Below are 69,920 nucleotides of genomic sequence, written 5' to 3'. Positions count from 1 at the left end.
GAAATTACCTTCTCATTACTGAAAGCTAATTAATTTTTGTGAAGGTGTGGGTTTATATTTAGGTTTTGCAGATCTCAACAAGAGCTTCCTGGTCTTATCACCTCGTCAAAAAAAATGTGTCTGTCAGAGGATTCCAGACAAGATAGTGAGGAAGTGCCAGTGCAGAAAGCCTCACTCCAGCAACAACAAACAGTAAATATAGAAGGAGAAAAACCTTTCATGTTCAGTACTCAGCTGCGGATGAGAACTTTGCTTCTGCCCCTGCGAGAGGGCAATGGCAGCGGAGCTATTTTGGTGGATTAAAGCCAAAAGATAGCAGCAGCTCTTTGTGCCCTGGCCGGGGCACTGGATTCGGGGAATTGTGGCAATGAGCACCCACCGTGTGCTCATTAATTAATTCGTGTATCAGGGAATTGTGGCAATGAGCACCCACCGTGTGCTCATTAATTAATTGGGATATTAGCGAATTGTAGCAATGAGCCCTCGTGTGCTGTTTATTCGGATATCTCAGTGAATTGTAGCAATGAGCACCGTGTACTCATTAATTAATTCGGTTTAATTCGGGTATCAGTGAATTGTAGCAATGAGCATCCACTCATGTGCTCATTAATTAATTCGCGTATCACTAAATTGTAGCAATGAGCCCCCGTGTTGTTAATTGGGGTAGCTCAGTGAATTGCAGCAATGAGCACCCACTCGTGTGCTCATTAATTAATTCGGGTATCAGTGAATTATTGCGATGAGCACCGTGTGTTGTTCATTGGGGTATATCAGTGAATTGTACAAATGAGCACCCACTCGCGTGCTCATTAATTAATTCGGGTATCAGTGAATTATTGCGATGAGCACCGTGTGTTGTTCATTGGGGTATATCAGTGAATTGTACAAATGAGCACCCACTCGCGTGCTCATTAATTAATTCGGGTATCAATGAATTGTAGCGATGAGCACCCGTGTATTGTTAATTCGGGTGTCTCAGTGAATTGTGTCAATGAGCACCCCTGTTCTGTTAATTCGTGTATCAGTGAATTGTGGCAATGAGCACCGTGTGCTCATTAATTAATTCAGGTTGTCAATGAGCACCCCTGTTCTGTTAATTCGTGTATCAGTGAATTGGTTAATTCGGGTGTCTCAGTGAATTGTGGCAGTGAGCACCCCTGTTTTGTTAATTCGGGTATTTCAGTGAATTGTGGCAATGAGCACCCCTGTTCTGTTAATTCGGGTGTCTCAGCCTCGTCCCTGACCCCACGGGAGCAGTTCCCGGTCCCTCAGAACGTGCCCATCAGCCCCGGGCACTGCTGGTGACAAATGACATTTTCTGTGCCTTTGTACTGCGGGGCACAAGATGTGACGTTTACATCCAAGATCAATTATTTTTAACTGAAGAATGATAGCCCTGCGTCGGAATTATCTCAGGGCTTAATTCACATCAGTTAAAGCTTTTCAAAGGCTTATTAAAATTCCTTAAGTGTGTCCAGCTTATCAGCAGTTGAGTGTCGATGGCATTATACAAACGCTGCTATTGGAAATTACTGTTAAGTATTGTTTGGCCATATTATTCTCATATATATATTTTGTGCCTGGGACTATTAATACTACTTAGTACTTACATGATTCCTTTCATCTGGTGATCCCAGGGAAGCGAGGACTTTCCTCCCCCTTCTAAATAGAGGAGAACTGTCAGGTCCAGCAGCTGTGCCTCAGGCTTGCATTTATCATTTTCTGGGATTTAACATTTTCTGGGATTTATTTATCATTTTCTGGGATTTGACATTTTCTGGGATTTAACATTTTCTTGGATCACTGGATCCTGTCAGGTTTGAACAGAACTTTATTAATTTGTGCTGCTGCACCTTGTCTGGTGTGGGCAAACACGGGGCAGCAGAGCTGCTCCTCTGCCAGGGGAAATGTATGGATCAGTGTGAAAATCAACCTAAACAGGCAGCAGGGGTGATCCTGAGCAGAAATTGGTGCAGCAGCCCCTGTAATGGGGCAAAGGAGAGGGTGAGAGGGGCCTGGAAGGGATTTTGGAGGGGAGGATTTGTCACTCTGAGTGTCCCAGAAGTTCTGAGCACGGAGCTGGGTTCCCACTGCTGCTGGGAGAGGGGCAGAGGGCAGGGACAGGCTCTGAAGAGCTGTGGGTGCCACTTGCTCTGGGTTCCTGTGCCCATCCCTGGCAGGAAAAACCCTGCTGTAAATATAATAAATGTAATCATTCCTTTCCTGGTATCTGATAGAGCTGTAGGAAGTTGGGATGGGGTTGTTGATGTGTTAAATATCCACTCAGGAACCCTTGGGATTCATTTGCAAGTGCGTTTTCCTTTTTTTTTTTTCCCCCTTTTTTTTTCTTTCCCCCCCTACCATTTAACATTTCAGGCAGTGATGGAAGTTTAGATTTTTATTGTCACCTGTATTTACTCCACACCGAGGTTCTGTCTGGAGGAGCATTTTGAGGAGCTGATCATTTATTGCAGAAGCCACTAGGTAGCACTGTGAAATAAAGTTCTGCTTCCCTGAACAAAGCCCTGCCAATTCCAGCGAGCCTGGGCTCACAATGGAACACAGGCAGCCAGGGAGGCTTTAAAACTTTCTCCAGTCTTGGCTTCACAGGCAGGTGTGGGAGAAATGAAGCTGTCAGGGGAGGTTTAGACTGGATTTTAGGATAAGGTTCTTTACTCACAGTGCCTGACCACGCTCTGGGGAAGAACCTTTTCCTAAAATCCAGCCTAACCCTCCCCTGGCACAGCTCCAGGCATTCCCTTGGGTTCTGTCACTGCTCACCAGAGAGGAAATGCAAGGCTCTGATCTTATCTTGATTTAATATGTTTAAAGGTTATTTTTCCAAAGGAACAGAGTCGGGTAAAATTTTGGTTTTGATCATTAATTGATTTTCATTGAACCTACTTCAGTCTTTGGTTTATTAATCCCCCAAAATCACTCAAATAGGTTTATTTTGTAACTTTTAGGCTTCAACAAGCTAGCAGGTCCTCCTTCTGCATTTTAACTCAGCTCCTCAGAGTCAGGACACAACACCCTGGCCATGCAGAGCAGTCCGTGCCCATTTCTGTTCCAATTCCCAGCAGCCAACTGCAACGTGTGTTCCTGCAGCAGCCCCATATCGCTGCTTTTTAAAATTAGCCCTGGCTTTGGCTGCTGCAGCGAGAGGAGAATGATAAAGGGATTGAGCATCACGCTCTGCCAGAGCTGCTGGGCTTAAACCATCCAGTTACAGGAACCCTGAGCTGGATCTGCCTGCTCCCTGGCTCCAGGGGTCACGGGGGTGTGGGTCACTGTCAAGTGCTTTGGGGACCTTCCGAGCTGCCTGAGGAGCTGGAAATGCAGAGCAGGGGGTTATTATCCTGTGTCTGCTGTGGCTGTAGCTGATGCAAGGGGTTTTCTGTCTGCAAAATCAAGGAATTGGACGAGATGGTCTCTGTAGGTCCCTTCCGACTGAGTTATCCCAGTCTAAAATTATTCCAGAAGGACATGGAATTGCTGGAGCCAGTCCAGAGGAGGCCACGAGGCTGATAAGGGGACTGGAGCACCTTTCCTTTGGGAACAGGCTGGGAGAGCTGGGAATGCCCAGCCTGGAGCAGGGAAGGGTGTGTGGGGACCTCACAGCTCCTTCCAGGGTCCGAGAGGGAGAGGGACCTGCACTGGGAAAGTGTCAGGGCAAGGAGGAGTGGGTTCCAATTGAAAGAGGGGAAATTGGAAGGAATTCCCCCCTGTGAGGGTGGGCAGCCCTGGCACAGTGCCCAGAGCAGCTGGGGCTGCCCCTGGATCCCTGGCAGTGCCCAAGGCCAGGCTGGATGGGCTGGGAGCACCTGGGACAGTGGGAGGTGTCCCTGCCATGGCAGGGGTGGAATGAGATAATCTTTCAGGTCTCTTCCAACCCAAACCATTCTGTGGTTGTGCAGAAAAGCACTTTTAGAGGTGGGTGTAATTCCCCACTGTCAGGGAAATGACTGCAGAGCGCTGACCAAAGAGGGCGAGGTGTCTGTGCTGAGGCTGCCTCCAGTCCTGAGCAAACCAAAGCCATCCCAGCTCCAGCTAAAAAAGCTTCTTCTACCCTGACAGGGGCCTGAATTGCTTGATGCTTTCACCTTTTTATAGGTTTGGCCACCCTGGCTTGGAGCACACACAGTGGTGGCCTCCCCTGCTGCTCTGGGGGTGTCTGATAACATTTCCTGGGCAGCTGCTTTCCTTTATCTGCCTCCCCCTGCAACATCTGCAAGCGACTTACGTGGGGTTTTCATCCCCTGAGGATTTATGGCGACCTCTCAGGGGCCTTCATCAGAGGATCAATACTCTCCTGACACCTGTAGATCAACATAAACTTGACCCTTGGTCTTGGCAGATCCATCAGCACCGTGCCCCTCCTGGGAAGCACCCTGGGCTGGGGGGGAAGCAGCACTGGGGGCACAGCAGAGCCCCCCAGCCCAGGGTCAAAAGTCAAAATGATAAAGGAAGGCCAAGCCTGTGGTACCCAGGCAGAAAATCAGGGAAATAACGAGGGAGAAGCTCATCCCTGCAGGATGATTCACCCTGTGGGTGATGCTGGAGTGGAGGAAAAGCTCTGTGGAACTGCACAGTCTGTGGAAATGCTGCTCCCTCCCGGGGTTTGTGATAAGGAGGGATCTGCTGCTTTAAAAAGCTGCTGCTTGTGCTCATCCTATCTTTAGCTCAGGGCAGCAAAAGCCTTCTCTCTTCTGAAAAGTCAGCTCCTCTCTGTGCAAAGGTTTTCCATCCATTTTTCCATCCAGAGCAGGGATTTCTGCCTGTGTTTTCAGCTTTCCAGGTGATGGAGGATCCTTGTTCCTCACTGGAGCTCTGCCTCTCTAATGCCATACATCAGATGGAATGATAATCTCAATATTCCACAAATGTCAGAGCTGCAATTAAAATTGGCTTCTAGATTTCAAGACCTCAAAACTCTCGAGTTTACCCAAAAAAAGCCACAAAGCAACAAGCAGTGGATGCTGTAGCAATGACAATTAAAATTGGCTTCTAGATTTCAAGACCTCAAAACTCTCGAGTTTACCCAAAAAAACCCCACAAAACAACAAGCAGTGGATGCTGCAGCAATGGCAAGCACTCTGCAGAGCTGGATTTTCCCAGACTGATTTTTATTTGTTTTTCCCCCCCAAGAAGTTTTCCACAAAATGTCAGTGACTCAAAAAAACCAAAAAAAAATTCAGTTATCGATTCTGTATTTAAGGAAAAAATAAAAGTACAGAATGAAGACCTGAAGCTCACACTTTTCTCTCAGCTGATTTTGAGCCTCCTCTCCTTGCATCCCCCTGAGAAGTGAATGGGATGTTGTTATCTTGGTTGATAAAACCAAAGAATTATCTCAAAGAAGATTTTTGAAAGCATTGGGCTAGGGAGTTTTGAAGGCACACACCAGAATCTGCAAAATTTGTGGTCTTAATAACAAAATGGAGTTATTTAATTAATGGGTAAATGGGAATTAATTGCTGAAATGGCCTCTCCATTCCCAGCCACCTGTGCTCAGTCTGGACCTGACCCCTGCCTTTACCTGAGGGATGTTTTGTTCTGGATGTTTTGGGGTGCAGTGCTGGTGCCAGGAGCTGGCAGGGCTGGTGGTGCTCAGATCAACAACTCTGTGTGTGTGTGGCTTAGAAAACCTCATCAGAATGAGGTTTTAACCCCTAAGTGGGGAAGTGTGGCAGGAAATCCTGGCTGGCAGGGCCCGGGTGGCTGCAGCTGTGGGATGCTGTCGGTGCCCTGCTGATCCCAGCCCAAGGCCAGGGGTTTGGTGGCTGTCATCTGCACAGGCACTGCCCAGAGCCATCCGTCAGCTCCTGCCCTGACCTTGCACCACCTGTCTGTGCCCGGCAATTAAAACCTGAGCTAATGAAGACAGCAGGACATGAAAGGGCTCTGCGGGAGCTGATCAAAGGGGCAGAGCTCAGCGTTTTCACAGCCAGAATATTGAGGCACACAGGGTGTGTGTGACCACAAACGTGGTCAGGGAAGGAAGAAAATTGAAAAGGATATTTAGAAATTAACCTACAGCTGTTCCTCTTTTTCCACGTGCTGCATGGGGGGTGATCCTCTCGTGTGCTCTTATTTTTGGGATTTTTGGTAAATACTGAGTTTTTATGTTCACCTGGTTGCATGGGAAATAATCTTTGTGTGTACAAAAGTGAAATGCTGAAGGTAATGAGGACTTGAGTGGAAAAGTTTGAATGCCTCATTGTATAAGAAGTTATTTAGGTTTCTGTTCTCAAGGTGAAATATTGGGGGGCTCTAAATTGGTGTCTAACCAGGCAAATGGTCACCTCTGGCCCTCAGCTCAGAAAAGCCAATAATCAGCAGCTCCCACTGGTTTTGAGGGGGTTTTAAGTTAATTTTTCTCTATGTGCATGTAAAAGGGGAATTTTTGATCCCAGATGGACACATGAGTGTTGGATGGCAGATAGGGTTGAGCATCTCTTTTTATGGCAGCAATTATGCTTGAATTTCTTCAGAATTATGCCTAAATAAAGCATTTTTTTTGGCATTTCTTGGAAAAGGCTGTTCCTAAGGACAGCAGTGCTGAACCTGCATTCTGAGCAGGGCTGGGCGTCCGTGGCTCCAGGATGGGGCCTCCTGCAATCCCCAAGGATGCACAGGGATCGTTTCCTGGGCTGGTGGAGCTCAAATAAAACCCAGAACAAACAGGAAAACACCTCTAACCCTCAGGACCAGAAATAAACACCAGGAGGACCCTGGAGCCTGGCACGGGAGCTGCCAGGCACGAGCAGAGTGGCTCCCCCAGCCCTGCCCCTGTCCCTGGGGAGGCTGCAGTGGATTAAAGCGAAGTGTGTGACTGCAGGCTGGATCTGGAGCTGCTCCTGCCTCTAGGGCTGCTCAGACAGGGAGCAGCAGTGATGCTGCACAAAGCAGCACAGCAGACCTGGAGTCGAGTGAGATTGAAATTCTCCTCCTTTGAAAGAACATGAATTATCTCCTCAGCACCGTTAGGTTTGCAGTTTTCATCCTGATTTTTTTTTTTTTTTGTGCTTAAAAATGTAAGAAACTTGTTTATTTGACTGAAATGAGTATGAATTGGTTTTGGTGACCTGTTTGTGAATGGTTCCTCTTGCTCCCAGCCAGCACTGCCCATGTCTGTGTGCTGCTCCTCCACTGCTCTGACAGCAGCTTTTCTTCTGCTCTGGGTACAGAAACATCCTGGGCCAGGAAAACGGCACCCGGGGACAATCTCTAGGAGTCAGTACTGTGATTATTCCCAAGCTTCTGCTGGAGGACAATGCAGTCTACTTAGGAAACATCTGCTGTGCTAAAATAAACTCTGGTGTGTTCTTGTGGCAGCAGAGAGCCCCAAACCTGCTCCAAAGGCCCAGAACCCCTGGAGAATGTGAGAGCAGGTGTTTTGAACTGTGGGAGGAAATAACCTGTTCAACAACCAGATTTGCTGGTTCTAGGGCTAAAACTCTAAATTGTTTGTGTCCTACTAACTAGTTTTGAGAGCAGTTCACAGAATTTTAGATACTCAACAAATCTGCTTTTCTTTTCCCCCCATTTGAGCCTGTTAACTCCTGACCTTGCCCACTCCACAGCAGTTTTTCATGCCTTCAGCTTACCCATGTCCACAAGTAATAATTTAGCTCCAGCATGTCCCCCAAGATCAATTAATCTTAGCCAACTCTAAGAAATAAAATTATTTTGACCATGTAAAGATTGATTCCCATTCACAAGGGTTTGTGGGGTTTTTTGGGTTTGTTTCTTTTTGTTTGTTTGGGGGGTTTTGGGTTGTTTTTGGGTTTTTTTTTTTGGTTGTTTTGTTTTGTTGTGGTTTTTTTTTTTTGCCTTTTTTGGGTGTATTTTTTGTGTATTGTGCTTTGATGTATTTTTGTTTGTTTGTTTTGTTTTTTAAGGACGATTTATTTTTCCAGCCCTCCAAACCGAGTAGGTATTGAGTGAAGTCCCCAAGTTTTGTAGGAGAACCCCTGGAGTGCTGACGGTGGGCACTGAGCTGAACCTGCTGCCAGCACGATGCCCCTCTCTAATGGGCTGGGAAAAATGCCCAATCTGGCTCGGACCTGTGATTTAGCTGCTTGATCGTGACTCTTTGCTGACACCAAAAAATGTTATTTTGAGCAGGGATGAGTTAAGGGATGTGTTACATCAGTGGGGTCAGCGCTCCAGCTGCTCACACACAGAGCTGGTTTAAAAATGCTTTTCTCTTCTAATGTGAATTTCTCTTCCTGGGTACTCACTGGGAAAAGTTTATTTTCTGTCTCAGCATATTCATCTAGCCTCCATTGGAATAATTTCTGTTTCATTTGAGGTTCCAGCAGCTCCTTCATGAGAAGCAGAGGAAATCACCCATTTTTCCTCGGTGTGTGCAGGGCAGGGGGAGATGTGCCTGAGGGGCTGCTCGGGATGATCCTGGCTCCAAATGGGTCTTTTTTTGCTGCAGGAAACGCTGGAGTGGCAGCGTTTAAAATGACTGCAGGAGACAGGGAGAGAGCTTCAAGTGATGTGTTCTGTGTCACTTTGCTGAACCTTGATTGATGAACTTTCACAAATCTGCTGGGAGAAACCTCTGCTTCCCTTCTCTGCGTCAAACTTGAGCGTTAATTTCGCGTTTTGGGCAATAACAAACCACCCAGGAATGAAAAATCAGACTCCAGCCTGAAAGCCCATCCCTTTCTCGCTCGGGAGTGGCGTTTTAAAGGTGTTGATTCTTCTTAATAATCCCCATTAACAAGAAATCACTTACTGCTGATACTGATCTAAACCGGTGTCAGTGAGATGAATTAGGGGCCGGGGACAGAGGGTTGTTGATCTGTTGTTTTCCTGCCGAGCTTCTCAGGAACACCGAAACACTTAATTCCTGCCAGGACCCTATCTTGTTTTCGGGCTCCAGAGAATAACTTCCGACCTGAAACCTCCTTGAACCTAAGGAATAAAATTCTGGCACTCCAGGAACCGCACGGGTGTTTTTTGGGAACAACAATTACTTCAGTTCCTACAAAACTGCCACAGGCAAGGGATTTGGTATCAGTCCCTTACAGCTGACAACGTGTTCCTGTACAAATTCTGTGAATTCCAAAGGGTTTGGATAAACTTGCCGTGTGCAGTTTGTCTCGAGAAGACTGAGCTGCTCTCACCCTGTCACCTTCAGGTGGAGCTGGGACACTGAATTAAAAAAAAAAAAAAAAACAACAAAAAAACAAAGCTGGGTTTGAACGTGAATGCCAGTGCCTGGCTGGCATTTTTTTAATCCCCCCAAAAAAACCCAAAAACCAATCAACCAAACAAAACAACAACAACAACAAAAAACAAAACAAAAAAAAACCGAGGGAAGAACGAGATCAAATCCAAGTGCAAACCTTATTAAAAGCTCTCCCTACACCCCTTAGCCTGCCCCCGGGCACTGGAGGATCCCTAATTTCAGGTTCCCTGGGGAAACTCCAGGATCCTGCACTTCCCCCTGGATCAGCCTTTCCTAGGCACAGGTTTTAGCGCTGCTCTAGGGATGGGAAACACTTCAGGCTCAGGCAGGACCAGGTCGGGTTTGCTTCGTGCGGTTTTTCGGAGCCTTTCGGAGGGCTGGGCTCAGAGGCACAGCCCCGGTGCTCTCCCAGGCCTGGGGCTCCTTTTGCCCCCGCCTGACCCTGTGGGCTGGGCTGGTGTGGAGCTGCAGCTGGAAATGAGTGCAGGAACAGGAGAAATGGGGTCTGGGAGCACAGGGAGCCCCTGGGCCGGGGTCGGTGCTGGGGGTTCTGATGCCTTGGGAAGGCTGAGCTAGAACAGAGACTAGATGGAGCTAAAAATAAAGTGGGGATTGATTAAGAGGCTTTAATGGATCCACCTTGGGCAGCGCAAACCAAAATGGTCCCAAAATGGATAACCTGTCCCGGGGTCTCTCCCTGGGCTCAGCTCTGCTCCATGTGCACATTGCAGTTCAGTGTCCAACCCCAGCTGCAGCCCCTGCAGTCCCATCCTTGTTTTTCTCTCTGCAGCCCACGGGGTTTGTGCTCCTGGGCTGAGATTTGGATCATTTGTCCTTGGTGCCCAGCTGGAGCAGGAATTGTTTTGTGTCCCTGCTCTGTGCAGAGAGCTCACCATCCCCTGATGTGAACCCAGCCCCACACACTAAAGCAGCACAGAACCTGAAAAATAAAAAAGCTCAAACCTGAGGCATCGGGTCATTCCTCCTGTATCTCCTTGCACTTCCCATTCATCCAGCTAATGGAAGGTCTTTAACCGAGGCTGCTGTGCCCCAGCCAGCTGTGCTCGTGTCCGCTCCTAAATCGCTTCCTGAGCCGGCTCCAAGGCTCCGGCTGCTGCTCCAAACCCCGTGCTCCCCTGCCCTGCATCTGCTGCTGATGGAATTCCCGCAGGAACAGGGAGCCTGGGGAGGAGGGGAGTGTGGGAGCTGCGGGACATTCATCCCTGCTGAGACTGAGCACAGTGCAGCCCTGGAAATCAGACCCAAAGCTGGTGCCCAGAGCAGCCACAGCAGGGAAAATCCCACAGGACAGTCAGATTTCTCGATAGCTGTAGCTCTGAGTTGTTATGGGAGGAAAATAAGCATGTTTGGAGAAAATAACAGCGTCTGAGGAAGGGAAAGGATGTGGGGAGTGTGTGAGAAGGGCTCTGTGTTGATGTGGGGAGTAACTTTTTCCTGTGGCTTTTTCTGAAGTTTCACTGCTGTCTATCTTGTTTGCTCACTTAAATAAGGGCCCTGCTTAGGGCTGGTTTCTAAAAGTTTAAGTTTTAGCTCACTCTCAATGCCTGCTCCCCTGTTAACTCGGGACTTGTCCTTCTGAGGGCTCCCTGTGTGCTCTGCCCCTGGCCAGGCTCTGCAGTGTGACAGCAGGAGTGGCACGGTGGCACCACTGTGACCATTGACAGCTCAGGCAAACTGTGACCCCAAACTGTGACCACTCACCAGTTCAAACCAGCTTTCCCCTGCCCCACTCCAGCCTCTTTTCCCGGAGTTCTTGGGACACCTTGGCTCTCTTCAGGCAGGGCATTTCCCAATTCCTCTGCTGGATCCACCTGGATCCTGTGTCCTCCTAAGGCAAAGCCCTCGTGGAGCCCTGGGGATGCTTCCAAACGAGGGGAAGTGGCCTTTGCTCCCTCCTGGCCTGCCCAGGTGCCCTGTCCCCCTGCTTCGGGCTGGCAGAGTCGTGTCCCCTTTGTCACAGCCCCCACCTGCCTGTGGCTCTGTGGGGCGAGCCCCCGAGGCAGATTCCCCTCGGGACGAGGCTGAAGGTCCCTCTTTGCCCAGCCCTGAGCCCCAGACAGGTGTCTGCCCTGCCCTCGGCATTAGGGGCTTGGTGGGCAGCGCCCAGGGCTCCCCTGGCAGGGGTTGGAGGGAACTGGGGGCTCCTTATCTGTGCAATCCTCCCTCGGGGGCTGGGAACGGGGGAGAGAGGCTGCAGGCAGCTCCCATTCCCCGGCAGCCTTTCATCCTCTGTCCCAGGGCCACAGCCACCCTGTCTCCATCCCTGTTTACTGATGGGGCCGATAGGGCCGGGGCAGGAGGGGTTGCAGGTCCCCCTAATCGCCCTGTCACCGGCCGGACAGCCTCAGACACTCTCAGAGGATGTTGTGACTGCGCTGAATTACAATGTTTGTTGTTTCTCACTCCCAATAATTGACATTTGATAGCGACTACCGTAAAAGCGGCCGAGGGGCTGGGGCTGCGGCAGAGGAGAGGCAGGAGCCGGGCGCTGGGGAGCCCCGCTCGCTGTCCCTGGGCATTTGGGGACAGGCAGGGCGTCACTCGAGCCCCTCCCCATGGGGACAGGATCTGCAGGGGCTGTGGAACCTCCCGCGGATGGGCTGGGGGCAGTTTGGGGGCTTTGGGTTATGACTTGTGGTGTCGGTGCCTCTCCTTGCAGTGATTTCTGTGCAGGGAATAATAAATCCTCTCCGCGCTCCCGGAGACTGGGAACGATGGGACCGGCCCCGATCCCAGCCCGGGGACACGGGTCTGTGCTTAGCCGCGCTGGGAGCTCGAAAATCCGCTTTAAAATAATTCTAAAAACTCCTTAAAATACAAACACCGTTTGCAGGCGGCCAAACGGGAATGCGGAGCGCACGGGAGGGTGCCACAAACCCGGGGGGACCGGCAGGGAAAGGCTCCGGGGGCGGCCCCGAGCCCCCCGGGATGCGCAAGAACGCCAGGGAGTCCAGGTTCAGCCACTCTCTTTAATGACAACTCGCTGATCTCCGTCAGCTTGTACAGCAAAGGGCAACACGTTCCAAGGGGCGGACAGTGCATTTCCACGCTAAATCACGTTTTAGTGCAGAACCCTACGGGACCTGGCGGGCCGGAGTGTCTGTGTCCCTCGGGAGTCTGTCTGTCCTCATCCCTGCCCAGCCTCGCGAGGGACACCTGGGGGTGCGGAACTGACCGAACAGCGGGGACCGTACGGGAAGTGCAAAAATTAAATGTGGATGTCAATAATAATTAGTATAGAGTAAAAGTTAAAATTTAAAAAAAAAAAAAAAAAAAAAAAAAAAGGAGGGAGTTGCAGGGCTTGGCTGGGTGTTGTTGGGAACAAGTCACGCAAATTACCGGCTGGTTTGTAGGAAGGAAGGAGGGGAATTATCGGGGTGGAAGGGAGCGAGAGGGGCCGGGAAATGCGGGCATCCCCCGCCGGCGCTTGCCCGGCCCCGCACGAAAATACCGCAAAACCACCCAAACGCAGCCCGTCCGTGGGCAGCACGCTGCTGAGATCCGCCGGGATGCTCCGCTGAGCCGGCAATGTCCCGCTCCTGGCTCTACCAGGCTCGGATGCCGTGCAGGGTGGAGATGCCCGCGTTGCCCTGCGGGATGGGCGTTTGCACGGAGTTCAAGTCCCCCACGCCGAAGTTCATGAAGTTGTTGGCGGGCGCCGAGGGCTGCACGGGCTGCATGGAGGGGTAGCTGCAGCTGTAGTTGGCGTTGCAGGCCGGGCTGTTGTAGTTGCTGTACGCGGGGTAGGCGTTGTAGCTGTAGGGGTTGATGCTGACATTGTAGGGCGAGCTGTAGGGCGAGGATTCCCCCAGGCAGGGCTTCCCATCGCGCACCAGCACGGGCACGGCGATCCGCCGCGGGGGAGGGATCCCCACCATTTCCAGCGTCTGGTCCTGTCTCTGCCTTTTGCATTTGTACCTGCGGTTCTGGAACCAAATTTTCACCTGCGTGGAGGTGAGCTTTAGGACGTTGGCTAGGTGGTCCCTCTCCGGGGCCGAGAGGTATTTCTGCTGCTTGAACCTTCTCTCCAGTTCGTACACTTGGGCTTGGGAAAAGAGGACGCGAGGTTTCCTCCTCTTCCTCTGTCTGGGGCGCTCGGGATCTTCCAGGTCTCTCTTCTCCTGCTCCAGGCTCTTGTGTAGGGAACACAGCTCTGCAGCAAAATAAACGGGCGAAGGAAAAGAGCGGAGGGAGAAAATTGTGCAAAAAAATTTATAAATAAGTATTTAATAAAGAGGATACAACGTGAGCGAGCCCTGGCTCTTCCTCGGCCTCTTCCTCGGCCACCCGCTCCTGCCCCGATCTTTAGGTACCTCTGCACCAAATTTTTCTTCTTTTTTGTTTGAAAACAACGCTGCCCATTGCGTCTCGCACGCCTGTGCCCCAGCCTGGATTTACCACTCGTAGCTTCGTCCTGAAACCCACCCCGACCTCCAAGCGAGTCAGGAGCCGCATTTGTCACCTGGTTTCTGTCCAAACTCGAGGCCTCGCGTGTCACCCCGCAGCTCTGCCCGTCCCGCTGGGGTCTCTGGGCCGGGGTCGGTGGGACCCTCCCCGCGGCGGGGTCAGCCCCGCTCCCGCAGGGCCGGGACGGGGTAAAGATGCTGCCGCTGTCCGAGCTCAGCCCGAGCTGTCCCCTGTCCCCTGCTGTCCCCTGTCCCCGCAGCCCTGCTGTGTCCCCTGTCCCCTGCAGCCCTGCTCTGTCCCCTGTCCCCCGCAGCCCTGCTGTGTCCCCTGCCCCCTGCAGCCCTGCTCTGTCCCCCCCAGCCCCGCACTGTTCCCCACAGCCCTGCTCTGTCCCCTGTTCCCCGCAGCCCTGGGGACCCCCGGCCGAGCACCCAGCCCCGCAGGGTGACCCCCATCGAGCCCCTCGCAGCAGCGCTTGGCTTTACCTTTCTTGTCCGCCTTGGCCTCCTTGGCCGAGTCCATCTCCACGAAGCTTTTCCCGTAGTAGGAGCCGGGGAAGGCGGGCGCGGCTTTGCCGGGGGGCGGCTCGGGCAGCTCGTCCCGCAGGTCGGGCAGGGCCGGGGGCTCGGCGCTGAACGCCTCCTGCTTGAAGCTGGCCAGCATGCAGGACGGGGAGGCCAGCGAGGCCAGCTCCATGGAGCCCAGGCCGCCCTGCTGCTGCTGCTGCTGCTGCTCCAGGTTCAGAATATCCTTCACCGAGAAGGGCGTCGTTGTCACAGGGCTAGGAAACATTGCGGAGGACACAGGGACAGCGGCCGCAGCCCAGGGTCATGGAAAAGTAGGTGGGGAGCAGGCAAGGTGGAGCAGCGCTGGAGCGTGGGCTCCCGGAGGGGGCACATAGCATTCCCGAGGGTTGCCCTGCCTTGTGCACTGCCGCCAGGTAGGAGCGGACCATAAGGCCAGGGAAGGAGGGACTAGGCAGTTTTTGGGTGACTTTAGCTTTCTATTGGCCAACATTGCGGTGATGGTATGAGAGATGCAAAGTTCCATGTCACCTAATATAGTAATACATCTCAAAAACAGCTCCGCTCTTTTAAAGGGGCGGCACTGCATTTGTCCAGCTTTGCGGCGGAGGGGTTGTTCATCCATTCGAAACAAAAAAAAACCCACCAAAAAAACCTAAAAAGAATGGCCTAATGCGTACAAAGTCACTGTCTGATGCTATCTATCACACAGTCAGATTAAATAAACAGGCCTGGAGGAAACCATCAACCAAATATGTGCTGATTTAATTTTTTTTTTTTCTCTAAGCGAGAGAACGGAGGTTTCGTTTTTAGTGTTCTGCAATATCCGATGGCAGGAACCAAAAAACAGGAGTTCACTGCTCAAGGGGAAATCCGCGCTCGGGGTTTATACAGAATTTCTGAAGCAGCACAGTGATTGCAAAGCCCAGCTGACAGCAGAGAGACCCCGAGCAGCCGCTGCCTGGCTTTGCAGAGGGAAATGCCGATTGGGTTTTCCTCTCGTTTGTTTGTAAAGCTTTCAAACAAAAAATGCAACACTGTCTGGGAAAAAAAAAATTAAAAATCAATAAAAACAAGCGCGGGTGAAGGTGTTGCAAAATACAAAGAGTAAGTAAGAGAGGAGTAAGTAAAGCAAGGGGCCGCGGGGGCTGTCCCCGGGTGGGGCTCATTCATTTAACTCGCGTGGAGCCGCTCAAATAAACCTTAGCTGCAAAGCCGCAGGTTGCGGGGGGGCGGTTCAGGGCTTTGTGGGTTACGGGGGAGAGAAAAAAAAATAGAAATAAATAAAGAATCTCCTTTAGCGCTGCAGCGCCCGGCTGAGAGAGGCACGGGATGGGCTCGGTGGGAGCAGAGCAGAGAAAGCCCGAAGGGCTGCGGTGAGTTTGGGGGGCCCTCGGCTGAGCCCCGCTCTCGGGAGCGGCGGGGTCACAGCGGTGCAAATCCTTTCTCCTCCCTCAGAAGGGACCCTCCGGGCCGGGTGGGAAGGTGAGCATCCCACCCCCAGCAGGACGGACCCGCCGCTGCCCCCGGGATTTTGTGTCTCGGCACCGCGGGGAGCTGGATTTGAATTTGGGATGTTTTTTTGCGGGCGGCGCTGCCCGGAGCCGCAGCATCCCCGGAGCTGGCGATGACAGCCGGAGCGATCCCTGCGAACGGGGAGGCCTGAAATATTGCGATTTAATGAGGGGAGGGGTCGATCTTCGCGGTGCGTTTCCTGCAGCCTTCCCTGGGTGATACCGGCAGGGGATGGATGCTGCAGGAGGAAGGGTGCAGTGCCCGGGAGTGAGGAGGCAGCCTCGGGAGAGGGGCCTGTGGAGGGGCTTTGCAGAGTGTTTGCAGCACCCCTGGCCCTCCGCGGCCTTTCTGAACCTCTCTGCCTCCTTTTAATTACAAACTTATAGGTTCGATATGGGCTAAATTAACGAAGCGATCCCGATCCTCCCCAAACCCAGAGCCGCCTTTCAGTTCGCCTTCCGACATCCCCATCCTGCGGGATGGGAGAGGCGCCTTCCAGCGCTCCCTTCCATTATCCCGGGCCAGGCTTGGCTCTCGCACGGCTGTTCCTACCCCGGAGGTTTCCCTGGGCCCGGGGAACCCGGCGGGTCCGAGCCGGGCCCGGAGCGCATCCCGGCGGGGCGGGAGCTGCCGGCCGCCAGCCGGGATGGACTGGGGATTGCCTGAGGATTGCTTGAGGATTGGGGATTGCCTCAAGCTGCCTGAGGATTGGGGATTGCCTCAAGGATTGGGGATTGTCTCAAGGATTGGGGATTGCTCCCTCCAGCCCCCCGGTCCCACGGCGGCCGCCCATCGATGTGGGCCCGGCTGCAGAGGGTGGAAGTGATTAATTGAACGATAAGCCGGAGCTATCATTTGGAATGTCATTAATGCGTCGGGGAGACATTCATTGGAGACAGACAGCGTTATCTCCGCTTTATCTTCAACAATGCATCACTTTTAATACTGCAGTTTAGAAACAAATGGGGGCTTTAGCCTTAGCCCTTCTCTTCGTGTTTATATTTTTGGAAGAATCACAACTAGTGGGAGTCCCGGGCTCGGCCCCCTGATAAATGAACATTAGCACTTTTTAGAACTACTGTATCAACAAAAAGAGCTGCAGGGCCGCAATAATTGGTGAAAAAGCAAACACTCGGCAAAGAGAGGCCAGGTCTGCTCAGTGTCCGGCTGATTGATGAATAAGTCACTGACGCACAGCAGCTCACGGACTTTCCGGGTCGGGGCTCAGCACCCATTCCTCCCCCCGTTCCCAGCCCCTCTCTCCCTTTGCCGGGGCTCTCCAGCAGCCCCCTGCAGCCAGGCTCCGGTGCCCAGCGGGAGCGACAAAGGCGACAGCTTCCCCCAGCTCCGGACGCCGCTCGCAGCCCGCAGGGTCCTGCCCAGCCCGGGGGGACCCCGAACTCTCCCGCATCACTTTGAACTTTTGCGGACTCCTTTTTGATCGCGTTTAAATAACATATAAAAAAAAAAAAACCCCAAAACAAAACAGAAAAAAAAAACCAACAAAAAAACCCCCCCCCAAAACAAAACAAAAAAAACCAAAAAACTCCAAAAAAAAAAAAAAAAACCCCAAAACAAAACAGAAAAAAAAAACCAACAAAAAAACCACCCCCCAAAACAAAACAAAAAACCAAAACAAAACAAAAAAAACCAAAAAAACCACCCCCAACCAACCAACCAACAAAACCACCTAACCCCAAAAACAAAAAACCAAATAAAAAAAACCACCAACCAACCAACCAACCAAACCACCTAACCCCAAAACTAAAAAAAACTAAAAGAAAAAAACAAACCACCAAAAAACCCCCACAAAAACAAACAAACAAAAAAAAAAAAAAACCCCCCAAAAAAAAAAAAAACCACAAAAAAACAACAACCCCAAAAAATAACCCCCAAAAAACAACAAAACCACCTAACCCCAAAACTAAAAAAAACTAAAAGAAAAAAACAAACCACCAAAAAACCCCCACAAAAACAAACAAACAAAAAAAAAAAAAAAAAAAAAAAACCACAACAAACCAACAACCCCAAAAAATAACCCCCAAAACCCCCAAAAATCCAAAACCGAGGCAGGACCCCGAGGAGCACCCTAACCCCCTTTCTGCAGACCCAGGCCCCGGGGGTGTAAGTGCGGGAGATAGGGCGAAAAGCCGCTGCTGTTTTTTCTGGCTCTCAGGGGAAGTGGGGTGTCCTGCCCTGTCCCCCGCTGCCTTCACTCTCTTTGCAGGTTGCTCTCGCTGTCCCCTCGGGACCGAGCCTGCCCTGGCCTCTCGCAGGCGAGGGTTGTCGTCCACACCCGCTCGTTGCTTCTCTCCGGGACTGCTGAATGTGATTAATGTTGGGTTTAGTGTACTTTGTATTTTTTTTCTTTCTATTTTTTTCTTAAAAAAAAAAAAAGACACCAAAAAACTTTTCTTGCTGAAACCAACCAAACAAAGAGAAAAAAATTCCCAACCCCGCAATTAGCTCCAGAGGGCACATCCTCTCTCCCTCGGAGCTTTCGACACCTCGGACTGTTTAGAGAGAGAGAGATGGTACCTTTTAAAAAAGTTTTCCTCTTAATCCCAGCCGGTTAAGATGTCCAGGGCCCCCTCCCGTTCTAATTCCCAGCTATCTCCCGAGGACTCTGTTTATACCTCGCCAGTAAACGCTGGGGTTTGAAACCTTGTCACTAATTGAGTGCTAACACTTCAGGTGCTATAGATTTGTTAAGAGCCAGTAGTCCAGAAATAGCCTATTAGGGTTTCCTTGCGAGAACCGGTGCCAATCTCCCGCTTCCCACCGTGGCGCCGGGATCTCCGCGGGTCCCCGGGATCTCCGCGGGTCCCCGAGGGCTCCCCAGGGTCCTCCGGGCAGGAATTCTTCCCGAGACATTGGGAAAGGGTGCTGCGAGCCCTGGCTCAATAAATGCTGCCGGGGATCTCCGGTGTGTCGGGGTCCCACCGAGCTCAGGAGGGCGATGAGGGCTGGCGGGGACGGCTGGGGCCAGGGGAGGTTTTGCTTTCACTCCTCTGGAATTCTGCAGAGGGAAAAAAATCCTCTTCGGAGCTGTCCAGGCACTTCACTCCGCCGCAGCTAAAACCTCTTTTTCTTCCCACCTTTTTTCCCCCTCCTCTTTATTTCCCCCATTTTAAAATTTGGTTTTTTATTCTCTTCTTTCCCCTCTCCTTCCAAGCTCTAACGAAGCTCGCCTTTTCCGGCCGCCAAAAAAAGAGTTTGGACTTTGATGCGAAAAGTCCAGGGCCCTCTCCCGGGACCCGGGGCTCCCTCCGGGACCAGCCCGGTACCGGCCAGGGGAGCCAGGTGGCCCTGCCACTGTCACCGCCACCGCCACCACCCCCGCCGGCTCCCAGCTCACCCCTTCCCTATTTTTAGGAAATAACCGCGGGGACAGCGCGGGTGTGAGGGCACAGCACGGAGTGCAGCAGGCGGACAGCAGCACGGTGCCCCAGCACAGCCGGTGCCCAGCCCCGGTGCCCCCAGCCCGGCGGAACCCCCCGGTGCTGCCTGGGCCGGGCAGCCCGGCCCCGCTCCCGCCGGTGGGTGACTCGGGCAGGAGGACTCGCACAGCAAATGCCGCCGTGGAGTTTCCCCTCCCGCCCTGGGCTCCGTGCCTGGAATCTGACAGTTCAGCTGCTCCTTGCACCTCGGCTGCGGGAAGAGTTTTCCCCCCGCGGCTGAAGCGAAAGCTGGGCAGATAAATGAAAAGCTTTAATTCTACCCTGCCTGGAATTTTTTTTTCCCCCTACTTGTAACCGGGCTGGGTTCGCTGGTGGCAGAGGGCGATGGGGGAGTTCTCCGGCCTCCCCTCGCCCCCTCCCCATCCCCGGGCAGCGGCCGCGTTATTTGCGCTTGTTTGGGACCCGCCGCTTTTCTGCGCTCCTGAAAAAGCTTTTTTAACCCGTCCAGGTAATCCCCAAAGCGCTTGTTCGTTGTGTTTCCGTGGGGAAGCACTCAGGGCAAGAGCCATACTGCGATTTTTAAGGGGAATTAAACGAGCGACGAGACTTTGGTGTGACAATGCTTTGTCACACGCGGCCGGGACGCGCAGGCGGCCGGTGATGGAGACAGGAAAAGTTTCAAGAACGAAATACCTTCCGGGCACTGGGAAGTCTGGGCTGCTTCGAGGGACAAAGCTCTAAACACGGCGGGGCTTTGTCCCCATCCGTGGGGTGCCAGCGGCTCCGCTGGGACCGGGAGCGCTGCTCGGCCGGGAAGCCCGAAACTGCCGCAAGATTTCAGGGTGATTGCGGCTTGTCTGTCCGCACGATGTTTTCCAGAGGAGATAAAGGTCTGGCTTCTCGGGTGCTTCCTGCTGGCCGTGTAAAATCCGATCCGTCTTGCGATGTCACCGATGTCCCGCTCCTCGGGAGCCCGGGGGGGCCGGGCCGCTCGGGGGGAGTCACGTTTAACACGAGAGGGTGTTCGGGCTTTAATTTGTCTTAAAAGCCTTGTGGGAGCGCCCGCACACACCCGCAGAGCCGAGGAGCGGCCGCGTCCCGGCACCGCCGTGCCCGGGGCTCCCGCAGCACGATCCACCCCGGCCCCGACCCTCTGGAAAAGCCCCTTTTTTGAAGGATCAGTCCTTTTTTGAGGGATCAGCTCCGCCGGGACGGATGGCAGGATGAACCCGGGTGGCTTGAGTGACGAGCCCTGACCCCGGCTCCTCTCGGCCGTGTCCCCTTTGCTCGCAGCCTGTGACCACAGCCGGAGAGCGTGAAATCGCCTGTCCTGGGGCACGCCAGGGCTGTGCCTCCCTGTCCCCTTCCCTGTCCCCTTCCCTGTCCCCTTCCCCGTGCCCTGGCCTGCTCGGGATGGCCGCTCTGCCCTTCCTGCTCGTCCTCTTGTTCCAGAAAAGCGAATTTTCGCTTCGGCCGCGCTGTTTTTGCCGCACTTGGCGCTGGGCTGTCCCTGGGAGCCTCCCCGCTGCCCTGGGAAATAAATGTTCCTCCTGTCCCCAGGGTGAGCTCCTGCTGGGAGCGCCGCGCCTCTCTCAGGTAATAATAAATCATTAAAAAACCCGCAACAACCCCTCCTTAAAACCCAACACATCTCCAAATTCAGCAAACTAACAACTAAAAAAAAGAAAAATTAAAAAGAAAAAAAAAATTAAAAAGAAAGGAAAAAAGGAAGAAAGGAATACCTCCCGCTCTCACGGAGCTCTCGGACCCGCGATTATTTTTGCCCTGAGATGAGTTTGGCAGAGCCGGGTTCTCCTTCCCCACTCCTGAATCCCGCAAAGGAGGCACCGGGAAAAGCTCAACCCTGCCGGAGCAGGACCGGGACTTTCAGCCGGTTTTTTTTTTTGGGGGGGGGAAGCGGGGAAATTATCATTGGCTTTTGTAAAGGTGTGATGGGGAATGGATCGGTTTCTCCGAATTGTTTCATTTTTCATCCTCTCCGGAAAGCAAAAACTCCGGGTGCTCCCGCGGCTTCTTTTGTAGAAAGCAAATGTTTGGGAAGAAATCTCTGAAAAATTAAAATATATAAGAAAGAGAAACCGGTAAATACACGCAAGAGAAAGGGTTTTCACCAGCGTGGTGAATCTATAAGTTACCGTACATTAAACACAGATATTTCAAGTGCATGGCAAGAACAAAAGGATAGAAAGAAACGAAAATCTTGTAAAAGTTATTCTAAGTTTTTACCTTGTTCTTTTCTTTTCCTATTCTGAGTAAAATTTTCGAGTTTTGGATATTTTCGCTATTATTATTATTATTATTATTATTATTACTATTATGATTACTACTACTACTACTACTACTACTACTACTACTACTACTACTACTAATTTATTCTTTATTTCAAAGAAATGTCGCATAAATAAAACCAGGTCTGAATTTTTTCCCCTAAATTTTGCCATAATTATCAGCCCGTCTTTCAGCGGTAAAGGAGAAAACACCTTTTAAACGGCAGCCTTTATTTTTTTTTCTTGGAGTCTTGGAAATCCAACAAAAAAACTGGCGGAATGAAGGGAGAAGTGCCCGGGTGCCTCGGTGCTTTCCTCCGCACCAGCTCTGTGCGATCCCTGCCCGGATCAAGCCCAGCCGCCGCCGCCTTTTCTATTTGTCAATTAAACAACACAAAAAAACCCCCAAAAATCGAAGTGAAACGCACAAAACCTCTTTAATTTCGCGGGCAGGGTTTATTTGTTGTAGAACCGAAAGGATTTGGGGTTGGCTGTTGCCACTTTCTTACTCTTTTGTCCTCTCTTCTCCCGGGCGGTCCTTTGGAGTTACTTTTGGTTTTTAATGACATCGTATCTGCCGTGCCTGAAAGCTAAAATTAGTGCGAGGAGCCGGCGGGGGCCGCGCTGGTTTTGGGAAAGGAGGGATCGGAGAGAAGGGATCAACCCCCGGAGAAGGGGCTTGGGTGGATCTCGGTTTGGGATGCGGGCTTTGTGCCACCCAGGGGACAGCGGGGTGGCTCAGAGCTGGTTTTTAAAGCCAGCACAGGGATCTCCAGCCCCTGGCTGCGGTTTTGATGTGCCCTTGAGCATCCCCAGGGGTTGTGTGCCCTCAGGTGGGCACATCCCCGGGGCAGCACCTGCTGCAGGGGGATGATGGTGCTGCAGAAACACCACTAGCCCCATTTCCAGGCCCTGTCTCTCAGATTTCTGATTTGGGAAAAGGTCCCCGAGGAGGCACTGAAGCCTTTTGAGGCACCTTCACATTTAAGGTTAGAACTGGAGTCAGAAAAGATCCTTTCCTCTGATTTCTGTTGTTTTCCTGACCCTGGCCCAGCGCAGTTTTAATGCTCAGCCTTGATCAGAGCTCAAGACGACATTTCCTCCTCCAGTGTTTCTCTGGGCAAAGAGACACCACCAGATTTTTTCCATAATGATGAAAACATCTGGCCCTCTCTGAGCTGTCAGGCTCGGCTCTGCTTCTTCCCAGATGCCTTCCCCACTGCAGCCCTGCAGCTGCCCCAGCTGTGCCCCTCTGTGCCCGAGGAATTCCCGACCTCCAGCCCAGGGACACTCACACTGTCCACTCAGGGAGACTCACTCCTCCAGGAGCTTCATCCCCTGGGCTGGGATTTTAGGCACAGCCAGCCCAGGGAGGTGGAAATCTCCACCCTGAATTATTTTTCTGAGTTTTTTTTCCCTTTACTGTGCCCAACAGAAGCTGTTTCCATCACTGCCTCTGTAGTTCAGGATCAGCTGCTCCGTGGCTTCCGTCCTGGAATGAGGGGGTACATCCATGCTTTCAGCCAGGGCACTGATTTTCACTGTCAAAACATGCTTTAGTAATGATGTGCCCTTACTTTTGTGTGTCAGAGTTAGATCAGTTAGATCATCCTCTTTCAAAAAAAGTAAAAAGATCATAAACTCCCCCAATGAGAAATAAGGAAATATTGAAGCACTGATTCAATGAGATCCTAAAGTGCTGATCAAATTTTAAATATCTGAATTAAGGATCTCTTGTATGCTTCAACTTTCATAACAGAACTGAGGTGAAAAATTAGGGATTTAATGACATATTGTGATTTAAAAGAAAAAAAAGTCATGAAACTGAACTGCCCCTGGAAAGTGAACAAAGGTACATCAAAGTGGAATGACTGAAAAAATGAACATGTTTTTAGGCCACAAGAAAACACTCTGAAAGATACATTTGGCTCCAAGTAGCCAGAGCAGCCTGAGCCCTGTCTAGAGCAACTCTGAGGATTTCAGCATATAAAAGGAAAGGGGGCGATGTCCTGTGTTTAAAAATATGACTTTACTTAGTCCCAAGGAAGAATAAACAAAGCAAAGCCAAAATCCTCAATGTCTCTAGAGGAAAAAAAGTGTTTAACCACAATTCTAAACTATCCTTTTCCTTATCCCTTCCCCACTTTTTAAAAAATGGGCAAATAACAGCGCCAAGCCCCAAAGCCTTGTGTCATATTCCAGCCTCTCCAGCTTCACTCTCATGGATGCCAAAGTTCATGGAAGAACAATAATATTTACAAAATATGAACCTGATCCAGTAGTTTGCATTCAGGCAGCACTCTGCACTGGAGGTGATGGAAGCTGTGGCAAAACAGAGCAGAAAATCCCAGAATATCTCCTGTCCTGGGAACGTGAATTTCACCAGGGATGGGGAAGCTCTGCAGGCTGATCCTTGGCTGTGCTGGTGCTCAGGAGGAGGCAATGGACAGGGATGGAGATTTAATGGAAAGAGATTCCCATTCCCATTCCTGCCCTCATTCCCAGCACATTTATTCTGAACCACTTGTTAGCATTGGCTGGATTAAAGTTCCAGTGGGATAAAATGTCCTGCAATAGGGATTTCTGCTCTGCATGTTGGGGGCAGTCAATGCTGCTGGGTCTGTGTACATTTTTATTGTAAGCTCCGCTGGCCCTGGAGTAAATCCTCATTTTGGAAAAGCCCCTTGTATGACCGGAGTCACTCTGAGCTACTTTTTATAAGTTTTATATGTATCACCATGAGGGGAAAGGGACGTGGGGCAGAGCCAGGCCCTCAGCACTCAGGATGTGACTCTGTTGTGTACATTCCCTGTCAGGCTTTTGGGTTTATTTCAGCTCTGCTTTCCCCCCTAAAGCCTGAGTGTCCCAAAGTGCACAGGATGCAGCACAGTAACAATTCAATATTTAGTTTTATCCCTGTTGTTGAGCTCCCAGCTTTGTTGCACAGCAAGATCCTGAACCTCAGAGTTTTTCAGTCCCTCCTTCATTTTCAGGGGTGTCCAAGTGCTCTGAAGGTGTCAGAGGTTCTGCCTTGCCTATCCCACATGTGGAAAGGAAATAACCAGGAATTTTAGCCCTGGATTTAAGGTGCAGAGTGTGAGGTTAAAAGCATCCGTGAATTTGGGGTAGTCCATGTGAGATTGTTGCAGAGTGAATGAAAAGAATTTTGGAGGTTAAAAGATGCTACAGCATTCCAGGCATGGAGAAAGCCTGGAGAAACTGCTATTAAATGGAGGGTAACTTGGTTATGTTTAGGTGATTCTCATGTAGATAAGAAAAATTGCTGGTCCTGGTGCAAAGGTGAAATATTTTCCTAAATGCACAGATGTGTTACAGTCACTCAAAGCAAAAATCCTTGGGATTTTTCTGACGCATTGTTTTCCAACCTTGCTCTTCCCTGAGGTTTTCCAAATAAAGCAGGTAGATACAGGTTCCAAAAAGAGCCAGGTGACTTTTGGCTCAGCTGCTAAGAAGTGTTTAGTAAGTGAAAATAATGGAAATATCAGTCAAGTCTCCATTAGGTGGAGAGCCAGGGGTGAGAGGCTTCTCCAGCTGGCCAGTTTGGAAAGCTTTTGTGCATGAACAAGAAACAGGGGGGGAAAAGGGAGATTTTCTTGGGTAAATGTCCTGAACTGGTGGTTTACAAATTGTCCTCCCACTCAGGCAGCCCCTTTCTCTGGGATGAGGAAATCTGCTGCAGTCAGGTGCCACCAACACCTGCATCTGCTCCACCTGCAGGCACTTGCACCATTCTAAAGCCAGAAAAAGTGGAGCTCCTTGCTTGCTTTTTGTTTACTTTCCATTTTCTAAGTTTAAACCCATCTAATTACGGCTCTTCACGTGAAGAGTCCATCTGTACAAACCTGCAGCATCCTGCCTCCCTGCTTTTTACAGGCAGTGCTATCTCAGCCTGTCGGTGCCAGCTCTGTCTGCTTTGGGACACCCCACCCTTGAGTGGCTTCACTTTTATCAGTGGTGTTGGGACATTTTTCTGCTGGGAAAGGCCATCCTTGGGAACAGGAGCTGTTACCTCATCAGGAAGGTGTGAGGTGGGCCTGCCTTTTGATCACTTGGCTAACTCAACTCGATGCGTTGCTGTGGCAACTCCAGGGCTGGAGCACCAAGGCATCCTGTCAAAGCCATCCCCTTCTCCTCCCTGCCATCCAAGGCTGGAGATAAGCAGTGGTGAGATGTCTGGCTGGCTGATGGAACCAGCAGTTTCTGGTCTAATCCACGCTGGGCTGCAGCACAAGTGTCTCCCGAGGATCACACAGTATTATGTTTTATACAATACGTACTGGTGGGTAAATTTAGAGTTGACAAGTCCCTTCCACAATTGGAGGACTCAAGGACAGTCCTATCAGGTGGCAACTGGCTGGGGGAGTATTTATAATCCATTTGCTGACTGGAATTAATATGAATCTGTCATCCCTTGTGCCACTTGGGGGCTGGGGGTGCCAATAGCTGCGGGAGATCTTTTTTGGCAATAGCTGGACGTGTTTTTCCCAACTGATTTCAGAAAAAGTTGTCACTGAGATAAAGCACTGTCTGGATCCTCTGTTTCCTGAGCCCTGCAGAGCTGGGGAAAGGGGACATTTGACACGGGCAGCAGATTGTGGTGTGGGGGCAGCCAAGGCACAGCTGGTGTGTCCCAGGAGCTGACAGCTGTCTGGGGAGCAGACTCAGAGCTTCTGGCAGGGCACAGCAGCATCTCCTGCTGCTGCCTGATTTGAGCAGGTAATGCTGCCTGTTATCTGTGCCCACAGACAGGGAACTGAGGCTTCCTCTGCTCTAATCTGGTGAAATACAGCCAGGCCAGCTTCTCCAAGCAAGGGAGGTGCTCGGCTCTTTCCTTGACAGATTCACTCCGTGAGTTTCCCCAGCCTGCTTGATGTGAATGCCTTGATGGAGTTTCTTACCTCCCATTTGATTGTTGTGTGTGTTGAAAGCAGCTGGGAGTGTTACCCACGGGAGTTCCCTGCAAACACCCAGGGGCTCCTTGGTGGGCTGGAGCTGTGGCTCCCTTGGGAGCAAGGAAAGTGTGCATCAAGGTTTCCTGACAAATGACATCCCTTGGCTGTGCAGCTCGGTGACGTGGGTGTAATAAATGACAATAAAAGTGGGGACTGTTATAGCTGAAAGGAATTGTATAAAGTAATTAATTTTCCCAGGTTTTAATGTCTATTTTTCAATTTAATTGTGTTCACAAAGGCACAATTTCCCTCTACTCAGACACAAACCTCTTCCCTTGGAAATATAGTTTAGCCACATTTTATCTCCAAGCAATAAAAGCCAGGTTATTTTTAACCCATTAAAATAACACCCTCCAACACCAGCCACCCAAATTTTAGACACAGAAAGACAAAACCTTTAAGGAAAAAAACTATTCAGTGAGGGTTTCCTGGAGACTTTTCTGAGGAACAGTGGGAGGCTGGTGGCATTCCCTAGGGTGTCCTCTGCCTGATCCCCTGGTGACCCTGAGCCTGGGCAGCCCAGCTCCCCCTCTCCTGATGCTCTCCAGGCCCTGGTGTGCAGCTCCTTGCCCATCCCAGATGGACACAGCCAGGTTTCAGAGCTCTGGCATTTGGAAAAAAGATCAGAAATCTGGCCTGAAGTCTGCAAGCAGGGAATTAGGTTTCATTTCCTCTGCTCTGCCCCCACACTGGGTGGAGCTGGGGCTGGATGGTTACAGGGGCAGTGCAGGTCATTAGAGGAGCCTTTTTTCCCCTGCCTGTGTCTCTCTGTGTGCACTGATGGCTGAGCTCAGGCAAGACAGTTCAGCTCTTAAAACTTTCTAAAATGAGCACAGAGATAATCGTTCTTCCTTTAGGATAGTCCTTCAGGACTCCCACACCCTCCTGAAATGGGAAGTTTTGCCCCTGAGACCTCTTGGCTTCTTGCAGAGAGATTTTATTCTATTTTTAAAGAAAATTTAATTGACTGTAATTGTGCCTGCTGAATCTGAGGAGGATCTTGCATCTTACAGTTCCAAATGAAAGTTCCTTGGAGTTTTAAATGAGACTTCAGGCAGGTTTGATGTGCTTGGGAAGGTAAAATAAGTGGGGATAATATCCAGAATTTACCATTTGGCCTGAGACTGCAGGGAAAGGGATACAAATCTCTCCAGTTTGGCACATTGCATGCACAGGGAGAAAATTGTACTGCAACCCACAGCTTGCTTCACACCAGATCTTTTCACTGTCTGAATTTGACTCCCAGCCCACGCACGTTTCAGAGCAGAACTATATTCTGCATCCCTAAATCACATGAACTGCTGGAAGTTGGCACAGGTTTGTCCCCAAACAGAAACCAGAGAAAAGGCTTCCTTCCAGAAAATCTGTTGCCAGATGGTCATTTTGAGCAGAAGGAAAAGAAGAAAATGTTAAATACTGCTCTGCTTTGAAGGTTTCATAAATGCAGCTCCATGCACACTAACGTTACGGGCTGTTCCTTCCAAAGCAGTGTCAAGAAGGGGATGTGTGTAATTTATCAACGTGTCTGTTCCCTGCAATTAATGGAAAAGCCAAATTTAAAACCCTGGACTCTAGAATTCTTGTGTATTGCATCTCCTTTTGCTCTTTTCCTCTGCACAAACCCCATTTCCACGCACCGCTCGCCTCTGACCATTTCACAGGCCCCGCTGCTCATTTTGATTTTCTCAGGTATTTATTTCTCCTGGTGCTTTTTCCTGGCATCACAGACAGGTCTGTAACTGCCTGGCTGCTCTCAGCCCTGCTTTTGAGGCCAGGCAGTGCCTTTGCCCTCTGCCTGCCTGCCGTATCTCACCTGTCCCTCACAAGTTCACTAATGGCCCAGATAAGCAGCTCCAGGAGGATCCAAGGATAAAATTCCTCGGGGACAGCTGATTAGGAAATATCCCACTCTGCAGCTGGTTCTGGCCCCACTCAGAACTGAGCTGTCCCTGCTGTGTTGGTGCTTTGGGTGGGGAGAGGAGCCAAGGCAGGGTTGTTTGTTCCCCTGCAGCTGCTGTGGGCAGAGAGGGGTTAAACCCCCTTCAGAGGAGGTGCACTGGTCAAATATTGATTAATCAGATTTTATATAACAAAATAAGCTGTTTTTCCCTCTGTCTGAGCCCTGGGAGGGAGGGAGGGCTTCGAGCAGGGCTCAGCTCTGTAGGGGCAGCAATGGGACAAGAGGAATGGGCAGGATCCCAGCAAGCTCCACCTGGATATGAGGAAAACTCTTTTTCCTGGGCAGTGCCAGCACTGAGCAGAGCCCAGAGAGGCTCTGGGGTCTCGTTCCAGAGCAGGCTGGACACTGCTGTGCCCTGAGCTTGGGGAGCCCTGCTGGAGCAGGGAGGTGGCACCAGGGACCCTCTGTGCCCTTCCAGCCTGGCCATCCTGGGATTTTGGGATCCCTGCTGTTGGATAATGGATAATGGATTCTGACTTAGAGATAGGGCAGCTGAGAGGTGTTTTAAAAAACTTTAATTCTATTTTTAGTCTCATGTGAAGGGTGAGATAATACAGATGTTATAATTTATGCTATCACAATCAGAAGCTAATTATTTTTTAATTACAATACAGATAAGTGTTTCTTGACTTATTAGCTTTAGTCACACCATGCTGTAAAGCTAATAATTTAAAATTACCTCTCGTGGTTCTTACTACAATGCATCTTCCACAGTTCTATTTCTTTGAAACTGAAAAACTGTATTTTTATACTAGAAAATATCCAGGTTTTTTTTTTTTTTTTTTTTCCCAAGACCATCCTTTGAAACTTGCTTCTATTTCAATTTCCCTTTTAACGATGTCTGTCCATCCCATGGCATTTCTGAGCCAGCATTTCTTATCTCAAGGTTTGCACCCAGATGTGCACTACGTGAGCGCTCTGCCAGGCTTTGAGAATTTAATAAAAACCCATTTCCTCCAGCCCGCGGTGCTCCCCAGCCCCTTGCTCTGCCCATGAGCAGTGCAAGGTTGCCTTCAAGTGAAAGCAGAAAGGAACTGCAGGGAGGCAGGGAGGAGGGCTGCGGGAGCTGCAGCTCTGCACTGCACAGGAAAAGAGAATTTAGGAATAAAAATGACGCAGGGACAAACTGCCACCTCGATAATTTGACAAAATGTCCGTAATTTTGGCAATCCCGACCAGAATCTGTGTCCTGCACAACTCTGAATCCGCAGAATTCATCACAAAGATTGAGCTGTGGCTGGGTGGGAGAGGTTGGTGCTGCCCAAAGGAGTCAAAGCTTCACCTTTGAGAGTCAACACCTGGCACGGGGCTCTTCTCACCCTCCTCTGGTTTTCCTTCAGTAGAAATAAGTTTTTTTGTCCACCCACTCAGCCTGACACCAAGGGTCAGATTCTGCCTGAGTGTGCAAAAGGATGAGCTTTGCTCTCCTTCCCACCAGCCCCTTGCTCTGCTTTTCTATTAATGGAGAATTTAAAATATCTCATGTATTAGTGACAGGTAATTTTTGTCCATTTGGATTATCTTTCTCCTAAAAAAAAGAGAAACTAACTTCAGAGCTAATGACACAAGTGGTCTGAGTGTAACTTTCCTGAAAATAGCCTTCTTTAAATTTTATTTTCTTTTACTGAAATAGCTCTTGAAATAATATCTCAGAGTTTACTTATATTTATATCAACTTTCCACTGTTTCAGAGCCCAGCATCCATTTTTTGGAGGTTCTAAATTAATATTATTTTTGTTTTACAAGCTTGCACCTCCTCTGCTGTTACCCTCAGAGTTATATGAGAAACTGCAGAAAAGTGAACTCTCCAGAAATGAGGAGACCTAACTAGGAGTGTCATCAAACAAATTAGAAACCTTCAGCTGCTCTGTGTCCGCTCCCCATCAGCAGAAGAGTGTGAAAGGATTGCTTTTTGTTTTTTCCTGATGCTCCAAATTCACATGGGAGAGAATTCTGATGCTGGGGACAACGTGCTGGAGGCTGTGGGGCCATATTTGACTTTTTAGGCTCTGAGCAAATCACATTTGTTTCACATTTCCTTCCTGCCGTGGATGTGGCTGCGCAGGGCAGGCTGCTGGGAGCAAACCCAAGAAGATAATTTGCCAGATAATTTGATTTTAGCCGGGTGCACAGCAGCCCAACGCCGCGTTTCTGCAGGCAGAAACGGGGCTGTGGGTGCAGCACAACAACAAAACACCAACTCCCACAAACTATTCCCCAGCTTGGCCGTGCTGGGGATTTTTGGGATGGCAGATCTCCCACCCCTGACCCAGAGCTCCCATCTGTTGCTGTTTTGCTGCTGGCTGGAGCCGCAGGTCCTCCGGGTCCAGCCCTGCTGCTGCTGCTGCTGCTGCAGAAGGGGTTTTCCTCCCTCTTGCTGAAGATGGTGCTGCAGAATAGGGAATTGTGGCTCTGGGAGAGGAGTGTGGGTGGGCATTGCTGCTGGGGGCCAGGGCCTCCTCCTCTCCCTCCTCTTCCTCCTCTTCCTCCCCTCCCTGCTCTCCCAAACCTGTCCCGGTGACTCTCAGGGTGCAGGAGGTGCTGGGGGACCCCGGCAGGGCTGGGGGATGCTCCTGCCCTTCCTGCCCAGGGAAAGCTGCATCCCTGGGGATGCTTCCAGCCCCTGCCTGTGGGGCAGGCTGGGTGGAAATGCCCCAGCCAGCTTTGCCACGCTGCTGTGCCTTTTCTGCACCGGAGGGAAGGTTTGGGTGGGGCTGCTCCAGAGCCAAGCCAGCCCCTGCCTGTGGGGCAGGCTGGGTGGAAATGCCCCAGCCAGCTTTGCCACGCTGCTCTGCCTTTTCTGCACAGGAGGGAAGGTTTGGGTGGGGGCTGCTCCAGAGCCAAGGATTCACTGATGCTGTCGTGCTTTAAATCAAGATATTCACGTTTGGAATCGCAGCCCTGTCCCAGGCTGATGTGGGATGCAGTTGTTTCCTTGCAGGGATCCTGGTTTGGAGTCAGATTTCCTGGCTGGTGTGCACTGGGGAATCTCATGGCAGCAGTTTAGGATTTTACTGACACAGTTTTCCCACCTTGGGGACAGGACAACTGCACTTGCAGTTCTCCAGTCTGAAAACTTGGTTCTTGGTTTATTTATTTTTTTCCTTTTTATTTTCTTTTTAATTTTTTTTTAAATTTGTTGTTGTTGTTTTTGTTTTTGTTTTTTTTTTTTTTTTTTTTGTTTTTTTTTTCTTTATTTTTTGGGGTTTTTTTTGGAGGGTGGTATTTTTTTTTTTGTTTTTGTGGGGGACAAACTGGCCTTTGCCAATGGTTTCAGCTGATGTACCAAACTCCCCCTGAGATGGAGGCATGGGCCCCATGAGGCAGGTTTTACTCCAGGAGTGGTGACCCTCAGCAAAATCCTGTAGGGATCCTAAACTGGGCTGCTGTGGCTGACCAGAGAATGTCAGCCCTAAATACTTACATAAAATTTGTTCTGGATTTGCCATGCCTGTATACATTTACTTTGTTCCACTTTTCAGGCATTTATTCACTTTTTTAGGAGGACAATTTATTCCATAAAAAAATTACGCTGGGCATTTTTTTTCTTTCTTTTTTTTTTTGACAAGACTTGTTTTTTTTCATGATTTATGAAATTTATCAGGAAATCAGAAAAGAAACGAGAAAGAATTATTATCTAAATTAAACTGTCTAATGTGTCAACTACAGATGAAAAATAGAGAGTATAAAGGCCTGTTCTGTGTATAAAGCTGATTTGTTGAGGGAATTTTTAAGTAGAGAGTGAAATGAAGTATTTTTGCTGGTCAAGGTCTTCACAGTTTTAGTAATAGAATATATTTTGGACTTTTTGATGGCTAGAAATGGAAAATAAACTTTCCTGCTTTTCAATTCATTAATTAACACCTGAATGATAAAGTACCTCACTCAAACAAATTGAATAAATCAGAATGAACGATCCTGATAATTTTTTCTGTATTTGCAGTAAAAGTTATTTTCCTCAAAATTTGTTGAGGTTTTTTCACACGTTCAGGTCATGAAATGTGGCTTCCACCACTTCAGCAGTTTGACTTTCCTTTAAAACATTCTCATCATGTATAATTTGTGCAATTTTTCTCTGTAGTGCAAAGGATTTCAAGACATGATGGCATAATTTTGATTCTATTTCTGATGTCATTTTAAATTCAAGTAGGCAAAATGAAAAAAAAAACAAACCCCAAAATGTAATAATTCAATGTACATCTCCCCAAGAACGCCCACTGGCTGCCCGTGGATGACCCAGCAGGTATTTTCAGGCTAGCACTGGTTTCGTTGGCATTGGTCTTGACTGGGGAGGATTTCTTATTTTCTGCTCTCACCCTCCTGACATTTATTCCTGGAGCACGCAGATCCAAGAGTGGTTGTGAGGGGTTTGGACTTTTTCCATCCGAGCTCAAGGATTCTGCTGGAGATGTTTTCCCAGTGCCCAGAGCTGCAGCCTGGCATGAGCAGAGCAGGGACACCCAGCACTGCTCTGCGTTAATTTTGTAAATTCTGGAGTCCTGCTTGGCCTGCAGGAGGTCCTGGGCCATACCTGGAGCCCCAGGTGGATGTCTTGGAAAACAAAACACCTATCAGCTGGCTCCTGACCCCTGGATTTTGGCAGCAAACCCTTTCTGTCCTCTGCTGGGCTCTGCTGTTGTGGTTTTGGGCCAGTCCCTTCACTGCTCCTTTCGTCCTTTGCTGTGGCTCTCCCCAGCGTCACCTCCTCATCCCAGGGACTCTTGCACCGTGTATTTACCCGGGTTGAGGAGGGTAATAATCAGGAGGGCCACCTGCAGCAGGTCTGACAGGTCCAGCTGGCCGAGCACGGGCACAGCACGTTCCCTCCTGGCCTGTGCTGGGCACCGTGCAGGGCAGTGCCTGCAGCTCCTGCCTGCTCCCGGCTGGGCTGCCCAAAATCTGGGAGCTGGGTAGGGTGAGGGAACCGGAGAAGGGCTGGGTGGGTGCAGGAATGGCAGGATGGACACAAAGTTCTGTGTGCTGGCTTTGCCCTCCTGCTGGACGGGCACATCCCTTGGCTCTTGGGGTGGATTTTGGGGACCAGAGCAGCCTCCCCTCTGCGCTGGGCTGTGTGCACAGGCTGGGCTCATTAGCAGCTCATTAGGAATCAGTGGAGAGGCAATGTCTCTGCAGTAATTTCTTCGTGTCCTCCACACGGTCCCAGTCCCTCCTTGCAGAGGATGGGTGTCCTCAGAGAAGGGTCGGGCTGAGTTTGCCTCTTGAAATACACCCACAGCGAGCAATTTGTCAGCTCCACTCCCTTGAAACCCCTGTAAGAGGGAATTTTGGGGCAGCTCGGAGTCCCCATTTGCCTTCTCATCTTTGCACATCTTCTCTGTTCCTCCCCTTTCTGTCTCGTCTGTTCTTACACTTTCCTTTCCTCTTGCTCCTCGCCTCTCCCTTTCCCCTCATTTTTTTCTCTCTCCTTTCTACCCCCTTCTCTTCCTCTCTCTCTGTGCTGCTGGATATTCTGAGCAGTGACAGCAGCTGCTGGGAGCTGGAATCCAGGGAGATAACAGCACTGCCATGAGAATCAGCCTGCCCGCCACAATTAGCCCTGCTGATATCTTTCACCTGGGCAGAGCTGCCTTATCATTGCTGCTTCTTGGAAAATGAAAGGGTCACTGATACTGATCACAGACTCCAGCATTTCCCTCTGCTTTTTGTGTTGCTGGAATCCCTTTCTGGCTCCCTTCTCGCCGGGATTAGTTCTGCATCCCTCTGGTTCAGCTGTGCTGCTGTCAGATGGAAAGCAGGCACCAGAGACGCCGGGAAAATCCACCTGGTGTGAGTGACACCACATCCAGGAGCCCTGGAAGGTCCCGGGGTTCAAAGCCAGAAATAAAATAACACAGCAGTGCTGCAGGGCTCTCTCTGCTGAGTCGCTGCCCTGTCTTTGGGAGCTGTTGAAGGGCACGAGGCAGAGGCAGCTGGGATGGTTCCTGTGGGGCTGATCCAATCCCACCCTGCTCCTGCTTCGTTCTGCAGCTCCCCACTAGGGATATGGAGGTATCGCCAAATACTCCCACCGTTTTTTTCCCCACCCTGGATGGGTTTTAGCATCTGTTTCTAAAGCCTGTAGACAGTGGGGGTGTCCTTCCTGGCCTGTGTTCTGGTGGCAATTTCACCTGCGTGATAAAGAGAAGCCAGAGCCAACTTTGTGCTCTTGTGCTGTTGTTTCGTGGGGCCCTAAGATTGCAATCAGAATAATTTTCGGTTTATCCCGATGACAGGCTGGAGGCACCAGCCCTCCTGTGACACCAGTGTGACCCACAGGAGCGTCCCTGGCTCTGGCCCTGCTGTTTTTCTGCCGCAGGAGTAAACTGTGAGTGCGGGGGTGTGTGTCCTCCAGCGTATTGGAGCAGGGGTTGTGCAAGCCTTACTATGGCTGCAGCTGCACTGCAGTGGCAGCCAGGGCCTCGTGTGGGGCTGGGGCATCTCCTGGACTGAGCTGACCCTGCCTTTCATGCGCCGTCCCTGCCGCGAGCCGTGCGTCACCGCCGTGCTGCTGCCTCAGCTGCCGGGCACACGCCGTGCCCACCCCGCTGCCACCGCCCTGGGAGAGCCCTGGGAGAGCCCTGGAAGAGCCCTCCTTCCCCTGCTGATGTGGCCTCCTTCAGTGGCAGCACCTGTGTGACCCCTGGAAGGGTTTGGAGCTCACTCGTTTTCTCGTCCTGTAGAGAATCGCTTGCGTTTCTCATTTGAAGATAAGGATGGGTGTTGCACTGGGGGTTTTGTTTTTTCCTATAAACTCTGGGCTTCCAAAATTTCATCCTCTGCCCTCTCTGTCCTGCCTGTGCCTCGTGCTGGTACAGAACATGATCCCCCTGTGAGCTGCCCACAACCCTTTGTCCCGACAGAAGAAAACATAGGTGAATCGCCAGAGGAATGTGAATCCAATAAATTGCAACATTTGGATGTTTATCTGACCTTCAGTGTTTACAAGGTTGGCTGGCAGTGGCACGAGAGAGGGTTTGACCAACTTGTTGGTCAATTGGACTGAAATCTGTTCTTGTCTGGTCAGTCTGGCAATGCCCTAAGAACAGTTTGTTCCAAGCAAGCTCCTAAATGAGTTTATGTGCTGAACTGGCATCATCCCATGTTCTCACTACTGTCTCTGCTCCTTTCTCACTCCACCCTTTCAGGTTTTAGATTTCTATGCTATTTCTCAGAATAATTACTATATTTTCCCCCCCAAAATGGTCTCATCCTGTTACCCTTTTCCTTGGGGAGGTACAGCTGTCCTTTTCTCCTTCAAAGAGAGGGCCTGGCCTTTTTTTCCAGGCTGTGCAAAAGCTGTGATATGTGACCAGCAGAAGGAAAGTGTAGGATGGCCAGAATTCAAGCAATAGGGTATTTAATGTCATAAACCTTAGTAAACTTTATTGCAGATTTTCAAAAGCAGTATTCAAGGCTTATCTTTGTCATGCTTAAAGAGTTGTACAGTCTGGATTATGTGGAAGGGCACGATGCATTTCCTGCTTTTCCATGGTTTGCTGTGCTTAGGGAGTGCTGCATGAAAACCCCGTGCCTCAGATCAGGCATTTCTGAACGTGGGAAGTTTGAGGACAGATTATTTTCAGCCTCATCTCCTTTCTGGCTTTGACAAGACTCTCCCTGATAAGCCTGTGGAGACAGGAAAGCTTCAGTGATCAGGAAAAAGCCTAATCCTAATGTCCTGCTATTATTATCAATGGGTTGTTTTAGAGGTTTTGACGAACCCAAGATTGGCCTTTAATTATTATCTCAGACTCATTACCCAGCCCTGGGTTGGTGGCTGTGGCCAGCTTTCCCCAGCCCATGTCCCACACAGAACCACATCTCCCTTCCCAGGAATCTGCAGAGTCAGCTCTGCTGCCATGGGCTGCCGGGACTCTCAGGAGCCCTTTCTTGCTGCAGAGCATTTCCAGCCTCCCTGGGCATCCTCTGCCCCCTCCAAGCCCTCCTGGCTGCTTTAAATCCCTCTTTCTCTGCAGAGCATTTCCAGCCTCCCTGGGCATCCTCTGCCCCCTCCTCCTGGCTGCTTTAAATCCCTCTTTCCGTACAGGCTGAAACGCTTTTAATGAGCTTCTGCAGACTCATCATCAGTTAGTGGCAGCTTTTGGGTCAGCAAGTGTAGGTGGGAGAAAACCACGTAATTCCTGTCATTGCTGTTGCAAAGCATCTTGTGCAGGCAGCTAATTCTGAGTGCCCAGGCAGGCACTCTTTCATTTTCTGCATGGGGAGGCAAAGGGCAATGTTTCCTTCTACCCATGGAATCTTTTTTTGGCCAGGGTTCTCTCCTGTGATACATGGATCAGCAGCCCCAAGGTTGGGGCTTGCTGAGAGCCAGGAGCTACTGCAATCATAAATAATAATAATATTTTACAGAAGGCTTCAAGCATGTGCACTGCATCCCTCTGCAAACTGATTTTGTAGTGACTTGGTTTCATGTCAGTTTAGCAAAATGCTGAATGTGCATAGTTCCTCTTCATTTTATCTTAAAATAGGACATCTAAATAAGGAGCTCTGTAGGCCTTTCCCAGTCTCTCCTGGCTGTCAGCTTTCACTGAGCTTCCCCACACCTCCCACTGCATTTTTCTCCAGGGTAGGAAGAGACTCTGCAATGTAAGTGGGATTATTCATGGGTGACAAATGTAGCCCGGTGTGACTGTGGGATATAGAAAAGCAGCTACAAACTGCAGAAAATCTGAGAAATGGAAGCGGGGTTTCTAGCAGGGATTTCGTGCCATAATGGCTCAGCTAGCAGAGGGCTGATCCTGTGCTGGGTTGAAGTGCAGCCTGCTTTTAGCTTTTCCATGAGCTGCTCTTTCCAGTGGCACTGGGGAAGCTGGTGCTGCCTGTGCCACGGGGACACTTTGCTCCTGCTCTGTGCCAGCCAGGCCAGCCCTGGTTTCAACCCTGCTGAGGTTCCTCTTGCAGAACCACGCCAGGGCTGGTGTCTGTGGTGTCACCAGAGCCTCTGAGATGTGTGGCAGCACGTCCAGCACTGCCCCATGGGCACTTCCTTCCAGCAGAATTCCTTAAAAAAGCCTCCACCTATGGAGAACCTCACTGCAGACTCTCCAAAGAACGGCTTCTTACTTGAAAAGAATTTCTAAATCAACTCCAAGCCACGTTTTTATAGGGAAGGATGGTATTTGCAGAAAAGGTTAAGGCTGTAACAGTCAGTATTCTTGGAGGTAGGAACTCTCAGCCCCTGCAGCTTCCCATAATTTGACATGACTCTAACCCTCGAGTCCCCATTTCACATTCCCGGTCAAGAAAGACACCGGGTTTTCATTTCAAAATGCAATGCTCCACTGGCTGGGAGGTTCTTCCCCTACAGAAAACGTACAGCAGCAAAAATGGTGAGGATTTCATTAATTGCAAGGTTATGCTTAGCCCCAGCCCCTGCCAGGACCTGTCGGTGCTGGTGCTGCAGGAACGACCTGGGAAAGGCTTTGGGAGGCACCAGTGGAGCTCCTGCCTCTGGGGGGTCCAGCTGCACCCCCTGGCACCCCCCCTCCATAATTCCCTTTTGGCTGCTCACAGGGCACTGCCCACCATGGCTCAGGCTTTGCTCAAGGCTGGAGATGTGCTGAACTTGTCCCTGGGGGAACAGGCAGGAGAATTAGTGCCTGGAGCAGGTGTGAGAGAAGCCTTTCCTGCGAGAGTCTCCGAGGGGAGCATGGAAACACGAACATAACTAGCAGTGAAAACTGAGTGGGATTTGTGTTTCTGGTGAGATGTCAGGAAATAGCTTTAAAAATGCTCTGCTGAGAGGCTTCCCAGCAAGCTTTTAACCATTCCCTCACCTGGGAAGATAGCTGGGATGGATTCCTCAGGCGTGACGCAGCACGGAGCTGCTCTGGAGCTGCCTGGGCTCTCCTGGCATCTCCAGGCAAAGCAGGAGAGGGAAGGGCAGCACCTGGCAACCTGGGAAGAGCAGGCAGGAGCGCTGGCAGCAGCTCTGACTCAGCTCACCGTGTGGGCTGACATATGTAAATTGCCATATACATTTGTAAATGTTTTGGTATGCCTGAGCAAGCCAATATCTGGAATTAATTTTGTTCTTTTGGGAGGCAAGACAGGGGAGCCCGTAAAGAGGATGAGTCCAAATGGATCACTAGTATGAATGCTGGGGGGATTTGTTCAGCTGGCTGTGGATGTGCATTTGCAGTTTGAATTTGCTGGATTTGGTTTTCCTCACCTCTCTTGTAAAGGGACTTGGAGCAAATTGAACTAAGATCACTCCAGCCTTGAAGCAGACTTGTAGCTAGTATTAAACATATTTTAGTGGGTTGTGCAATGCAGAATCCTTGCTCTGCAGTCTGTTTTAGTGTTTCTTTTTCTCCCTGTGCTTCTGCACTTCTTAATGTCAGCACTCTGTTACTGACTGTGCTATTTTGTGAGACGTGATGCCCTGAGGGGAGCTGGGGGTCATTTCTCCATCACTAACGTTTGCCACTTTGGGGAGCAGGATGCAGGCTCACCATTTTTCACATTGGGAGATGAAAAATTAACTTTTTTTGGTTTGAAATTGTGGGGAGGATTGTAGAGGCAGAATGCAGCTACCTCAGCTGCATCGCAGCCATGGTGAGGAGCAGCTCCTGCAAAAAATAAAAAAATGCACTGGGATGGTGAATGTCAGTGAAGGGTCCAGCACAAGCTATTCCTTGGCTGCAGGTTGGTCTGAGCTCACATCCCAGCAAACTCTGTGACAGCTCTGCTGGCAGGGTGCACTCTCCCGTTGGTGTTTGACAGTCCATGACAGGATTATAAAGAGCTGCTGCACCTACAGGCACAGAAATGCTACAGGTCCTACATTGCTGCAAATCACATTCAGGCTTGTGAAGCCCATCTCATCCAAAGGCTTCAACTGGATTAGTTATTTTTAAACCCCACAGAAGGAGTGTTAAAAATGTGCTTTTTCATGCAAGCAGTCTTAAAAAAAAAAAAAAATCCGTGCTTTATGTTCTGAGGTGCTTTCTCATAATTTCCCCATCCCTTTGCTGCCTACACCCCGACACGGTATGAAAATGACTTTGGAGACAACACAAAGGGCTGTTTCTGCAGCTTGCTTTGTGTAAACCTTAGGATTTTGCTTTTCTGCTCTGCTGAAACTCCAGTAAGAATCTAAGATTTCGATATCTGATTTAAGAGAGAATTACAGCTCCTGTGATATCCCTGTACAGAGCCACTGGCTGGTGCTTACTGATAGGTTATTAATAGCTGCCAGTGGGGAGTGAAAATGGATGTCCTCTGGTTTTAGGGTAAAATCTTGAAGGGGTAACTTGCTCTGTGACATGAACCGAGTCTCTGGTACGTGCAGGACAAACCTTATCAGCTCTTGCAGCTTGCAGAGAGGTTTGCTGCTGTGTTTGTTAATGGGTCTGGCTGGAATCCAGCACTTGGGGCTCCGGGGGCTGCCAACACCTTGGCCACAGGCAGGTGCTGTGGTCAGCCACAGATCCCCTCCCTGGCTCCTCTGGGAGGCTCTCAGGGATGCTGGGCTGTGCCTGAGGCCAGCCTGGCTGAGCACGGTGTGCCAGCTCCCCAGGGCTTTGGGAATCTGGGATCACCAGTGAGGAAAAACCCCAGCACTGCACCCCTGCTCTGCCCCAAGCAAAGCCAGGAGGGGGCTCTGACAAACTGCAGTGACCCCAACCCATGGGGAAACCTCCTGAAGGGGCTTTGGCTGAGCTGGAGAACTGCAGCAGCTTCTGCTCCCTATTTTCCACCCTGGAGTTGATTCTGCATCTCCATTCCTGCCTCAAAGCAAGCCTCCAGGTCTCCCTCTCCTGGGGAATGAACGAGGTCCGTGCCCTGCTCCAGAGGGAGGGCTGGCTCTGTCCCCATGTCCCTGTGCCACTGCTGGCTCAGCTTCAGAGGGCTCTTCCCACCCCTTATCTCACAGCAGCTGAAACTCCAGCTTCACAAAACCCAGCCACAGACTTATTCAAAACATTTATTAGTGTTTAAGGAAAATAATAGTGTGTGAAAGGTACAGAGCTTTGTCTAAAGCCATATGCATTTTCTGTATTTACAAGCTTATTTGGCTGCAAACTCTACACGAGATAAAACTAGTATGTTTTTCTCCCAGAGATTTGGAATTAAGGACAGTTTGTCTTTTTATTTATTTATTTAATTTTATTTTTTCTCCTTTTAGTTCAGCACTGTAAGTTAGGACAGCATTTTCCAGGGTTTACTGCTATCTTTTTTCCTGTAGGCGTTTTGCTTCTCTCGCAGTATTTTCATTCCAGAACAAGGCTCATTCCAGATGCAAAGCATAAAGGAAACATTCATACCTTGGCTTTTAAGCTAAACCTCCTTCATGAACAGCAAGTTCATAAGGAATGTCAATTAAAGCATCATACAGTATCTAAATGGACTTTTTTTTTCTCCTTTTTCTTTTTTATAAAGAATTAAGGCTATGTAGATGTCACAATAAAATAATCTCAGGTAAAACACACCCTATCTGTTAGATATGAAAGAAAGGTTTAACAATAAATAAATGATTTATGCTGTCAATAACATTATGGAACTGTATAAAACTATATTTACGCAGCTTTAAACATAAAAAAACCATACTAGTGGCATGAATATATACAACACAGGTCATGACATACGTTTAAATTATCATAGCCAGCAGTGTTCTTTTTTTTAAATGGGGACACTATAATAAATAGAAATGTTAAATATTTACAATAATAGCATATGTGGAATCAGTAGATGAACACATAAAATCTTCACACACAGAGGAAAAAAAAAATGATGCCTTATACAAAAACCCCTCCCACCCACAGCTTGTCCCCCCCTCCCCAATTTTCATTGACTAAACAAGGGGAATACACAATTTTCCCCACAGAACCAATGAATACAAATAAAACTGTATGCATGCTGAGGTGATATGTTGACTGAGACATTCAAAGATGTAGATCTCTGTTTGGTTCCCATTGATGAATCAAGACCTCTAATGACAGAGGGATCTTATTTTAGTTCAATGCAAGAACATTGGTAGCAAGTTGTTGTTTCTGGTTTGTGTTAGCTTTTTTTTTTTATTGTTTTCTTCTTTTTTTTTTGTGCTAAAATGCTTGGATTGTCTTTTTGGTTTGAGCTTGTTCTTCGTGGTGGTTGTGCCACCAAGGGGGAGAGGACACTTGCAGGAAACCCATGGAGGCACACGCCAGAAACCTTCTTAGGGCACCACCAGCAGGATTTTGGGGCAGAGGAGGTGGCCACAAGAGTCAGGGCCAATCCAGGGTGCTCTGTGGGGCAGCCTGGGTGCCCCAGGGGTGGCTGAGCTGTCACCAGCCCCACATGGGGCAGATGTCACACTCACTGCACCATCACCGTGGTCTTTGCTGCTACAGCAACCTGGCCTGATCCCAGCCCTTCCCACTGAAACCAAATGAAAATTTCCTCACAGAACTTTGCCAAAATCGGGCAGGATCGAGGCCACGTCTCTAAGCAGAGACCTGGTGATCACAGAGACACCTTTTCAACTCAACTGTCCCCTCCTGCCTCCTACGTGGCTGCTATTTAAAGCAGTGCCTCCAAGTTCTGCGGGTGGATCCCTGCATTAAACCCTGAATGTAGCTATTAGGAGCCGTGCTCACTTAGCAGGAACTGAAATCTGAGTTGGAAATTGTAGCCAAATTCCAACACCCTCCTCTCCTGTTTATGCAGCTCCTTCCCACCATGCAGCAAGACGCACGTTAGTTCATGGGTACGTTCTGTCTCTGCTGAACTGCCTTCCTGCCCCCACAGCTTTCCTCCCCAACTTTCCAAACGAGAAGGCTCCAATCCCCGGTGTGATTCCCACTTTCTAAGAAAACCTCCCTTTTTTCCTCTAGAGGAAGGTGAGAGCTCACCCTCCTGTCCCTGTGGGTGCTGCAGCCTCCACTTCCAGTACAATATCTGGGAATATAGGATTGCAGAGCTGCAACCTGAGAGTAACAATTGCATAGGGGGTAGGAGAGATATGGCCAAACACCTCATTCACACTTGAAACTGCTTAAAGACAATAAGCTCGTGACACTCTTCACCTTCACTAACTCGTTCTGTGGAGATTGGTTGTCGTTACCTGCACAAGAGTTACAAAACCCAAGTCAATCCCCTCTCCTTGTCTTTGGCATTTGGATAAACCAAGCTATAGGCAGGTTAGAGTGGGGCTCCACATCCCAGCAAACCACACCACACTGCTAAGGAGAGGCAGGCCTTCAATGCAGCCCTGATAAGAACTAAATATATGGGGATTTATAGGGTTCTTTGCTGTCTGAGCCCACACCTGCCCCTTTAGGCTTGGGCTGTAAGGGTGGAAGACCTGTATCACTGAGGGGGCAGATGGAAGCAGAGAGCATGCACAGGGTTTTCAGAGGTCCATGAGAATACTTTTGGGGGTCCTCCACCCTGTGCAAGTCTTAACAGTCACATTGCCTTGTCTGGAAGCTGATTACTTGCCTTTGAAGTGACTGGGTATGGTTCTGTGATCAGCAAGTGTCAAGTTATGCAGTTGTTAGGAACAAACAGGGGGCACTTAAAACCAGGCAGCGTCGCCCAGGTGGGAGCAATGGCTCAGAAGTTACTTCAGAGAAAGTGGTGGAGCTCCAGACCACACGGTTCCTGTGCCAGAGACGGGGCAGCTCCTTCATTAGAGAGCTTCACACAGAGAGCCCTGAGCTCTGGCGTTCCCAGCCACAGGCAGAAACCAAATCCCCCTGGAATTCAGCCATCTGCTGTAAGGCTGTGCCCTGAACCTTTGGAGGTGCTAAGCCACAAGCAGCCACATGCAGCCTGGCAGAGCCCGCTTGGAACCTTCTCCCCTGCCAAGGAGACCAAAGGGAAAAAAAAAAACCCAAAAGGAAAAAAAAAACCAAAAACCCCAAAACCAAACCCAACCCGACAACCCCCAAACAAAACCCTAAATTTCAGATGATGTCCGTTTCATAAAGAAAAAAAAAAAAAAAAAGAAGGGGGAAAGAATTTAGCTGGAGACATTTTGCCACGCGAGCGGCGAGTTTGCTGGATCGATAACCCATTGCCACTGCTCTCCCTTTGCTACTATATACACACTGATGCCGAGGTCCATAGATATCTTGCAATGCCCTGTGCTTGACCTCTGAATGGGAAATGCTTTGGAATGTCCATAGACAGGAGGATGGAACTCGAGGGAGGAGGATTCCGGGGGAGGGCGGGGGGAAGGGGGAGCTGGTGCCTCTTTTCACCTCCGGATGTCGGAGAAGTCGGACAGTTCGTCTGCCCGGTCCAGGATGCCGTGGGCCCCTTTGGCACCGTGGCCCCCAGCCTTGGCCCGGGCGTTGGAGTGGCCCTTGGCACCTCTCTCTCCCTTGGCTGCCCGTGGGCTCTCCCTGTGCTCGGGGTCGGCGTGGGCCACCATGTCCCCACGGCCAGCAGCGGCCCTGCTGCCTTCCCCCACCTTCTTGTCGCCTCCCAGGACGGCGTCGCCGTGCACGGCCGAGGTGCAGAAGCTCAGGATGGAGCAGAGACTTCCCCAGTTCTGTTCACACTGGGCCTGGACGCTCCTCGTTATTGCCTTTTTCACCTCCTCGCCGCAGGTGAGCAGGATGTTCACTAGGTCAACGTAAGGCCTGGAGGGAAAGGGAGCAGGGAGAGTTAAAATCCATCCCAGGGAATCGGTGAAGAATCTGCCTCACCCTCCCTGGGCACAGCAAATCCAGTGGTGTGAGTCCCTGGCAACCCCTGACTCAGCAGCAATCCTGCCCACGTTAATTATGGAAAATCCCATATTCTAATCAGGCGTTTTGCTGCAGGAAATGCACAGTGGCATCCTGTCAAAGCCTCTCTGGATTGATTGATCTTGCTTGCTCTCCCCCTGGAGATACTCTGGGAGAACTGGAATGTTCACCAGAGAACAGATGAGGTCTTGCTTGGCAAGTGGAAGAACTGTCTCACACTTTCTGCCTCCATCTCTTTCCATACCCTCCCCTCTTTGTGACTCAGGACACCAGGCAAAGGACACTTGCTCCTGCCCAGAGCCATCAGCTTCACCAAGCAGGCTCTGCCTCTGGGTGAACGGCAGCTACAGAGCACCCACCAGCCCCCAGTCTGCAAGAGGGAGGCATTTTCTCACTCAGCTAGAGTCTCTGGCTTTCCTCATCATCTCTGGAGCACAGGGTGTTGATCTCCATCACAGGCAAGATCCTATCTGGAGCCAGGATCTGCCTGAACAGAGCTCAGACAAATGGAATCCACTTTGGTGGCACTTTTTTCTTCCCACACCAAGTTTTATTTCTTCATTTCCTTACGGAGCTTTCAGTATCCACCTTTTCCCAGCCAAACAAGGACTTAAAACATGCCCTGGCTGAATCCCCTCTGTGCTTCTCACCCAGCCCTGAGTGTCCCCAAGGCACCAGCAGCTCGAGCACAGGCACTCGGGCTTCTCAGCCACAGGTCACCGAGTGCAGCAATTTTAAAATACTTGTGGTCACAAGTTTTGTGGGTCAATATTGATGTTGTCTATTGACACAACTGCTCAGCTGCTTGCAGGCCCAGAAGGACGTGCTTAAAAATCTTCCATGGCAGAAAGCAGCCAGAGCACAAGGGGAAAGCTGCCCAGGGCCAGCACTTGTGGCTGTATGGGGTGGGTGGTGGGGCTGCACCTCCTGGGCACCCTATCCACCAGCTCTGGTGCCTGTGGACAAGTCTAAATCTATTCTCATTAACTTAAAACAGAAGACATGAGGAAAACCAACAGATTATGCTCAGTGTCTAACTTTACCAACCACTTAAACTCATTTTGAATCGCTAATCTTGGAGAGCCACCTATTCCCCCTATCTCAAAATATTTCCCATGGCTGGATTGTTCCTGCTGCTCAAAAAAAAAAAAAAAAAAAAGTTACTTGGAATGCAGCAGGGACCAATCTGCCAAGGCCTGTCACCACTTCCACCATAGCAAATCAGCCTGACCCCCACAGCTGACTCAGGAGGAGGCTTCGCTGCCCGACCGCGTTCCCAACACTCATCGGGAGAGAACAGCCAGAGCAAAACAGAGAACAAGCCTGAGAGCTGCCACTTGCTTCCCTGCTCTTAGGTTTTTGTTTTAAATGTAAAGTAGGAGATAAGAGAGAGCTGAGCACGTTGCATACAAAGTGATCCAGCAAAAGGACACAAACCTCCGTCCCTCCCAAGAAATGAGTTGTTGAAATTGGGCATAACCTCTGCAGAAATCTTTGTAAGAAAAAAGGTCACTGGTATGACTAAAAAGTGGCTCAGCTGCCAAATATTTCAGGTATTCAGAGCCTGCCAGAGCCCTGCGGATTAATACTGGCCCATTTCTCCTTGCCTGTTTTACTTTCTGCATTTCAGCTGGCCTGACCAGAGTACCTGAACTGAGCACAAGGCTGCAAGTCAGCAGACGTGATTTTATTTCCAGCCCTGCCACACTTGCCTATTGATCTCGAACAAGTTCCTTAGTTCAAGAGCTTCAGAGATGGCCTCTAAATTTAGGGGAGGGGAGGAGGCTGGCTGGTTCTATTTGGGGAGTCCCGCATAGGAGAGCCGAGCTCCCACTCCGGGAGATGCTGGAGTGTAGGAAGCGCTAAATGAGATCATGCAAATTATAGGTGTTCAGCTGAATGACCCTCTCTTCTCCAACCAACAACCCCCCAGCTCAGCTCCCCAGAAATAAGCAGCTGCCTCTGAGCATTCCTGCTTGAGCCTGTTCATAAAATAAGGATAACTCACTCCTCCTCGGACAGGCTTTTGGCTCGCACGCTTCTTTTCATCCCCAAATGATGGGGGGAGTTAATTGGTGCCAAGTACCCAATTTATAGCTGCTGACACAGCCCAGAGAGGTGCTGCTGGGCAGGATGGAGCCCTGCTGCCCATGGCCCTGGGCACAGCAGCTCTGCCCCCAGCCATGCCTTTGATCCCAGCCTCAGGAATGTCCAGGGCAAGGGCCTTGCTTTCAGGCCACCATGTCCAGCTGGAACAAACCACAGCACAGGATTTATGGGAGTAAATTGGCATTGAAGCATCTCTCTGCAACTGCAGCTGAAGTATTAGTGGGGGGGTGGTTTCCAGCACTAAGGGAATCAGAGCACAGCTCTTCTGGGTAGTGAGGAAAATAAAATGCAAGGCTAAAATTCCCAAAGAGGTGATTCTGCAAAAAAAAAATTTGTCTCGAGTTTCTGTGCCAATATCAAGGCACAGAGGTGTGGTAGGAAGATGCTCTAAGGTTAAGCCTGATGCCAGGCTGTGGCTCAGCCTTCTTGTTTCAGGAGTGAGACGTTCACCTGCAAGAAAAACAGGCTCTGATTTTTGCATTTGTGCACAAAGAGTCAGTACAAACAGCTTGTGCTTGGTTTGTTGCTGTCATGTAGCAGCTTTGATCAATTCCAAGTAGGATTTGTGCCTGCCATTCCTTGGAGGACAGCTGTGCTCCCAGTCAGAGGAATGAAGTCCTCAAAAATCTGACTTGTGCCTTCATTCTGTAGAGCCCCATGTTTTATTAAAAAGCATCTGAGATTAATAAAGAATAAGATGAATGGGAGATTACCTGGGGGACTGCAGCTCTTTCAGGGACAATTAACTACAAGACATTTCAAAGTATGTATTTAAAGAAGAAATTATCATCTTGCTGACAACTTTGCATAAACCCTCTTCCCCCTTCTTTAGTTGTCACCTCTAACAGGATACCGAGGTCAAAATGATGCCTTTGAGCACAGAAAACAAAAAAAGCATTGTGAGATGCCTCTGGAAATGGCAGCCACCCATGGTGTATCTGCCAGAGCACCAAGGGGACTGGCACATCCAACTCCAACTCATTTCACCTCCTTGCACAGCCACATCTCACCCCTGCTACACAAACTTCAAGGGACCCTGCACAGAGAGCTTTACCTTGGTGCTGTACATGGGAAAACAAGAGGTGCTTAAGGCCAGAAGGAGGTGAAACAGCTCTTGGGCAGATGCACAGCCCACTGGCACTCCTGGAAGGAGCTCCCACGCTCTGACTGCACCAGCACGGAGGCACTTACTCATGCTGCAGCAGGTCTTTGAAGTGAATCATCTCCACAATGACCTGGACGTTCTCCTTGGCAGCAGAGCAGAGGTCATGCTTCAGGTAGCACTCCCGCTGTAACTGGAACACCATCTCTTTAATGGCAGGGCACTTACGGCTGATGCAGCTGAATTTATGCCTCAAGGCATGAGCCTTACACTTCAGAGCGTCTTTAATGAAGGATTTTCCCTGAGAAGGAAAGAAATGGAGTAGGTCTGTATTTTTGTCCATTAAGCACAGCAGCTGATTTATGCCCAGCCAGCTGCTTCTCTGCAGGACAATGTCAAGGGTTATTACAGTGCTAAGGATATCACTTCATGGCTTTCCCCTTCTTCTCTGCCCTTAGAGACCCTGCCAAGTTACTCAGCTTTGCTATCCCAGTGGACCTGAAACACCCAGGGCTTCCTCACTGCTACCCTGAGGTTTCCTCTGCCCCAACAGATGAATGCCCAATAAGGGAAAGAGCAAAAGTAAGCACCTTGAAGTAATTCAGTGCTGGAATTACTGGATTAATTTGCTTCCAGGGTGGCAGAACAGGTTCACACAAAGGAGAGGGCACCCTGCCATGGTTGAGCTCCTCAGGACCACAAGCAGATACCCATTCAGTAACTGCAGGGTTTTTTTTAAATTTTAAAATTAGTTTACAAACTCAGAGACATGTATGCACAATCTATATGCACCTGGCCTATTCCCCAGCTATCAGTATTTTCTTCCTCGGAGAGGGACTCAAATCAGCACTAATAATAATAATAATCATCATCATCCTACAGTGTCTTCATGCCTGTTGCAAGAAATTTGAAGTGAGATTAAGAAAATCACAGTAAGAAGCTAAAAAATAAAGTGGAGGAAAGCTGCTTCAGCAGCATCTCTTTAACCACTGACTCCTTCACTCAGTTGCTTGGTGGGCATCAACCCTATCCCTTCCTTTCCTCTTTTATTGGACCCTGCAGCTACAGCTCTGCTCAGATTCCCTGTGCTTTGCTGAGAGCAGGCCCATGGAAGGCAATGCCTCCAGCTCTTCATCAGCCTCAGATTCTTTTATGCAGGTGCTCCATGAAGACCAAATCCTTTATCCCAAGAGTGCAGTGCCCCAGATCCACTGACACTAAGATTCACCCAGACCTGCAAGCAGATTTGTCCCCAAATTGTTTCAAGCCAGAAATGTTTCTTGCTCATCAAAGAGCTGCTTCACCCTTTCTGTTTCCCATACCAAAGGCTCACCCCTTGCCCTTCCCTCTAGGAACAAACACACACAGCACAGTAGGCAAACAGGGGTGAAAAAGAGAATTCTTATATAAACCCAAACTGACATCAATTCTCAGGTTTCAGAGCAGAGAACAGAAAATGGCCAGTGTTAGTCTTGTCATTTAATGCAGCTTGAAATAACTGGGGATGATACAGAGAGGAGCTGTGAAAAGCCATGTCATAGCAGAGGTTAAAGTCACCTTCATGTTAAATAAAGCTCCAGGGGTTTAAATCTTCTGCTCCGCTCTGGGGACAGCCTGGATGTGAGACAGGCTGTGTTTGATGAGCAGTATCTGGGGATCTGGCATCAATGGCTGCTCTCAGCCTCCACAGGCACCATTCCCTGCATTCCCAACTTTCCTTCCCTACTCCTTCGGTCAGCTCTGTCCACTGACAGAAATATTGTGCAAAGATAAAGGAGTGTTTTCTGGAAGCCACTTGGAAATGAAGTTGAATGTTTTCAGACACCCACAAAAGCAGCAATTCCCATTTTAATGAGTAGCCAGGCCTTCATACATCCTTGAGCATTTGAACCTAAAGCTCCAGCACTCCTAAAAAGTGCTCCCTACTGGGTGGTCCCACCACCCCTCATGGGACAGGCTGGATCCTGAGGACAGCTCTGCTTTGTGCCACACTTTGAGCAGTGCCATGTAGCTGGTGCTTTTGGTCAAGTCATTCTGCAAGCTGCCCGGTCAGGCCAAATGCTGCTGGCCTGTCGGAATGCTCCCTTCCCTCCACTCTGAAATGGGAGAGGAGGTTTACAAGACATAATAACAGGATGGCTCAATGATGCATAAATGGTCTGGGGAGAAAATGAAGGAGACAAACTTAATACCACATACCATGGAAGTAACGTATTTTAACGTCAGTGCTCGAACCCAAGGCTTGCTTGGGTACTGCAGCTTTGGGAGGTTGCCTGGGCTGGTTGTGTGCAAGTCTTGAGGGCCAGCTTTGGTAACTGCCCATTGGGAAATGCTGAGATAATTCTAAATGAATTGTTGTGCCTCATAGTCGGCTTTGAACAAACATGGTGTAGAAGCTTAAGCCACCCAGGTTTCCTAAACCCATGTTTGGCTCCATGAAGGGTTCTGCTGGAGTTATCCTGGGTACAGGAGGTGGAAGGGATCCAGGCAGCTGCAGCTACAGCCAGCCTGTCTCCTAGGACACGTTGCTGCTTTATTACTGTCCTGAGGTCCTGATTCTGGACCTTTCAACCAAAAAATTCCTAGTGAATTAGTGAATCACGGCAAGTAGGCCAGCTCTGGGATTTTTTCTGTGCAAAGATGTGTTAAGGAGCTGCAGAACATGCCAAGTGTGTGTTAGAAGCAAGCAGACAGGTAGGACATCTCCCCGTGTTACCTGGGCATCGAATTTTCCAGCGTTGTGCAGGAATGTCATGCAGATCTCGTGTAAGCCTCGGATCTCGCAAGAATTGTTCTCAAAGCACTCAAACACTCCACATCCCACATCGCCAGCATTTACCAGGCAGTGCTGGATTTCAGCTAAAACGAGTATTGGTTAGAGTTAATTTGAAGAACTCCTCACAGGAACCGGTGGTGGGTAGAGGGACGGAGTTGTTTTGCTACCAACATCAATTTGAGAGAAAAATGCGTGACAATGGTTAATCGTGCCCGTTTTTCGCAGGAATTAGGCCAAAACTTGGGTCTATTACGTTATGAAAGTGATATCCAAGAAGTAAATGCCAAATCCACTATGCTTACGTCAAGATATTTCACTTGAGAACTGTCTCATGCTCTTGAATTCCTCAGGAGCAAAGGACAGGCGTGATTTTCGCGCTCTGGCTTGTGCAAAGCCCCCCCCCAGCAAATTTAAGTGCCAAAATGAGAAGCCCAGGACCCAGTCAGCCAAAATTTTTCATTTTTGGTACTTTGAGCAAGTTTCTGGTCATTTAGCACAAGGTTTTTTACAGCCCACTGGGTTTTGCCTGTCAGGATGTCTCTCAAGTTAATGGCAAAACTCCCACTGATAGGCAAAGTCCTTTGCACCAGGAGTTGTATAAAAATGCAACTGTGTGCTCAGCTATGCAGAAAACAATAGAAAAGACTTATATTTCTATATGTAGTACATAAAATAGATGTACTGGACCTAGCAGTTACATATGTGTTTATTCTGCCCTTTCAGATGTTATGTAATACTGCAAAAAATGCTGTCTAATACTCACTTTCAGAAAAAAAAAAAAGAAAGATAACAAAACCAAACCAACCCCACCAACCCAAAAATCTAATTCTTAACATGACAGCTCCTAGTCCTTTAAAAAAATGGATGTAGTAGTACTGCCAGAGGGAAGGTGGTTGCTTAAAAAGCCTGGGGATAAAGTTAAACAGGGGCAGCTTTTAGACCAGAACTGAGGATGCTAAGAATTCCTGTACTCTGTGCCCTGTGGTACCTTTAATTAAAGTTCGCCCTTGGGAGCCAGCCTAATCCCCCTCGAACCGCAGCGCGTTTCAGCCATCCCCAGCCTCCCCCTCTGCCATGCGGTCCATTTGCAAGTCTTTACAGCAACTTTCGGTCTAATTTCCACCCGCTGCAAGGCAGAGAGCGAGGAGCCGCGGATGGAAACGCCGGAGTTCTCACGACCCCCCCGCCACCAGCCCAAACCCAAATCACTACCGCCGCACTTTTTTTTCCTTTTTTTCTTTTTTTTTTTCCCCCCCTTCTACCTGCCCTGAAGTGCATCTGGGGGTGGCACAGGGGTGGGATCCAGGGGTTGCCGGAGCCACAGAGGGAAGGCTGAGCGAACACGGAGGGGGAAGGGGCACTGGAGCCCTTTGTGGAGCGGCAGCGCTGCGGAGCGCGGAGCCGGGCGCGCTCGGGGCCGGGCAGCGCGGCTCCGCTGCTTGTGTTGGCATCCGGATGCAAACCCTTTCTGCCGGATCACATGTCCTGGCTCCAGCGTGCTGAGAACTGCACAGTGCCGTGATTCACATGTGGCAGTCCCTAATGGGCATTCGTGCATTCCTGCTCGTGTGTGTTTAAACACGTCTCGCAGCGCGGAGAGTGTTAAAAAAAAAAAAAAAAAAAAAAAAAAAGGGGAAAAGGGAGAAAAGGGAGGGGGGGAAGGGAAGCGTCTGGATCCCGCGCTCTCTCTTTGCACGGCTGGGAAGCGATCCAGCCAAGTGCACGCCCCAACTCTCTCTTCCTAGGCAGATAATGCCCGGGGGAGGGAGCGCGGGGGGCGGGAGAGGAGGAGAGAAACCCCCGGCCCGTTGCATCACTGCCCGGCTCCCTCCGGATGGAGGCAGAGCCCCGGTGATCATCCCCGGACCCTCCCGGCTGCCCCCGGCCCTCCGCCCGCTTCCAAACGCTGCGCCGAGAAACTTTCTCCTCGCCGGGCTCGCAGCATCTCCGCGGGGCTCCGGCCGCGGGGCCGCGGCTCTGCACGGGCAACACGTGCTTGGCAGAGCCGGGCTTTAAAGGGAAGTGGGAGCGAGCTCCGATTTCCTGCGACGATCTACGCCTGACAGTCGGACAGCGAAATAAAACGCCTGTCACAACTCGACGCGGCTGCAGCAGCAGCAGCAGCGAGGGGAGGGGGACACGCAGCGGCCAGCCCGGTGCCCCCCCCAGCCGTACCTGTGTTCTGCAGGGACAGGCGCCCCTTCTGCTGCGGGGTCCTGTCCTGCGGCCCCTCCGGCGGGTGCGTGGCCTCAGTGCCCGCGGCCGCCCGGGCGCTGGCCAGCAGCAGGGCCAGCAGCAGCGCCGGGGCCACCAGCTTTCCGCCGAGCTCCGCGCACATGGTCGCGCCTTCCCCCCGCCGCCGCCGCCGCGTCCTCCCCCGCGGGGTGCCGCACCCGGGCCCAGCGCGCTGCTCGCCGCGGCCCCGCGAACCGCATGTGCCCGGCGCGGCGGCGAGCGCGGAGTGGCGGCGGCGGCGCCGGAGGGAGCCTCAAATATCCCCGCCGAGCCCCGGTGTCACTCGCATGAGGGAGCCGAGCAGGTGTCGCTCCGCGGAATGTGTGCAACAGTTTTTCATAGATTTAAAAAAAAAAAAAAAGAGGAAGAAGAAGGTGAAAAATTTTGACGCGCTTGGGAGGGAGGCGGCAGCCAGCGGTCCCCCACCCCCTCGGCAAGTTCGGGGCGCTCCCGCCGCCGGCCCTGTGCGAGGAGCAGCGGGGTGCCCGTGCCCGGAGCCGGCTGCCAGCGCCGGCCGTCCTGCGGCACTGCCGCCTCATGGCAAGACTTGATTTCAAAGAAAAAAAAAAATCCCTTTCCGAAGCAGCTATTGCAATGACTTTCTTGGAAACCTTCCACCGCCTCGGTTTTTTCCCCCCCCCACCCTGGGATTTTGTACCATGCTTGCTGCGAGGGGATTTGAGCCAAGTACATCACTTGAAGGGGGGAAGTGGTACCCTGGGTGCACGCCCGGATGGCCGAACAGGGACGGGCGCTGCTTTCCTGGGGGGACAACCCCCCTCAGATCGTGGGGTGAGCATCACCCTTGCAACCCCCCCAGCAGCTCTGCCTTTTGTCCGGTAGCTGGAGCGGGGTGGGGGACACACACACCACAGCACGACGTAGGAAAATCCGTAGCAGGTGATGAGAAGTGCCGCGCTGGCCGGGGAGGGGCGAGCGCGTCTCCCCTTGCCCCTGCCGTAATGCACATCAGATGTTTCATCAGACCCCGCCGTCCTGCCGCCCCCTCCCCTGCAGCCCCCCGGCAGCGCCGTGCCGGGGGCGGGGGTCCCGCCGCGGTGGGGTGGGGGGCGCAGCTAGGAATGTCTCCAGCTGCTGCTGCCGCCCGCTTCCTCACAGCTGTCAAAATGCACTTGAGGAAATCCACTCACACCTCCCCGAGCAAGGGTCTCCTCGGCGGGACGTGACACCGCGCCGCAGGACCATGGCTCCACGGCTACGCACCGGCAGGCACGTCCCGACCCCCCCCGGCAGCCCCCAGGCCTCCCCCGGTTTTGTCTCAAGGCCCACGGGGTTTGTGTGCCGGGGCTGAGCCCTGCGAAGTTTTTATTTTAGTGTTTTATCCTCGCGGAGGGTTTGACATCGCAACGTCTTTTTTTTTTAAGGTTGAAATTCTTAACGGCGGTGCCAAGCTCGTGTGGAAATTCCCTTTTATCAACATGCTGCTGCTTTCAGAACTGCAACTTGCAGCTTTCCTCTGAGGAGCTGGCTGTGCCAGTGAGGATGTCTGCAAAGCCCCCGTGCCCCTGGGATGGGCTCTGCCCTTTCTGACAGCAGGGCTAATAGAGGAATCGCTTTTTCTTCTTCATTTGTACCTCACCCGGAGTGCCTGGCTCTTCTTTTGTCCTTGTTCTCTTACTATTTATACTGCTGAAGAGTTTTGCTATTTAATTGCCTTTGCTAGGTCTAACTTAGCTCGAGCGCTCACAGACCGGGGGCTGAATGAGTTGAACTCAGGCAGGAGAATTTAAGGGATGGCAGTTTTTCTCTGTTGTAGGAAATAACAGCCAATGCACTGCTTCTAACCAGTGAGTTTGTATTACATCTATATAAAATATTATTTTTTCCAGTGCCTGGCAAATGATGGTTTCTCGTAATGCTGTTTCCCTGCTGCTTTCAGTCTGATGTCCTCCTGCAGCCATTCCTCATCAATCTTTCTGCATCTTTTTAAAGTTACAATTTTTGGACGTGTTTTACCTTTTGGACTTTTGCATTCTGTGCAGTGTCCATCCTCCAGACCCCATGTTCCTCCCTCAGCTTGATTCCTCTAGTCAGCTTTCCTAATTTCTCAAAGCCTATCCTTCGAGCCCCACAGCCCTGGCTGCCTTAGTGGGCTGCTCCTCCTTTTCAGCCCATATTGTATTAATGACTGCAATCAAGGTTATTTTAACATCTTTTCCTTACCAAAATAGCCCCTCCTCGTGTCACTTTGGGGAAGAAATCTGCACGTTGAGCATTTCCCATCTCCTCCTGCTCAGCAGAGCTGGGCAGCGGGTGGCACTCAGAGCTGCGGGATTTCCCTGCTTTTCTCTCTCTCCAGGTCACTCCTCGGGGTGCTCCTGGGATTAGAGGACCTGGTGCCATGCAGCCTGTCCTCAGGGAGTCAGGGAGCTGTGGCTGCCCTTTGGAGTGAGTGCTGTGAGGGATCCACAGGTCATGCTCCAGCAAATCTGGCGTCTCTCGGAGCGTGGCGTAACTCACTCCCTGGCAGCATGATGGACTGCCAGGTGATTTTATAGAATAGCTACCAATTCCAGCGATTTAGGGGCTGGTTTCCAGGGCACTTGGGATGCCTGAATCCCAAAGGCACTGCAGCTTTGCTCCAGTGGGCACAGGAGCCTGAGTGCAGGATGGTGTCCTGCTGCGAGGCGTTTGAGGACATATTTGAGCAGTAACGCCTGGAGAGGATCATGACTCCTTCCAGAAGCTCTGAGCACCTGTTGGCTTTCAGGAACACACTCTGAGCTGCCTTTAGTTAACATACACAGGCTTTTCTTTTTAAGAGTGTTTCATAACTCGATTGAGGCTTCATATGATCAAGCAGTGGCACGAGCGTTTTGCAACTGCCTTGAAATGGGAAGCGTTTAATTGTTTGGCGTCTTTAGGGAGATGAGCTGCCCTCATGACTATTAAGAGGGCTGTGTCCCTGCAAGGCCGTTGCAGGCAGGTGAAGGCTGAGGAATGCTGTGCAAGAGGCTCCAGCACACCCAGTTCAGAAGGACAGAGAGGCTGATGACTTCAAAAGGGAAGAGGATGCTGTGGGGAAGGTGTGCCAAGGTCTGCGTTCTGGGCTTTCTATCTGTGACTAAACACATTTCACACTAGAGTTAGAGTGAGCTGTGCTGTGCAGCCCCAGCAGCGCAGTGGGATTTCATCAGACTCCAGAAAATAAGCAAGACAGGGGAATTTAGTGTTGCCTCTCCTCCTGGGTAATTTTCCCACCTCGAGGCTTAGTGCAAGGTGCTGACTTGCAAATGACACATCATTACGAGGCCAGCCCAGAGCTGCAAAGCCCTGCTGGGAACGTGGTCAGGAGATCGGGGGAAGCTGCCTCTTGGACTTGGTTCCTCCTGGTGTGGGACCTGCTCTGGGAACACGTTGATTTAATTCCCACAAGCTGGTTCTCGGATGGTGCGAATAAAGCTGCTGACAGTGACTGAAATGGGATTCGACACTGGAGAACCTGTTGGGCTCAGTAAATGTAGGTCTGTTGGGAGGCTTCAAAGGGTTGTATTTTAAGCCACTTTCCCCCTCTCATCATTGATTTTGAATTTCTGGTAGCTAGTTTTTTATGAGGAATGAGCAGAAGTTGACAATAAAGTCACAGAAAATTAAATGTATGGAAAGCCAAAGCTAATTATATTAAAAATTACACAGACATTCTCTTCCTGATTGCTTGTGTAAAAATCATGTATTTCAGGAATGTTCTCAATGAGTTATGGACAGGTTTAAGGCTGATGTGGCTTCTTTGATAAAATATGAACTATTGGAAAGATTTATAAGAGTCAGAAATGCTGCTGAATATTTCAGTATTTAGAGCGGCAGGAAACCACTCTGAGATATTTTTAAAACAGGTATTTACTCAAGTAATTGGTTACTTTTAATGTGGAATAAGAAAACCTGGTGCAGCTCTATTGGACTTGACATAAAAGACAGGTATGTAATTTGTGAGCAAAACAGGGTGGAATGTACACATTGTACCTGGGGAGGTATTTCAAGAAAGACAACTCCTTGAGACAAAAAGCAAAACAACTGACACGCCGGGTTACATGCCAGAATTGCTTATTCCTCAGTTAATCAGCTGTGTAATGAGTGTCCAGAAACAATCCCTTCTGCCCAGGTAGTTTAAGTTTCAAACTTCGTCAGCTTTGTGGCTGTCATAAAACGGATTACATGGAAGTTGGACGAAAAACACATGTTTCTGAGAACATTTTGGTTCAAATAATAATAATAATAAAAAAAATGTGGCAATGCCTGTGCCAACAATTTACTACAGAATATCTGAACCAGATGCTGTTAAACTGTAATTCCAAACAATTTGCCAGAATTATATATTTACTTTATTCTTGAAGTCAAACTGAAGATATGCATGTTTTCTATTACTGGTGGATATAAACAAAAATGTGATGAGATTACAACTCATATAAGGCAGATAATGCCCAACAGTCAGGATTTCTGGGACTACTGCACGAGCTAAGGAAAAACTGGAAGTTCTGTTGGTAATTATGTGTGACAGGGTCATCAAAATGGGGCTGTTCAGACTGAGACATATCAGACTGCAGTCTGCTTAGTCACCACAGAAGAGCTTTGGCCAAAAATCATCCATTTCTCCCTTTTTCTCACAGTAGTACATTTTTTTTTTCTGCCCTGAGAGAACAGGGAAGAGATCTGCAAGACGTGGAGAGTTACATTCTTAGCTAAAATAATCCATGGAAGGGTCCTCTGCTAGGAGATACTTGTAGGCCATCTCCAACTTGCCAGTTCTTATGCAGATGAGCTGCTCCGTGATGGCTGAAATGTCAGACCCTGACGTCAGAATCAGCATCTTGCACGGACAGAGTGAGTTTTAGCAGGAGTTTTTATGGCATTGCATGTCATTCAGGTTATGGAGGCTGCTAGCTGGCGCTCCCACAAGCTGAAACAATCTTTACCTACTGTCAGGAGGCTCTCAGAAAACCTCAAATAATTTCCTCGAGTGAAGTGGCTACCTCAGGCAGCTGCAGCCTGACACAGAGAAGTGCTGAACGTCCTGTAGCACCCCTATTCCCAGGCTGGCTCCAAATCAGAAGGGAGAAAAATCCATCAGGGAAAAAAAAAATTTGAGAGTTTCAAGAAGCAGCTTTGATTTAGAGAATTGTTCAGCAAAGTCACCAAAACCGAATCCCCCTGAGTGCTGTAAAGGAAAGAAGGATCTGCAAAAGATTTGCAGTGGAGTCTCTGGTTTCATCCAGACCACGGCCTGCTGGGACACAGCTCTGGCTCCCAACCCGGGGCTGCAGTGTGGGATCCAGCTTGGAGGAGCATGGAAACTCCTCACAGCTCTTCCGCAGAAACCCTGCTTGATTTTGGGAGAGAAGAGAGCAAAAAAGCATTTTCTGGGTCCCCCAGCTGAAGACCCCGTGGCACATAAAGCATTCTCTTTGTTTTATGTGATTCAAGGTTAACATGGGCTCAGTTATGTGCAGCATCAGATCCAGAGGTGAGCTGGCTTCCATGTGCAACACGGGATGGTTTTGAGTTTTTGAACCCACCAAATCCTGAAGCGGTATCTACAGGAGAGGAGAGAATTACTGCTATGACATTAATGCCAAAGCACAATGCAAACAATTTGATCCCGTGTCCCAGGTGACATATTTATCAGGCACACCCAGTTTTTGTGTGTTTGTGGTGCAGTTACACAAGGCAGAAGTTAAAGATGGGCAAGATTTGCTAGTCCTTTCTCCTCTGAAGTACCAGATCCTTCCAGTGATCTGGTTCCTCCATTCCTCCTCCTCCTCCTCACCTCGTGAAGGAGCCACAAGTAAAACTTGCAGTCAAAGTGAACGTTGACAACATTTTTTTTTTGCTCTGGGAAAAAAAAAAAAAACAACCTACCTTGGCATTCCTGGCCTTCCAACTCACACTAAGCCTACGAGCTTGTGGGCAGACCAAAAGCAAAATGCTCCAGCCCATGGTGGTAGGACTATCAGAAAGGCAGGTCAGGTAACGGGACTGTAATTCCATGGGGCTCGCCAAGAGGGAAACGTGCCAATGTAATTAGAGTGGTAATTATAGCACCCGAGTCACCACCCACAGACTGCACCGAGCAGCGATTCCACAATCAGAGTCCAAACAATGCAGTGCTCTGGAGCTGCTCTGGCTGCTCTCAGCTGGGCTGACCTGGGACCCGCAGTGCATCTGCTGCTCCTGGGAACGGCCCTGCAGAGGCCAACAGCTGGTGGAGAAATGAAGGCTCAGTTTTTGGTTTTGTGTTGAACCCAAGAAATTCAGTGCAATCCTGCAGGGCTGGGAAGAGCCCTGAGGGAGAAAATCATCTCTGCAGTCTGATCTTGGGCTCTCACTGGCCTTCCATAACCACGTTTCACTTTTTATGTATAGATGGTCTTCCCACTGCTTTGGGAGTTCTCAGTTGGATCGGACAATAATTAACCCATAGGTCCAGGTGTGCCTCTGGCCTGGTAGGACCTCTCTTTTCACTCCTGTGGGATCTGGGCAGATGCTCTGACACACAGCACAGCCTGTTGACCATGTTGCCTTAGAAGTATGGCATCCGTGACCTACATGACACAATTGACAGGTTTTTATTCTTCCTGTGGAATAATGAGTACTGTAAGTTGAAATTCACATTAAAAAAAACCCCCCACTTTTAAGTAAATAGTTAATTGTCAGTTGAGGCTAAAAAGATTCTCCAAATCTCAGCAGTTAGAGCCAGGCTTAGAAAAACCAGGGGTCAGTGTAGGGGGCAGAGTCACAGAGCTGTGGTCCTGCTCCAGCTACCAACACTGGACAGACAACTTTTAAAATACAAATTATGGTCCTGCTGCTGTCATGGATCTTACTGGGGCCACTTGGATGCAGGAACTGCCTGAACCCCTCTTTCTGCAGGGCTAATGCTGGAATCTGTTTTCAAATTAACGTAGTGTTTACCCACCACAATGTAACTTGCAGTGACTTTGCCACCACAATGTGCCTCTCGCCTGCATCGCCCCTATCTGTGTTCATTGAACGTGTTTTTACCATGAATAAGGTTTGCTTGTGGTGGAATCCTTTTATTTTGTGGGGCTGTGGGGACGGGAGCCCTGTCCTGGTGTTTGTACCTTGCCCTGTGCTGGCTCTGGGGAAGTTGTATCCACAAATGTTCCCTCCTGCTTCCAGCAGGATCCCACGCCAAGGAAAACACATTCCTTGAAGAGATAGGTAATTGCTTGAGACTTTGTCTAATGTTAGAGCAAGACCAAAAGAGCACTTGAACCAGTTTAGTATTCATAATAATACGTGGTTCAGAGCTGACTAAAAGGCTATAATTCTTTTGAGGGGTTCCTCTGACATCATAAACCACCAGAGCTCAGCCAGTCAGCAGAAAGCAAAGATTGGATTATAGCTGGGCTCATCAGCATGGCACCGTACATGGCAGTTTCTCATGTCTGCAAAGGCATTATTTCAGAAGGATTTTTCCTCCTCATTCCAATTCACTTTATAACCCAAAATGGAAGAATTGCTGGATGCTGTTTTCTGTGTGAAAAACCCTCAGAGATAATACTTGCTGTCTTTTCTGTCCTGGTGTAATCAGATTTTAATCTCGAAATGTGTCCAGGAGTGCAATTCAATCCTTCCACGCCCTTGATAAGCTGTGGTGCTGCACTACAGCTCTAACAGCACATCTGGCTGGTGCACGAATGGCCCCTCTTGGAATTGTTCTCCCATCTCCCCAAGAGTTTTGCCCATCCATGTACCAATCCTGGGCCCCATATTTACTGAAATATAATCTAAGCACAATAATATAATGTAAATACATACATAATATAGCATAATATAATGTAAACATAATATATATGAAATATATTCTGGATATGAGTTTGGTGGGTCCTTTCCTGGGGCTATTTCAGCTACATCCATTTTCACAGTCAGCAGTGAGTTCTGTGTGCCAAGCATGCCTTGATTTTTGGTTGATGTCATATTGCATTCAGAAGTAGCTGGGGACCATTTCAAAACAGAGATCTGTTTATATAAATATTTATATGTAATTTTCTGATAGCCTCGGGAAACCAAGTCAGTGACTGAGGAAATAAATAAGCATGGAAAAAATCATAAGGGTATTGTTTATGAATATAGACAGATGATAATAACAAGCAGAACGAATTCATTGGAGAGGCAGAGCTGGCATGATGGATGCTAGCTTTTACACCATGTACTAAACTTTCTGTACATCTTGTCTCAGAATTCCTATTTCATGAAAACCCACAGGAATAAATTAGTGTGTGGGTGAGAGGTTCAGGCAGAGCCGACTTGAGGGTGGAATGTGCAGAACAAGACCACAGACAGGGTGTCCATGGCCTTCTGCTGCCTCCTGGGACTCCTCTCTGTCATTTCCAGTCTCTGCGTTTAGCCAAGTGTCTCTCCTGATAACTTTGGCATTTTGGCTGAGGTAAAAGCCGCCTGTGCTTTTGTGCTTCTGTCCCCAGCAGCTTTGCTGGGTGCCCTGAGAGCTCTGAGGCTGCTCTGTGTCGGTGATGATGTCCCCAGCAGGAAGGTTGGGGTGGCTGTCCCCAGCGGCCTGTGACACACCAGGCATTCCATCCAAGTGGAAAGCAGGCTGGGGTGTGGAGCAGCCCCTGCTCCAAGGGGTCAGAGCAGCCTGGAGGGGGACAGAGCTGGTGGTGACAGGGCTCCGTGTCAACATGTGCCACCCTTGGGTGATGGAGAACGGGCACAGCAGCCTCAACTCTGCCCAAATCTTTTGGGAAAACTGCAGGGCACAGGCTTGAGCCCAGCACAAGCTGCACTGAGGCCAGCCTCAGCTTGAATGGCACCGGGCTTGGGTTGCCAGGAGGGTTTTCAATAATAACAGCAGCTGTCCCAACCAGTGGCACAGTAACACCCATTTATATGATTTATGGGAACACTGTATGTCATGATTCCAGCATATACAAGCAGGACTGAACTCCTTTTTAGCCTCCTGAATAGAGGCAGTTGTGTAATACCCACAGGAGCTCAGTACTTGTAGGAGTATCCGGCACTGCCTGTGGCTGGAGGAGCTGTTTACATCCATCATTTCAGCTGACCCCATTAGGAGCTTTTGCAAGCAGCAGAAGAAATTTCCCTGCTGTTGGACCTAGGAGAGCAGGTAGCTTGCTATCTTCCTGAGGTTTCCACGTCCTCCTGCCTGCTCCTGTGGCATGGGGATGCCGTTTGTGTTTGGGTCTGGATTATCAGTGAGCATAGAGCTGGTATTGTCTTGGCTGGCCCATCGTTGTGGGCAGACTGGCTGACTACAGTGGCTTGAGTCCTGAGATCATACCAGCAATTCTTCTTCCACAGCCAGTCTCCCGTTATAGGCTGCTGGAACACACTGGGGTATTTCCAAATTCTTCTTTTTTTTTGCATCTGTCTAGGAGGGTTATGGAGTTCCCTCAGTTTGCCTCTCCTTCAAAGAACACCTCTGGTGAGCTCAATGCACTAAGCAGGACCAACTCTTTGGGTTTGTGTTTGCTAAAGTATAGGCTGTTCAATTTCCTCATTGCTGGGAAGGATTTGTTAGGCATGGAAACCTCGGGGTGCCCCTTTCAGAGCCCTCCTGACACAGGGAACCCTCGGGGACGTGTGGATACACATCTGTGTCCATACACATTCCTCCCCGTGTGCCTGGAAAGCAGAGCTCAGCACAGATGTCCTCAGCTGGCTGAAGAGCACTGAGGAGAGGTTCAAAGTGGCCTTGTGACAGCGATTCACAAGAACAAGTCAGGGTCATATTCTGCAGTCTTCTATGAATTCCAGCTTAAAAAAAAAATAAAGTCGATTGTGTTCTTTGCAGTGAAAAAAAAAAAGTTTCTCACAACCCATTTCCACCCTATTTAAAGAGAGTATTTTGTAGTGATTACATTTTGGGGTTAAGTGTATTATGTTGGGCAAAGTTTGATAATGAATGCTGGTGTTATTCAGCTGACCTTGATGGATCATCACCCCAGAGAAGCAATAAAGACCGAAAAGAAGAGAGCAGGATATGGGCTGGTGATCTAAGATCAGCTTGGTTTTGAAGTACTTTGAGTTCAGACACATGAGAAAGGATTGTTTTAGGCAATTTTGATTGATTGCTATTTTTTTTCAGTCAAAAGTCTCTATTAATTGGCTGACATAATAGTTCTGTGCCTCTTCTGTGAAGTTTTGAACAAACCTGCACGATTTTTTGGCGCCTACAAACAGCTCCTATGCCAAAATATGTCTCCTGAAATAATCAGATGATTAAATCTCCTGCCAGGAGGATATGATTTCTCTCAAATTGATGCCTAGTCCCTGCAAATTTCATCTCTTGTCTCATTAAAATGATTTGGAGCCTATTATTCTCCTACCAAAAGTTCAGCCTGTGTTTTAAGGACAGAAACAACATAACCTAAGTGAGGATGTTTTCATTTTTCCAATCTAGGGTTAGACTGTGTGTCATTCTCTGACGTATCTCTTGAGCATTTATGGCTTTGAATGACGTTCAGCAGAGCAGATTATCACTGTTTTACTTTGATATTTGGGTGCTGTTTTAGTCTGGTGGCACCATATCTAACCTCTGAACATACTTCCCTTGGTGTGTCCCATCCTGGGTGTTTGCTCTGGGATAAAAATGGATTTATCTGTGAATGAAGGCTTCAACAGACAATCCTTGTGCCCAAGTGTCTCCTGGCATCTGGTTCTGCTGCAGCTGGGTGTGCTGAGGGCAGTTCAGGCAGTTCAGATTGCCTCTGGCTGTGCTCCAGGGTAAGATTTTCTCTTTCCTTGCTGCCTGACCAGTGCGATGATGACAGAGCTTCTGGAGGGCTCTCTCTGCTTTTACTGCAGGCTCCCAAGTCCTCCAGTCCTGGAGAAGGGACTGGCCTTTCATGAGAGCCACATTGCACCTTCCTCTTCTCTCTGCTGCTGCATCTGCCAGCCTTTACCTCACTGAGCTGCTTCAGAGCCAGCCTCTCCTGTGACACCACGTATACTGACCTCTGTCCCCTGTGACGTGACTTTCCACCAGACTCCACCTGATTATGTCATTTTTCTGCAGAATATGGTCTTTGATCCAGCCTGAACTGGTCCAGCAGGAGCAGCTGATTCCCACCAGCCTGTATAAATGGCACAAAGGCCTGGAGGATCATGAATGGGTTTTGTGAACAGGATTCACCACAATTTCACTCCAAGTCCACACAAGGAGCAATTCATCTCTGTCACAATTCACCACAACTTTACTCAAAGTCCACATGAGGAGCAATTCATCTCTGTCACCCTGCAGGGACAGTGAGGAAACCACGAGTTGCCCCCAGAGTCAGCAATTGTTCCTATTCCCACCCACTGGAAATGTCCAGGAGAAAACTTAGCTCAGTTAACAGAGAGATGAACCCCCTCCAAACCAGCACCTTTCTCAGTTAATTTAACTTCCCATGGTAAAACAGCAGGTAGCTGAAGTGATGGGTCACTCAGAGCCCCACAGCCCTGCAGACAGTGATCATTTTATTGACATATCTGTATAATTTATTATTATACCCACATGAACTCGACTAGGAGTTGGATTTCTCCTGATAATGATAGTTTATTTAGTTCTTGCAGTTCCATGTACTTGAGGCATGCATGTTTTCCATGGGACAGAGTTATTTCTGACCAGCAGTGTGGTTTCCAGGCTGTCACTGTCCCACCTTTGATGGCAGCTGAGTGTCTGAGGTTTTGCTTGGGCCTTGGGGACAGCTGGGGATGGGGACTCTGCTGCCTCAGCAACTTCTGGTTTCCCCCATGTGGTTTCCCTACACTTGGGCAATCCTGTCACAGGTGACCTTTGTCTCTGCCTGGAGATGGCATCTGGCCTCAAACCCCTGTGGGAAACACAAGCTCTTCTCCGAGCTCTGGGACACCCACCACACTTGGGCACTTGGGGCTGCTCCAGTTCTCAGCAGCTCGCTCACAATCCTTTTGGAAGGGCTTCATCCTGCACACAGGGTAGGAGTGGAAATTGCACACAGATGGGAGCTAACAGCTGGTGCTTTAACAAGACCCCTCTCTCTGCTTCCCTGGGGGAATCTGGCTCGTTTGCATCAATTCCCTACCTTCCTTTTCTTCAGCAGTGCAGATTTTGGATTTCCTTTGGTCGGTTGTTTGTGACCTGACTTTTCACAACAGCTTTTTTTTTTAGTGGAGCCCTGGTATGAACAGGCATCTTTTGCTGTTGTGAGTTTTGCATTCTGCTCAGTGCAAGCTGCTTCCCAAATCCATTGCTGGGCTGAAGTGCTCCACCAGGACATCCCAAAGCAGTCTCCTCACTGCACGTTTTGTGCCAGGCCCATCTCCTCCCTCTGTCTGGCATTTCCAGCAGTTTTCTTGTTAGCTGTCTGCAAAACTCCAGTCTGTGCAGGCAACAGGAAAAAAAAATAGAGGAAAAAGAATTTTACTAATAGTTATTGCTAAGGCATTTTTGTCTAAAGACCTAAAGTCCTTCATGAATATTGCAGTGGCTGCTGGACTGGCCTGCAGTCCACACAGCCCCCATCTGCTGTGCTTTTTCAGACTTCATCTGCTCCCTCCTGCACGTCTTCACCAGTGGAATAACTTTTTCCTAGCTGAAAGCCTTTGCCAGCTGTGCTAATACTTGCTTATAAACTTGCTTACAGAGATTTCACAATTCCAGCAGGCAGGACTTTACTCTTAGCCCCTGCTTAAAGTGCAGGCTGAAATCCTGAACTTGGCCCTTTCTGAGAAGTCATTTCTTTCCCTCTGCAGACTCATTGCAGGGAATGCTCATTCCCCAGTTTCCCATGTAAACCAGGCTGTCTTCTATGAACTGCAGCTAAAAAAAAAAAAAATATTGTATTCTTTGCAGTGAAATAAAAAGAAGTTGCTTGCAACACTTTTCCACTTTATTTAAAGAGAAAATTTTTGTAGTGACTTAAAATTTGCAGTTAAGTGTATAATGTTGGGCAAAGTTTGATAATGGATGCTGGTGTTATTCAGCTGATTTCGATGGATCATCACCCCGGGGTAGCCATTTACCTGCTTATCACATTTTTCAACCATTTTCCTTTGAAGGCTCTGGGACAGGAGACTGTCAGCCTCCTTTGGGTAGTGCTTGCACAGGCTGTATTTGTAATCCCAGGGCAATTCCTAATCACAGAATGGTTTGGGTTGAAAGGGACCTTAAAGCTCATCCAGTGCCACCCCTGCCATGGCAGGGACAGCTCCCCCTGTCCCAGGCACTCCAAACCCATCCAGCCTGGCCTTGGTCACTGCCAGGGATCCAGGGGCAGCCACAGCTGCTCTGGGCACTGTGCCAGGGCTGCCCACCCTCCCAGGGAAGGATTTCTTCCCAATATCCCATCTAACCCTACTTTTGGTCAGTTTGGAGCCATTCCCTCTTGTCCTGTGCCTCCATCCCTTGTAAAGAACCTCTCCATTTTTCCTGTAGGCTCCCTTCAGCTGACCCCAAAGCTTTTCTTTCTCAACAACCCCAAACCTCTCCTCACAGGAGATCACTGAAGTGCTGTTAAGAGTCAAGGCCAGCCAGCCCAGGGCAGGACGTGCCACAGCCTCCCTGGGAGCTGGGCTGGCCCTGGAGCAGCATCTCTGAGGGTCTGCAAACCCTTTCAGGAGTGTTTTCCCTAAAGGCTGCTCACCTCTTATATTTTGTACCAATATTTGAGAGCTGCTTACAGCTCTGCTGCACATTCACAGGTTGTGCCACGACTGCAGTGCTCATTGTTGAAAAAAAATCTTCCACTTTTTACTTTTCATTTATATTGGTCTATCTAATGTATTTTTATATTAGATGGATTAGAGCTGGAATTTTATTTCCCTAAGCAATTTTGTTTGATTGTGTGTTTGGTCTTTTCCCCTCACCTCTTATATTTTGTACCAATATTTGAGAGCTGCTTACAGCTCTGCTGCACATTCACAGGTTGTGCCATGACTGCAGTGCTCATTGTTGAACAAAAACATTCCACTTTTTAATTACTTTTCAGTTATATATCTAATGTATTTTTATATTAGATAGATTAGGCTTGGATAGTGCTCATTGTTGAACAAAAACATTCCACTTTTTAATTACTTTTCATTCATATTGGTCTATCTAATGTATTTTTATATTAGATGGATTAAGGCTGGAATTTTATTTCCCTGAGCAATTTTGTTTGATTGTCTATTTGGTCTTCTCCTTATATTACTTTTCAGTTATATATCTAATGTATTTTTATATTAGATGGATTAAGGCTGGAATTTTATTTCCCTGAGCAATTTTGTTTGATTGTGTAGGTAGAACAAAAGAAAGGTAGAATCATAGAATCATTAAGGATGGAAAAGAGCTCTGGTATCATTGAGTCCTGCCTGACTGCAGTGCTCATTGTTGAACAAAAACATTCCACTTTTTAATTACTTTTCATTCATATTGGTCTATCTAATGTATTTTTATATTAGATAGATTAGGCTTGGATTTTTATTTCCCTGAGCAATTTTGTTTGATTGTCTATTTGGTCTTCTCCTTATAACAAAAGAAAGGTAGAATCATAGAATCATTAAGGTTGGAAAAGAACTCTGGTATCATCAAGTGCAGCCTGTGCCCCATCCCCACCTTGTCCCCAGCCCAGAGTTCCCCCTCCAGGGATGGGCTCTCCAAACCTCCCTGGGCAGTTCCAGTGCCTGAGCCCCCTTTCCATGGGGAAATTCCTGCTGTGCCCACCCTGAGCTGCCCTGGCCCAGCCTGAGGCCGTTCCCTCTGCTCCTGTCCCTGTTCCCTGGAGCACAGCCAGACCCCCCGGCTGTCCCCTCCTGGCAGGAGCTGTGCAGAGCCACAAGGGCCCCTGAGCCTCCTTTGCTCCAGGCTGAGCCCCTTCCCAGCTCCCTCAGGGATTCTCCAGCCCCTTCCCCAGCTCCATTCCCTTCCCTGGACATGCTCCAGCCCCCCCAGGTCCTTCCTGAACTGAGGGTCCCAGAACTGGACACATCAATCCCGGTGTCACCTCAGCAGTGCCAGCACAGGGGACAGTCCCTGCCCTGCTCCTGCTGCCACGCTGTTTTTGGCACAGAATGACACTCAGAGCCACTGATTCCCTGGGTTATCACTGCTTGCTCCCCTATAAAAATGCAGTAAAAGGGCCCTGACCCTGCAGCGCAGAGCTCGCAAGGAAAGATTATCCAGGATTTCCTGCAGAAGCTCATCCTGGCTGCAATCACCTCTCAGAGCCAAAACCCCTTTCGACCCAGCAGAGGTGTGGAGGGCAGAGGGGAGCAGAGCAGGGAAGGTCCCAGCGAGGCCACGCTGCAGGAGCATCCTCTGGGTGTCCACAGCTGTCCAGGGTGCATCCATGCGGGAGCAGCTGGAGCAGCACTTTTCCCTCATCCCACTAGAGGGTGGGTGCCGGTTGGACAAGCCAGGCTCGGGCTGGAGCTCTGCCCGCTTGGCAAGGGCACAGCGGGAGCCAAGCATTAATTTATCACCTAACGAGGGTGGCGGGGCTGCCAGGACTGGCAGTTGGTACCTCACGGAATATTCAGCTTGGGGATGGATGTAGGAGTTTTCCCTCTCTGCTTCGGTCTCTGGGATCAGGAGATGTTCTGAGTATTAATAATATATAAATTGAGAGAGCTGACTTTTTTTAAATTTTAATTTTATTTTATTTTTAGTAGCTTAAACCAAAAATATCTATACTTTGTTTCTAAATTAATTTGAGAGTTTTCCACATTAGCATGTTCTACCAGGCACAGCATTTAAAAAGTGCTTCTCTCAGAGATGGAAAAAAAATTAAAAGAAATAGTTCAGATCATATTTTCTTTGGGTTTAATATTTGCAAAATCAGTTGTTTTGTGACAAAAAGACAGACAAATAAAACAGTCATCGGATCACCATCTCCACTTTTGAATTGAAGAATGGTTTGTACTTTATAATAAATCTCAGTTTAGAAAGGATCTAATTCATTGTACAGCCGTCAGCATCATCTCATCAACTTTCCTGAACTCTGCTTCAAGTACAAGATATTATTTCAGGTTTTAAATTTTTTTTCACCTAATGTATTTGTTTGCCTTGTGGGAACTGAGAATGCAATCTCTGTTCAGGACTGAGCCAAATAATGTAGCTGAACTACATAAATCATGTCCAAGACAAGATGGAATAAAGGTAGAAAAGAATAAAAGTTTATAAAGTTTGGAGGGAGAGAATCTACAAAGAAATGGAATGGACAAACATTAATTTGGTGTTGAATAGGCAAGGAAAGGAATTAAAACCCTGAGAAACTGGGTAAGGTGAAAAAAAAAAATAATCCTGTGCATCTGCTTCTGTGAGAAAAGATATTAATTTAGGTAAGAGCAATATTTTTGACACAAAACTCAATTTGTGAAGTCAAAGACTTGATCTTAAGAGAAAGATGGTCAGTTCTATCAATCAAGCTAAAATAAAGACAGAAGCAGAAAGGACAGTGGTCTGACTTGGACATATGTTGCTTTATGAGAGCCCCTGAGAGCCTCTCCTCTCTGGGATGACATATTGCACACTTGCATGGAGCAGGAGAGTTTTTCAGGGGTCAAGGGCAGAATATTGCACAGAATATTGCACAAGCAGCCCAGGTGCCTCGCAGGCGTCGTGGATCCGTCTTCGCTCTCCCGTTCCAACACCAACGTTGGCCTCTGCTGGAGACAGGAGGCAGGGGGAAGATGGATCACTGAGTCTGTTCTGGCGTGTTAGCTCCTATGTTTTGTTCCACAGAAAGGGTTGTGATCAACAAAAGCTCTGCCAACGGAGGTCACTTGCCAGTTTATGAGCAATGGGATTGTTCCGCTGGTTTGTGCAGCCCCGGCTGTTTCTGCAGTTATTGAAATGTGACGTTGGCTGACAGCTCTGTGGGATCTCACATATGGAGGCTCTGCTCCGCGGGGATGGGAGAAACTGGACAAATTGTGGAGGGTTTTCACATATGGGGCCAATTCATGGCTGATGAACCCCTGTGGAAGCTGCTGGCGCTGCACCAGCCGAGAGGCTGACCCGTCAGATCCACTGATTCATTGTGGTGCCGTTGTCAGGATTAAAACACTCAAATTTTTCCCCCTAATGGGGGACCACGCTGAGTTTCAGCATGTCCTGCTCTGCTGCCCGCCTGTTTCTGTTGTTGTTACATCTTCTGGGGTTGTTTTTGTTTGTTTAAAAGGAGCACAGTGAACTAAGCTGGCGGTTGGAGCGGCAAATGTGGCTTAGTGGGATTATAAAGACATTTGACATTCTTTGCCACCTTCTTAAATGTGTGACGTGAATGGGTATGAGAACAGGCAATGTGCATAAAGAGGAATCAGATGACAGAAATGAGACCAGAGTGGTGGAAAGCAGAGGAGATGGGAAAACCACTGGGATTTATTTGTTCAAGGATGGTCCCAATCCCTGTGTCCAAGTGGCTGAGGAGAAGGGATATGAGTCTGGAGAAGGTGGAACCCTAAGATGATCAGGAATGGAAGGGTTTTGTGGAACTGGGAAAAGAATTCCCAGGTGTTTCAGCTGGATTGAAAGATCTGAATGTGAGCAAAGGTGAGGGAAACTTCACCACTGTGGCCTGGTGGATGTGGGGCCCAGATTTGCAGGGTGTTACAAGAGCTGATGAAGGCATGGATGCAAAGATATGACTGTCCTGATGTTTTCCCAATGATTTATGGCCATGGTTTAGAAAGCAAGGGAGAGAAGATGTGGGATGAGTGATTTAGTAAAACCTAGCTCAA

At 49.4% G+C, this 69,920-nt stretch overlaps 2 protein-coding genes across 2 annotated transcripts; both read right to left on the bottom strand.

The window, feature by feature from the left end:
* Window positions 1-12,477: 12,477 nt before the first annotated feature.
* NKX2-5 (NK2 homeobox 5) lies at window positions 12,478-14,805 on the bottom strand. Its single transcript, XM_039701544.1, has 2 exons — window positions 14,122-14,805; window positions 12,478-13,382 (listed from the first exon to the last, which is right to left on the bottom strand). Exons 1-2 carry the CDS (start codon window positions 14,426-14,428, stop codon window positions 12,775-12,777), a joined length of 915 nt encoding a protein of 304 aa, XP_039557478.1. The 5' UTR covers window positions 14,429-14,805; the 3' UTR covers window positions 12,478-12,774.
* A 25,428-nt stretch (window positions 14,806-40,233) lies between these two features.
* Window positions 40,234-52,498, bottom strand: STC2 (stanniocalcin 2). The gene is made up of 4 exons (XM_039701387.1): window positions 52,161-52,498; window positions 49,926-50,068; window positions 47,299-47,510; window positions 40,234-43,890 (listed from the first exon to the last, which is right to left on the bottom strand). Exons 1-4 carry the CDS (start codon window positions 52,321-52,323, stop codon window positions 43,503-43,505), a joined length of 906 nt encoding a protein of 301 aa, XP_039557321.1. The 5' UTR covers window positions 52,324-52,498; the 3' UTR covers window positions 40,234-43,502.
* Window positions 52,499-69,920: the final 17,422 nt, after the last annotated feature.

The sequence above is a fragment of the Passer montanus genome, unplaced genomic scaffold (genome assembly GCF_014805655.1).
Source record: "Passer montanus isolate IOZ18808 unplaced genomic scaffold, ASM1480565v1 scaffold15, whole genome shotgun sequence".
Lineage (NCBI taxonomy): Eukaryota > Metazoa > Chordata > Aves > Passeriformes > Passeridae > Passer > Passer montanus.
Note: the sequence above shows the minus strand (reverse complement) of the source record. Positions and strands in the feature narration are given on the sequence as shown.

Excerpts from the sequence above, each read along its gene's own strand:
- NKX2-5 (XM_039701544.1), bottom strand. The coding sequence starts at position 14,428 with ATGTTTCCTAGCCCTGTGACAACGACGCCCTTCTCGGTGAAGGATATT. Across the intron at positions 13,383-14,121 it reads GGCCAAGGCGGACAAGAAAG|AGCTGTGTTCCCTACACAAG; the intron begins GTAAAGCCAAGC and ends ATTTTGCTGCAG.
- STC2 (XM_039701387.1), bottom strand. The coding sequence starts at position 52,323 with ATGTGCGCGGAGCTCGGCGGAAAGCTGGTGGCCCCGGCGCTGCTGCTG. Across the intron at positions 50,069-52,160 it reads CCTGTCCCTGCAGAACACAG|CTGAAATCCAGCACTGCCTG; the intron begins GTACGGCTGGGG and ends TACTCGTTTTAG. Across the intron at positions 47,511-49,925 it reads CTGGAAAATTCGATGCCCAG|GGAAAATCCTTCATTAAAGA; the intron begins GTAACACGGGGA and ends TTTCCTTCTCAG.